The sequence below is a fragment of the Phaethon lepturus genome, unplaced genomic scaffold, assembly GCF_000687285.1.
Source record: "Phaethon lepturus isolate BGI_N335 unplaced genomic scaffold, ASM68728v1 scaffold6807, whole genome shotgun sequence".
Taxonomy (NCBI): Eukaryota; Metazoa; Chordata; class Aves; order Phaethontiformes; family Phaethontidae; genus Phaethon; species Phaethon lepturus.
Window position 1 is genome coordinate 1 of NW_010552428.1, and position 56,595 is coordinate 56,595.

The 56,595-nt window shown below is 36.6% G+C and overlaps 1 protein-coding gene across 3 annotated transcripts; it reads right to left on the reverse strand.

Annotated features, from left to right (window-relative positions):
* Positions 1-1,503: 1,503 nt before the first annotated feature.
* KLHL5 (kelch-like family member 5) lies at positions 1,504-44,819 on the reverse strand. 3 transcript variants are annotated; one of them, XM_010291205.1, is made up of 11 exons: positions 44,361-44,819; positions 33,764-33,946; positions 25,037-25,173; positions 24,396-24,592; positions 16,986-17,198; positions 12,748-12,934; positions 11,580-11,804; positions 11,126-11,288; positions 6,468-6,680; positions 3,905-4,076; positions 1,504-1,804 (listed from the first exon to the last, which is right to left on the reverse strand). In XM_010291205.1, the coding sequence occupies exons 1-11, from the start codon at positions 44,735-44,737 to the stop codon at positions 1,748-1,750; spliced, it is 2,124 nt and encodes a 707-aa protein (XP_010289507.1). In that variant the 5' UTR covers positions 44,738-44,819; the 3' UTR covers positions 1,504-1,747. The 3 variants fall into 3 exon arrangements, with proteins under 3 accessions (XP_010289507.1, XP_010289506.1, XP_010289508.1); XM_010291204.1 differs by having other exon boundaries at positions 33,764-33,949; positions 44,361-44,760; XM_010291206.1 differs by lacking the exon at positions 33,764-33,946.
* Between the last annotated feature and the right edge of the window lie 11,776 nt (positions 44,820-56,595).

Here is a 56,595-nt window from a genome sequence, read left to right on the forward strand (position 1 = left end):
GCGCCCGAGGCGCCAGGCCGCAAGAGACCCCTCCTTCCGCCGGCGGCGTAGGGCCGGGGTGCGCGGGAAGGCGCGCGCCGCAGTCTTGGAAGGCACAGCGAGTTCTTCTAAAAGCAGAAGTCCAGCGAGAGGAGCAGTAAAAATAACATTTCTTAAGTCGCGGATACGGGTACACAGAAGGGACTGTAAGCTAGAGAAAAAAGGCGCCAACCCAACAACACTGCGTTTAAAGTTTAGCTGTATTCAATTGCAAACAGTGCAGGTCTCGTCACAAAGTTTCGCTGCTTAGTAATTTCTTTTAAAACAATAAATAGTTCACCGAGAGCGTTAACACATTTAAAATTACAAATGTACAAAGACTTTGGGTCCCAGGTGCTTCGAACTTTTGAAAAACATTCAGTGAGCTCACATCTTTCCATTTTCCTTTACAAACACGCACACATGAACTACTGTTTTGAAAACATAAGGAACAAGGCACAGAAAAGCAAAGAGACTTTCCAAGAACATTCAGACCGTTCAAATCAATTCTGTGTAACAGCATAGGGCTCAAGAAAGGCAAATTATAAAATATCTGAAAAAATTAGGTAACTGTTAAATAAGGTAACTAATTTCATATAATCCTGCGAGGCACACGTAAGTCTTCCTGTAAGATGCTGAACATGCTTAAATGGTGGCAGTTAGGCATCTTGCAGGATTGGGCCCTTTACATTTGGAAGTAACCTTACTGGACAGATAGACAATTGTTTCACTTCATCTTATAAAATTATACTTTTCAAATTAGTGCAAAGCCTCATGTAAAAATGTAATTAAGTCTAGGTGTAATGGAATGCTTCAAAAATTCCAAAATGCAAACATTAAACTTAAATTGGTTAACTTTTAATCACACTTTAGAATTCTTCCAATAGCTCATGCTTAGAGATTTTTCCTTAAAAATAGCAAAGGAAATATAAGAACCAAAGTAGAGAAAAAAGTACAATATTCTGCATCTCACATAAAAACTTTGAAAATCCAAAAAGTACACTGGATGTCAAAAATCTCCAGCAGAAATTATTAAATAGCAGATTTCTGTTAGCATAATAAGACAATATTTAAAATAAGGCTTTGGTTAAATAAGAAGTTCACTAAACTAGGAATGATGATAAAAGTGCAAATGATTCACCAAATACACAACTTCATTTCCAAGGCAGGCACTACGCCTGCCATTTACAGTGGTTTTGCATTGGTTTGTCAGCCTGCATTGTAATATCTCAGATACCTATAGCCAAACATGTTTATTATAGGCAAATTAAATATATGGGGTCCAATCCTGTAACTTTTTTCACCCACAGATAGACTCAATGATATCAGTGGAAGTATATCCATTTATAGCATCGTTCCTCTGCATGTTTGGGGGCTCAAGGTCCTGGATCTGTTATATTTGATTATTATAGTAAGTTCGCTCACGAGTTTACTCATTTCTCAGCACTTCCTAAACAGAATTCATCTGCTGGCAACTGGCTGGTTGCGGCTGATTTCCTTACAAATAGAATTCTTGTAACATATGGGTAACAAAGATGATTTTTTAAAAAGTGCTTAATATTGGTCCGTAAGAACAACATGTACATGTTAGCTTGAGACCAAACACTTTGCCTGGAAGATGGAAGATAGCCTGCACCTTGTGTTTATTGGTGCACTGGTAGTTTGCTTGAGGAAAAAAGAAACTGTCTGAGTCTATGGAGGAGAATGTCACCTTCATAAAGGAAAGATTTTACAGTTTTACAGTCACAACACATGCTCCAGCTCTTCCTAAGCACAATGGTGCAACCTGTAAGCAAAAACAAATACATAAAAATTTGTGAGATAAATACAATCAGCTTCAAGTATTTCCCCCCCCCCCTAAAACTGACAGTGTTTAGTTAATGCTTCTAATAATAGCTGTACAGCTGCAGCAGAGTGGCAATATCACCCACACTCTGTTAACATGACTTAAAAAAACATAGCAAATTGGTCCAAAACTTGCATGAAAACCCACAGAAAAGGTGAAGATATTTTATTAGCTTGAAGCATTTGGAAACAATAGCAAACCCCAAGAGTATGAAATAATTCTTACTAATAATGTCAATGCCTTGGTATTACAGGAAAAAGAATTCTTTGTTATGGCACAAACTGGACACCTGAGCTAGACAGTCTGACAACTCGGTAATGGTTGGCAAAAGGATGCATTTTTCTCTCAAACAAAAATGCCAAACATGACAGGGGCAACCTCTCCTTTTTACTTGAACATTGGATAAAATCCTGTTAAGAGTTCTTGAAATCAGAGTCATTTACCAGTCTCTATTCTTTTTTCGTAAACAGAAGCTACTTCTGGCAAGACCCTTTTCTTCTGAGATTGTTAGTCTTGAAAAGAGAAGGTAAGTTTCTAACACGCACCTTTAGCTTTCTCTTTTAAACTTCCTATTATTGAAGTGTGTGTGAATAGCACACCGAGTGCCACAGAGATTATCCTGAATACCAAAAAGGGTGTTTATGCCAACTCCCCTATTTCTTTTTTATTTCTTTCCAGGAACAACAGAGTTCTCTTGACCTGTCTGTGGCTCTGACAAACTTCAGTTGGGAAGATTCCAATACCCTCTTTTGAGTTGTGTGTGGATGAAGTGGTGGCAGACTGCTGACATAACAAGAGAGAAGGCAGGTACACAGACACTTCCAAATCCCTCTAGGAAGGGTTCAAAACTGTCCTATATACTGGGATCACGGGCTTCAGTAAGATATAGAGGGTCAAGGCTAAGGATACAAAGATACATACAGATAGTCACCACCTAGACATCACGTGAGGTTCATTTAGATGCAACTGTGAGAAGCACTGTTTCTCTCCTCTGGTACACTTTTTTTTTTTTTTTCTTTCGCAGGAAAAATAATGCCGTGGGTTATCATTACCAGTACTGCCACTGAAGGCACCAAGCTCTTATGAGCCTCCTATATGACTTACGTTTTAAGATCTTGCAGCAGTATTAAGGGGGAAATGGACAGCTCAGTTTTCTGTGTTAGAAAGAGAGCAGTTCAGTTCTCTTTTTGAATTAGCTACTTAGGGCTATTACTGGGATAGCATATGCAGGAGGTCAGAATTCAGCTGCCTAAATATTGGTGTCTAATGCTATTCTAGATGACTTTGGACATTCATCCTGGCCTGCAACTGGACACCAGAACGGCCTTGGTCTCCCATAGATTCTGTGCTGTATCTGTCAGCCTTCTGTGGATGTAGACCCGTTAGGGTATCTCAAATGGCAGTCGATACCAAAGGACACCCTGCCCAGGATTTCCTTGTCTGTGCTCTTCCCACAGAGAGGCACATTCCTGGAGCTAGAAAAAAGTAAAAGTAACCAAGCTTTGAATTGACAGTAATGTTTTCTGATCATGAATTGAAGATTTTTTTTTTTTTAAGCTGGGTGAAGATAAATGGGAAAAGGCTTCCTAAAAGTCGCATAGCATTCACATCAAAAAAGGATTGTTTATGAAAAGATGTCCAAAACCTTGAAGAAATTGATAAACTTGTTGAGAGACACACTAGAGCTAAAACTAATCTACATTTATCATTTAGCTTTCAGAATAGGAAGTCATGTAAACAGAACCCTTTATGACAGTTTGGGGAACATGTCAATAGATTTATTAACAGTACTTGAAATTGTTAAAGAAAATAGGTACCTTTGGCAAAGAAAGAAGGGCAGTTTATTAGAAGTTAACACCTGTCTATTCAAGACAAGTCACCCTGAGATTTTAGCCAAAAAAAAAAAAAAAAAGATATACTTAAAACAGACTAGTAAGAAAGTGCTTCTTAGAGAGGGAGTATGTGAATTCTCCTTGTAAAAAGTGGCACACTTGAAATAACAAGATAAATAGTAGTGTATGTTCTGATCAGAAACTATACCTGTGTCCATTCATTTGTCTGGGGATCATAAGACTCTACTGTATTAAGGTATGTTTGACCATCATATCCTCCGACAGCATACAACTTGTCACCAAGAAGACATACTCCCACTGCATCTCTGCTAATGCTCATAGAGGCCACAGCAGTCCACATATCTGTTTTTGGATCATACCTAAAAGATAATTTGTGTTATGCTCTAAAGCTGTTGCCACAATTCAGTTGAAAAAACGTACTGGAATTGACACTCTCAATGTAATAGAAAACAGGTATTATTAGGACAGCACAGATTTGGGTGTTAATTTCAAAGGACTTTTTCCCCCAAAATACTCTCTTTGAACATATTTCTTTAGTTGTCTGGTAACACAGTCAGTACTAGCTACGTATCTACTTTGTGCTGCTTTCCATATAGTAATACATACACATACATACAGCTGCTCTTACTATGTTTCTTACTGTATGTCTAAGCGTACCACTCCAGAAACAGTTCTGCTGCTATACTGCAGTAGAGCAAGTGCTTGCTCTAATTGACGACTACATGTCAAGGCACAGGCTCTCAAAACAGAGCTGTATGGTACTAAAGAGAGTAACTTCCCATGAAAGATTACCATTTAAAGAAAACCTCAAAACCACCCCAGAACAGTTTGAGAAGGTTCTGGGGCAAATGCAAAACCCTTTAGACAATTTACAGCACTTTAATCATAGCTCTGTATCATCAGAAGTAAACATTATTAACACAGTAAAAGACAGATGGTGTAATGAAAAACATTAAATGTGATTCTAGAATAATATCAATATTCTTTAAAAGTCAAACTGAGAACTACATAGGAGAGTTCATGCTATTCTTATGCCAAGGAACATACTTTAACCTGACTGAAAGAGACACTGTTAAGATAGCAGATGCTTACAGCAGAATTGATGTAATCACAGAGCTCTGAAGGGCTCTAAAGAACTATACAAAGAAAGTATGTATTTGGCTGAGAGGCCATTCTAAGATCACACTTGCTAAAAGCAAGTTTGGAAGATACTAGTCTTGATCTGTTTGAAGAGCATAGCTATAATGAGCTCTAATGATTTTATCTGCAGTTCTCTAATTAAAGTACTACAGAAATGCATGCAAACATAATCATAACATGAAAATACTGCCTGAAGCACATGCTGCAAATGGTAGTATAATGCAGCGAAAGAGGGTGATTAGTGACCTACATATAGAATTTACTTTTCAATTTAAGTTGTTTTATAATTAATTTATAAACCAATTTATTTATCTGGGAAAAGTGACTTTTATTGCAAAACATAGTAGTAAACAAATACTCAGAAGCTTAGTGTGGTTTTATGAAATGTATTTTTTTAAAGGAACTATTTCCATGAAGTTGATGGTCCTCAGTTTCATCTCACATAAGACAGCGAGGGCAAAATGCATTACAAAATTATTCCTATTTAATAAAGTCATGTGTTCTGTAACTTTGTTTCAGAGAATATTGACACAGAAAAATATATGGACCTATTGCTTTCTCTCAACCTTCTAATTATCTGTATTCCTCTAAAAAGTTTGGTATTTGCCAAGATGTATCTTTCTATCTGCAAACCTTTCCGGGGTCTTTTTAGTGCAACTTCTGAATGGTAAGTGGTATGGGCCACACTATGTATTTTGGGGTCTATTAGGACACCAGAAGTTTGAAAACTACAGCTCTGTTTTGCGGTGAGGTTTTTTTGGAAGGAGTGTTCGTGGGGGGTTTTTTGGGTTTTTTTCTTTTTTTTTTAGTAGAGGGCAAATCACATGTCCCAGCATAAAGAAATTCAATAAAAGGAGAAGAAGGGTGATGAAGAATCACTGTAAGTGTTGGGAGGTAACAGGAAAGAACTGAAGTCTTACAATTGGGGGTGGTGGTGGTAAGAAAAGAATTAAAGCGTATTCAGAAATACTTGAAATGCCAGAGAAGACTTAATGCAGTGAAGCATTATGAAGTATTTACTGATTTATTGTAATTTTTAATTATTTTATGGATCCTTATGGATTATTTTATGCTTCTGCAATTTGTAACACAGTCATTCATTAATAACTTTATGTAAAAGTCATACCAACTTTGGAATGACTGAATTACATGCCAGTTTCCCAATGTCATTCCATTCTTGTATCAGGGGATACAAGAAAGAATAGGGTATTTAAGGATCCACAAACCCTGACTGTTAACTCTTTTTACAGTTATAATATGAACTGATACAGACTTCTCCTGTGAAAGAAGTTCTGCTCCATTTTAAAAAGCATTCAATTCCAAGTTGTTCTCAGTAATCAATCATAATTAACTCAATGAGATTGTCAGAAAAAAATAATTTTCTAGATGAAGTGCATTAGGGAGAATTCACTTTAAATAATCTGTCTTGGCAACATTTTGAATCATATTATGACTACACAGTATGTTTTTATACATAGGTTTCCTCTGCTCATGCTAGAAATAACACAGCTATTTTATTGGGTTTCTACTTAGAGCTCTTTCCATAAATCACTCTATAGACTAGCAGTATTAGAGTTACTAGCAGGATATTACCTTCATCAGGATATTACCTTTCTACGCAGTCTGACAGCCTGGATGTTAAGTTTGATGCTGGGGCATCGTGACCACCTATTGCATACAAGAACCCATTCCAGGTGGTTACACCTACACCACCTCTTCTTTTTGACATCTGAGCACAGAGGGTCCATTTGTTTGTATGAGGATCAAAACATTCTACTGACTTAAGACAAGAACTTCCATCTCGACCACCAACTGCATAAAGCCTACAAAGTAAAAAAAAAAAAAAGGTAAATAAATATTGTCTGAACAAGACAAAGTTTCCAGTGATGTATGAAGGACTTTCAAGTTTGTTAAAAAAGGAAGTTTAGAAGGAGACTTTCAACTTTCAATAGAATGTTCTGTTGCAAAAACTCAGGTAAGATTTTGCTCCAATCTTTTCCTACTGTCATGCTCAAAGCGTAACAACAATCATTTACGGAAGATTGATATCTGTAACACAGCGTTTATGTTCTAACCTATGCATATCGCTAACATTTTCAGAATTACTTATATGACTTGACAGACAAAGGCCCATTTCTAGCAGGGTCAGAGGGGAAAAATTCAGTAGTGGATCTGTGCATGCAACAACCCTGCCCTGCCTCATCTTCGGCATTCAAGTATCTTTCTGGACCCGGGCTTTAGGTTATGAATGCCAGCGCTACATGAAGTCCCTCACACCCACTAGGTGGCCTAGTTTGCTCAGTTCTAACAAAAAGGGTTCTAGCATTTGGTATTAACAAAGGATTCCAAACTTTTTGGAAAGGCTAGAAGGAAAAGATTGGCTTTAGGAGCACTTCATCACTGATGAATCTTTAAAACTCATCAAATAATCAAGCTTGATAAAGAGTTTATGCACAGAGTTTATGAGCAATCTGTGCTTAGAAGCAGAAACGCCCAGCACTATTATTTGGAAAGGTAGGAACTCAGAAGCCGTTCTAAAAAGGAAGCAACACATCAGAAGTAAGTCCAGTTTGAGGGATCACCTGAAATATCATTAATGAAATCCTTTCATAGCCTAAGGAACATTATAGTATGGTTAAATAATCTAGTAAGCATTAGATACTGTATATAATGAGCGTGTGAACAATTTACAACGGTTACTGTGAAGCACTATTCAAGATGTCCTCAGCTTGGGAAACACCCTTGTTTGTTTTTTTAAATATACTGACCAACAAACTTAATTACAAGCATCTTGTAGATATGGTTGACCTAGTAGTTCTCAGTAATAATATTAATACCCTTTTAGAAAAACACATTTCCATGGAAGTTCCCATGTTTAATAACACAACTTGTTTATGTTAAGGAATGTACTGAAGAATATTGAAAAATCCTACTGCAGTTCCACAAAGTTCATGACTGAAAACCAACTCTACGCAACATAGCATTTAAATGAAGCCTCCCATATTACCTTCCCCCCAAAACTTTATACAGTTTTGATCACTTATGCAGTGATTTCACATTTTGGACATGGACAAAGATGTATTAGTTTCTCTATATGAAAGTTTTGAGCAATACATCTGAAATATATCAAGTTAAGATAGATATTACTAGAAAGTGGAGAAATTACTGCTCCCTCAGCTGAAATGCTGCATGCGCTTCTAAGTTTTTTAGCTATAGGCATCTAGTGTTGCTGTCTACATTAAGAGTCTAGGGAATGTTCTGTAATAATAAGAGAAATGTGAGGCTCTAATTCTGGTGCTTTTCACCACACCTGTGACCCTCTGCTGAATATATAGCAAGCTTCAGACCTAACTTAGGCATCTGAGACTGGCAGATGGCAGCCCAAGGCTTGCTGGTGTGGAAGTTCTTCCCTCCTTCCTGCACCCACTGAGCACTTCCACTCATTGCTGGACTTGTTCCAGATCTCACAGGACCCTTTGTAGGTACATTTTAGCTGTACCAGTTTAGCAGGAGACAAACCTCCCCCCCCCCCCCCCCCAAAAGTGTGAAAAGTTTTTTTGCTATCTTATAATATTCAAACAGGTCAAGGGAAATGCATCAGACAGTACATAAGCAGGAAGTGAGAATCTGTGGTCAAGAGAATGTAAATATTCTGCCACAACCATGATACTACTCAGCAAATCAGGTTAGCTTTGTCTACTGTTGTAGTCCTGTAGCCACCCTGGCAAAACATGGTTTGGATAAGCAGACTTGTCCTGGTTTCGGCTGGGATGGAGTTAATTTTCTTCCTAACAGCTGGTATAGTGCTGTGTTTTGGATTTAGTATGAGAATAATGTTGATAACACACTGATGTTTTTAGGTGTTGATAAGTAGTTGTAGTGCTTATACTCAGTCAAGGACTTTTCAGCTCCCCACGCTCTGCCAGCCGAGAAGGGCACAGGAAGCTGGGAGGGGACACGGCCAGGACAGCTGACCCAGACCAGCCAAAGGGATATTCCCTACCAGGTAATGTCATGTTCAATATAAAAAACTGGAGTTGCCCAGGGGGTGGGAATCGCTGCTTGGGGATGGGCTGTCAATCACCAGCTGGTGAGCAATTGCTGCATTGTGCATCACTTGTTTTTGTATATTCCTTTATCAGTAATATTACCATTATTATTTCCTATTTCTTTGCTGTCCTATTAAAAACTGTTTTTGTCTCAACCCATGAGGTTTTTTTTCCAATTCTCTGCCCCAGCCCACCTACGGTGGGGGGAGTGAGCAAGTGGCTGCGTGGTGCTTAGTTGCTGGCTGGGGCTAAACTATGACACCGCTACAAGGCTGGTGGAAAACTGCAAGGACTACTGGGCTCAAAGATCTGTGATCAGCAGTATGAAGTCCAGCTGGCAGCTGGTTACTAGTGGTGTTCCTCCCAGGCTGATACTGTGGCTGATACTGTTCAATATCTTAATGAATTACCTGAAAGATGTAATGGAAATGAGCCTTAGCAATTTTACTGATAATACCGAATTAAGGGGAGTTGCTGATATGCTGGAGGGTTTGGTTACTATTCAGAGAGTCCTAGACAGGCTGGAAAAATGGGCTGGCTGACTGTAGTCTCATAAAGCTCAAAGGCAAATGCAAAGTCCAGTACCTGGAATGGCATATTCCCATGCAATAGTACAGGCTGGGAGCTGACAGGAGAGGAGGCAGCTTAGCAAAAACAGAAGTCCTGGCAGACAAGTCAGCAGTATGGCCTTGAAATAATGACAGCTGATCCCCTTTATTTAGTATATATAAGACTGCTTCTTGATACTGTGTCCAACTTTGGGCTCTCCACACAAGAAAAATTTTGGCATATTGGAGCAAACCCAGTTGATGGTCACTAAGATGATGAGGGAGCTAGAACACATGACAAAGGAGGAAAGGCTGAGAGCTGCCTTTGTGCAGTCTTAAGAATTCTTGAGACAGCTAAGGAGGCATCTTACTGCTGTCTTCAACCACCTAATGGGAGGTCGTATAGAAGACAGATCAGAGGTATGCAGTGAAGGAGGAAGAACAAGAGACAAGTTCAAATTTGAGATATTTCAACTGGATATTATAAGAAAAGTGTTCAGTACAACGGGTGTCAAACATTGGAACAGGCTGTTGACTCTCCATCCTTGGACATATTAAAAACTCAGATATGATCTGAACTACCTCAGTTAACTTTGAAACTAGATCCAACTTTAAGGTTGGAGTTGGTGTTGGATCAGATGACTCCAAAGGTCCCTTCCTATCCGAATTATTGTACGATTCTGTGATTCCAACTGATCTTTACTTTTGTAATAGCTTGATTCAAGTACCACTTGTATTCTGGGATGCTACAGAACAATTACACTTAGTCCAAATGAAAACAATAAAAATCACTCAAAGTCTAGGAATCATGGCCTACAAATAAAGACTGAAGGACCTGGAGTTATTCAGTCCTGATGACAGAATACTGAGGGGACATGTGTCTTTAAATACAAAAGGCTGTTGCAAATAGGAAAGAAAAGATGCATCTTCCATGTTCACTTTGGATAGTACAAACAGTAATAATATAAATCAGCAAACAGTACTTAAGACTTGACACGACAGAGGTACTAATAGTTAAGCAGATTGCTTAGGGAAGTTACAGAAACTTTACCACTGCAGGTTACAAACAAGATCACGCTGGCTATGAGTGTTTCAGATGTAACTGATTCAGCTTTGGGGTAGCTGAATGGATTAGGGAACTCCTTGAAGTCACTTCCAGCCATTTCCTGTGACTGCAACATACAATGACCTAGTCGTCTGAATATGCTTTGTATTAGGAATTAGGCATATTTTCACTGAAAAACAGCTTTAGAAATTTCAGATACCACTCCAGATTAGATTTTGTTCTGCCAGAGCTTACTGTTCTGAGTTAATGCAATATAACATGAGTACTCCATGACTTCACAGTAATTTTGGAAGTTGATTGTTCAAACTGTCATAGTAAGAGCAAATCAATGAAAAAGAAGAATCATTTGCTCCTTTCTGTGTTAAGGAGACAGTAACTACTTATTAGCTCATAGAGATGGTGTCTCATAAGTGATACTGAGGGCCACTGGGATGCTGTGGGGAAGCTTGCTAGACCCAATACAGTAACTTTTCTGTGAATGAAGAAACTTTGTTCTTAATTCTATCAACAAGTATATGTCAAGAGAAATTATTAACAGTCATTTAGGATGGTTCTGTAATTACATTAAAATAATGAGACAGAAAATGGAAGTTGCCTTCACATACTTTCCATTTAATATTGCTACACCAACAGTGCTCCTTGGAGTTGACATACTAGCTACAAAGTTCCACTGACGAGCCTGTGGATCCCATCTTTCTACTGTATTCAGGTAGCTCCAGCCATCATGTCCTCCTACAGCATACATGGGACCTTCCAATACAGCTACTCCTAAAAAAACAGATAAGAGAAACAATCGCTTCTGGATAAGGGGAAAAAAGATCAAATTTTCCTAGTGATAGTCCAGTGTGCACCACAAAATATTTAAAAACAAATAAAATAGATTTCCTTTTGGTAGCCAATGCTGGATATAACTGAAGGAGATAAGCCATTCAATGAGCAGTTAGCATTAAAACAAAGTTTCCACACCCCTAAACTTAATTTCTGAACGTTTTTTTGACCAATCCTGAAACAGATAACCTTTTAGAAATATGCATTCAACTTTTACAGCACTCTACGTACCAAGACCATGACGATGAGTGGACATAGGTGGCATTACACTCCAAGTTTTTGTCCTAGGGTTGTAGCACTCCACAGTATTCAATGTTTTCAGTCCATCTCTGCCACCAACAACATACAATTTGTCATCTAAGACTGCAACTCCAAACTGTAATCTTCGTCCATTCATGTTTGCAACAGGAGTCCACATGTTGGTACGAAGTTCATACTTTTCAATGCTTGTAGCGCCTGAACGACAACGTATGCATAAAAAATGACTTTTTTTTTATATATAAAAAAAAGTCAGAACTATTAGCATAGTTTTTATTTCAGCAATATGCTGATCCCACAAGATAGCATGACCTCCTGCATCATCTTCTTAATTCTAGCTATACAAATAGTCTTTTTTGACTTCCTCAGGAATTAATTGCACCATTATGAAGATGGACTTTCTCAGTGCTTTTCAAGACAAAAAGCAAGATTTCTAACTGCTTTGCAGAATCAAGCCCTTAGAAATACAAACGTTAGGAATATAAAACAACCCTTGTGAAATCCAATTATGTACTGAAATCAATTGTTTTGTAATATTAGAAAAGAAATCTGAAGCTATGTGACATGAAGTACTAGAAGTGCTAACTTTACAACACATGAAAAAAAACACTTTCTCTGCTGTAACTTTTCTAACTTGCCAGATTCCTTTTAACTACCATTAAACAGTATGGAAGTGTCTATAAAAAAGAAAATTCAAGTAGCTCTGACAGAACCATTCAACAATTAGTAAAAAAGTGTATTTTTTGGTTGGTGGGTTTTTTTGTTTTGTTTTGTTTTTTTAAATGCATGTGCAAGTCACCTTTGTGCCCTTTCTGTCATTTTCTTCATTTTCCAAATTACTTCCCACTCAAGTAAATAAAGATTAGTTTTCACTCAATTCAACATTTCACTACTCAGAAATCAGATAGTCCCTTGATAATTTCAAATCAATCATAACTCTAGCTTCCAGAATATTTATGGTATTATCAAAGCTACATAGGTTTTTTTTAACCTAATAAACAGTGTACATTTAAGACGTTTCATGGTCTATACTGCAGAATCTTTGAATTTTAGAATTAACATGTTGTAAAAAGATCTATGAAGCACTCTTTTTAAAAAGAATCAAAACAGCTCATCAACTAATCATTATATAATCCAATACCTTTTGTTGCATCCATTCCTCCAACTGCAAACAACACGCCCACTGTAGATTTTCTAGGTTTGGTGCGAGGACTTTGCAACATAGGTCGTCTCTCTGGCAACAGATGGTACTTCATTGCTTCCATAATGAGTTTTTGACATTCAATGTCATCCCTAAAGAGTGCATTATTTTCCATATCTGCCAGAAACTGTGAAAAAGAAAATTAAACAAGCTGCATTGCTATAAACCACATAAAGAATAAAAAGATTACAAGAAAACATTTTATCCAAAGACTTCCACTGCCTGATTTAAAATCTATGTGTTTTCAAAATAGTCATATAAAAAAAGACCAGGGTAAATATAACCTTCTAAGAAAGAAACATTCACATTTTAAGCTAAGCCATAAGTACATAAAAACAAACAAAAAAAGAAAGGCCATCTGATCTTAATGGATAATTTAAGCTGAATGGTCCAAAGGAAGAAAACAAAATCTCCTTGTGTTCCTGTGCCACTACAGGTATGTTCAAGGAAATGGAATCAGGCTCCGGGTATGTAAGTCAGTTTAACCTCACACTCTTACTCCTGAACCCACCCAATCCAGGGGTCTGTAAAACTGCTTCAGCCACAGACTGGATATTTTAATACATATTCTATTCCTCACTCTGTCGGTGACTCAGATCACAGTATATCAGTTAATACAAGCCTGTGCTAAAAATTTTAAGATCAAGGATGCAAGCAAATTTGACAAGTGTTAAATTTTAAATCTGACTTAAATAAAATTAAAGTTAAATAAAGACTACTAATAAAAGTTATGTTTAAAGATTCTGGAGTCTTTTGTACTCCATGTTTGTCAGACTGCAGGAAAAATATATTAGTAGGTTGAGTGTCCCAGCTCTAATTATTAGAAGTCTAGACAACTGGCATTTTTTCTGAGCGTCAACACAGAAAAAAGCAAGTGAAGTGCCCCACTGGGACTTGGACAGTTGTCAGAACAATGAGAGGCAAATGCCTCTCAACTGCCATTGCAAAATCAAAACACTTTGTGAATATTAGAAATACAAGTCCACAAACCAGAATGAAATGTATTGTTGAGCTGTTGACAGCCAGCCAGTAACAGGTACAAAATTGCTGTGGAATTAGTAATTGGGAGTACTAAAGGGACTCATTATGAAATAATTGCACATAATATGATGTGCATAGTCCTGGCTTAAAGCTGCCTTATGACTGCAAAGTGGCAAGTATGACATTCATGGTTCCCAAAGACATACAGGTAAGTACAGACTGCTAAGCCTGAACATTTTTGTATCAGGCAAATCAACACAAACTATGACAGAAAACGTAATTAACATACAGAGAGAATAAAAACAAAACAAAACAAACTTTCAAAGCCCTTCACCAGCGACTTTTCAGAAAACTGAGCCTGACTTTGTGCAGTATTTCTCTAATTGGCTAATGTTCTGATTCTATTTAAAATAGCTAATTAAGATGTTCTCATGTAAATTAGAAGAGGGAACTTGATTTTCATTCTTTACTTTCAGTACTTCCTATTGTTTCTTCTCTTGACCCAAAGCACCACTTACCACTTTTATCACTTGACAGGGACACTTTGTGATTATGAAATAGTAAACTAAAAGCTGTCTTTTAACTATCAGCATGCAATGGTACAGAATTGCACTTTTTTTTTTTTTTAAATCAGTGAATTACTGCTGTCCTAAATCAGACATTGTCATAGTTGCATGCATGAAAATTAAGACTTATACACAATATGACCAATTCAGACCTCCAATAGATTCTTCTGATAGACACGCAGCATTTAATATTTAAAGCAATGCCATGTCTGTATATATGAATTTTACAACAACAAGATGCAACCTGCATTTTCTCCAGTTTCTAACCCTGCCCCCCACCTATAAAGAAGTCTTCTCATGGCACACAGTCTCAATCTCTGAAAGCAACTTCATCTCAGTTAAAAAGAAATGCAATCCAAGACTGTTTTGGTACCCAAAAAACTTGCAGGCTCTTGAAACTAAACCTACTGTATTACAATTTTCTATAAATATTCTTCACTCAAGAACTTGGAATGGGCTTACTTAAATGAAAGCAAATATTTTCCGAGTTTTATTATTTACATAGCTCCTTGTACTGAAAGCATTTCTAACTGAGCAGTTACAAATTATGTGTTAGCATAAAATTATAATAATTTGAAACCTGATGAAGAGAAAGGTAGCGTAGATACTTAAAAACTAAGAATTTCTGTCTAAAAAGAAGCTGAACCATCTTGTAACTCAGAAATTGCTTAATCATTTTTTTCGTTCATTTATCAGAGCTGGAATGCTTGCCACCTTACAGCTTAAGAAGCTGACAAATATTCATCTTTAGCCTTTTTAAGAGCAAAAGGAGACTTACAAATATTTAGGACACTGCCTGCATTAACCAAATAGATGACAGAATGCTATGTACAAAGAGATGCATAAAAACACAACCAATAAAACTGACAATTCATTACTATTTTTTGCTTCCAGTGCTAGTTTCACAGTATTTCCCAAAGTTGGGGTTTTTTTTAAGTGTATTAATCTATCTAATAATCTTTGCATCTCCACTTGCAATGTTATTGATTTCAGCAAGTTGTTCAATTTTCTAATTTCATTTCTTTCAAATAGCTTTAACCCTTCAACCGTAAAATTGGAAGCCTTTTAATTATGTTATGTTTACTGTCAGATTGCCTGATGTCATGTGATCATGAACCAAAACATGATTCTCAAAACATTAAGACTGTTTGGGGCACTTCAAACCTATTTACTCAATGCACTAATTGTTGCCATAAAAAAAATCACAGCTGTAACACTTTAATTTGTTAAAGAAAGTAATAAATAAAAAGACAACAGAAAAATACTGTATTGAAAATATAAGCATATATTTGGAGAAGACATGAAAAATTAAAGATAAAATAAGTGTAACATGATACTGCTTTTGTGTTTCATTCTGCTACTTCTCTAATCAGTTACTGAGTGGACATAATTTGATTTCAGTACAGACTTCTGGGATAAATTCTGTACTTTCTAAAGATGTTTCAATTACGGTCAATTAAGTAAAAGGAATACAGCAGTGCTTAGTTATGAATTAATTAAATGCTCAACAAAAGAATTATTTCCTCCAGATCAACTGGCTTACACTGTATTATGTGTCTAGAAAAACTGAATTACGAAGTCAAGGCCACAACTGAGAAAATCCTGCCATTGCATATATAATAATCAGTATGGAAATATTAATATTAAAATGCTTGCTAGAGAATCTTCCTACCCAGCAAGAAGATAACTGATTAAAGGTAATACACAGAATGTTGTGTATGTGATTTATCACTATGAATAAATCAAACTCAGTTTTTGTTGTGAATTCTACTTATGATTCAGGTTGCATACAAATCCTATTTTCTTCATTTAATAGAGATAATTCTCACTAAACAAACTGAAAAATGTAAAGCAAAATCCTTTGACTGTATAGTAAGTGTTAAATATTACTAACAAAGGTCCCGCAAGGAAGGCTAGCACAGAGAAGAAAGGAAAAAAAATAATTAAAAAAAAACCCAAAACAAACCTAGTTTACATGCGTGCTATCAGACAACAAATACAATTCCACACATGACACTAACAAGAGTAAGCATTCCTACAGGACTAGGAAAACCGTAATTCACAACTATTTAAAGAAACTGAGCTCAAGTGTTCCTCAACATTGTGCGTAAATGTCCGAGAAGGAAAAAAAGTATTGATTGTGAAGAACAAAAAGTATGCAAAGATGGGGTAGACTTCAGACTTCATAGAAGAAAAATCACTCCAAATAATTTATTCAAATTGTATTTCCTAAATCTCAAGGACAGCTATGATTATATGAAGGAAATGTAATGATCCAAATAAACTCTGCAAGTTCCATAAAGAAGAAATTTAAACAGGACACACCTTCTAGTGACAACCATATCCTTGATAAGCATTTTTCCAGGCAACAGAAGCGATTTTTTGCTAGCAGCTTCCCCCCTTTTCATATCCTGACTGGTCTCAGGTTAGGACCAGAATATGTTGCAGCTCACAAACAGATACAAACTATCATGCCTATACAACATACTAAATCCTTATATGCAGCTATAAGAACCCAAATCATTAAGAATCCTGAAGCCTTTATGATTTGTCACTATCAATATATCAATGCTGTAGACATTATATCCACTGTAACCATGGTATAAACTAGAGAGGAATTGAACAATTTACTTGTGGAGCAAGCAGAGGCAGTCTAATGTAAGCCAGGAGTTTACTGAGATCTTTCCTTCTCTGTTCCAAATCATGTCGAACCCATGTAAGTAGTGCATTCAGTATAGTTTCTTCATTAGGAATATTCATGTCATCACTTGCTAAAAGCTTTGCAATTTCAGTGGCTGGCAATAACAGAAATTCCTGGTTTCTAATTACTTCCATGAAGTTTTCCTGAAAAAGAGAAGTATTTTTTAATATAGGTGACATCATACTTTGAAGACATTTTATGGAACTCCTACTATATTCTCCCTTCTTTTCCCTCCCTTCATGCCATCTCTCAGTTCTGCCAGTAAACACCACTGGAGAACCGACCTGGGAGGGAAAAAAAGAAGTAAAATAAAAATGTACCAAGTTATTTTGACCCCCGATCATTTCCCCAACTCTATCATTCAGCCCCACAGACAGATGTGCTGAAACAATGTGGGGCGGGGGTGAGTGTAGGGACAGAAATGAGCAATGGGTTGTGGGGGTTACTATCTTGAAACTGCAACTTGAAGAAATACTTTCTGAAGTATAGTTTAAAGAAAACCAAAAGGTGCAGTTTGTTCCTGTTGACAATGTAGAATACAATGCAAGATGCTCTGTCAAGCAAAGAGCACAATATGCTACAACTACTGGGCACATCTCACTGTTTTCATTACTGCTAGATAAAAACTATGGCATTAAGTTTTCAGAGGAAATAAACAACACTAACAATTTTATTGTTGATTTTAAATTGATTATTTTAAGTTTATTTTACTATTTTGTAGGTTTTGTACAGCTGTTCTGATTGATTGGGGAGCAAAACATACAAAGAATCCACAATACTGTACACACCTTGCTTTATTAATAATATTTATTTTGATAGGATTCAATTTCCTAACTTTCATCTTGTCATTTCAAGCAACAAATCCTTATGTCAAAATAGGAAAGTCACAATATGTAACATTCCTGACATTGATATCCTATTGCTTCATAATACTAGGACTCGCAGAATATTCTGTGAGGATTCTCATGAACTTAGGCAGAAATAGCAGAGAAGTATGTAGCAACACAATCAGCACTATGAACTTACAGTGAGAAACCTGAATGTAACAAAAAAGGGTGAGATCATGTCTATCCTCTTTCTCCATACACCTTTACAAGGCAGCAAAGGAAAGGAAAGTAAGAGTAGTCTATGAATCACAACATGTTCTTACATTTTGTTAGCTCAAACCCCAGTTAACCTCGTACTCCAAACTGAGAGTAACTTCATGACAACAAAACAATATTACAATCAATTTAGTTAAACGCACTGTTGATTGCCAGGTAGCTAGTCAACAGGATGCTGGTTTTGCTCTGCCATCACATGTACCCCCAAAACATCTGGAGGATAAAAGTGCATTAGATCCACAGACAAGGAAGTCTAACTGGGCCTAATATATCAAAATCAGCCTTACTTAGTATCTTCTTTAATGATTTAAAAAGAAAGAATTGCACACTAATGAAAAAATTCTGGATTAGAAGCACATACATGTTGGAAGAAAATTAGGATTTTTAGGTCAAAAAACCCAGGAAGAAGCTCAGGAGCAGAAGCAGGACCTGCACTACAAAACAGGTATGAATTTAGCATATAAAATGGCAACAAAAAACATACAGTAAGTACAGTTTGGCATTGCATCTGCAAAGGTCATTATGACAGCAAAGTGAAGAAGGTAACATTTATTCATTCTTACTGCTTAGTCTAATCGTTTCAAAGCTATACTTCAGTACTGCAAAAATATTAACTAATTAAAGAATGCTGAGCAAAGAGGAAAAAACAAATAAGGAGTAAACCAGTCCACCTTACGTGAAAGCCACACGTAAGTAAGATGGCTACAAGATGACTAAGGGGAAAGATCAAAAGTGACTGCACTCCACAGGTAACTCTGGAGTTGAAATTAGAAAATAATTGAAAGTGTTATCTGTGCACATAACTGTGTTCCTGGACAGAATTTGGAAAGGAAAATTTTACATTTAATATCTGAATGGCTTTCCTACTAGAGAGATCCAAATGGGTACACAAAAGTAGAGCTTCCAAGTGAAAACTGTTGTAGATTAGAAAGGAGATAGAACTGTCTTTTCCTCTTTAATTTATTTCACTCTCTGTATTACAAGATGGAAGTTAAGAAAATGAGCAAATACAGGAATTAAAAACAATGAAAGGACTGTACCAATATTCAGTAGCACTACACATGCACTGTTATTTATCTTACTCTGATACTGAATGCTTGGGAGTAAAATTGAAGCTGAAAAATGATCAAAATTATTTGCAGAGTTTAAACATGCAGTTCACAGAAATTCAGATTCCACTGAGTTAATTTTTTCCACTGCTGTTTTTCTGTTGGTTCTCTATCCTAGAGAGTATGCAATCTAGAGCTGTGCTTTTAGTTTTGCTGAATAAAACAGCAGTGAGCACTGGCAAAGAGAAAAGCCAACACTTACTACCTTAAACTTTCCACATTGTCTATCTGGATCACAGGAAGAGGAAGGGGAAGGCACCTGCATGGAAAGTTTCCTTTGTCTCTGAAGGCAATGACAAGCTGATCTTATGTAAGGCAGTCAGGGATCCTCTTTGGAAAGCTTTTTTCCAATTGGATTTAATCACTTCAACAGCTGTTGTGTTTAAAAAGCCTGATTTTTCTTCTTGTTGCTTGCAGACAATTGCTTTCTGATGGGAACAAGTTCAACTTCCTCTTGCTCCCATTCTATTTTTAAAGCAGAGACTCCTTTTGAGCATAGTATCAAAGCATTCCACTGGGAATACAACCACTCTTTGGCCTATGTCTGGGTTTTTTTATAATCAGAATCTGACAATTCCTCTTCCTCTACAGTCAGAGGTTCTGAAGACAAAAAGAAGTAGCCAGTGTATCTCCTAGCATTCTTAACCTCCTCATTAGCCTTTCTTTCCTTCTTCTTACGGGAACTTTCTGTGGAAGAACAGGATATTTCAGAGAACAAACGGTCTGCAGTTTCAGTCTCTTTGCTTTCTGGTCCTGAAAGTTAAAAAAAAAAGTTTCCGACCCCCAAAATTAGCTCCTCAAAGAGCTTGGAAACTTTATCAAATGAGTAGCCTGGGGGTTATGTATTAGCTGAAACACGGACACGCAGTCCCCGTGTTCAATGCTGTGCATTGCTCACTCACATCATAACCTTAAATTCACCCTTCATCAACTGCAGAGTGAGCAATACTGATACTCTTAACCACAGGTCTGCCTTGGACTCAATACAGAGCAAAAAAGTATTAGGAGCACATAAAAGACAAGATGTCATGATGCTTCTTTCTAAGTGGTACTTAATCCCTGCAGTGGGATCTAGTGAGATTGTTAGTTTCCCTCTACACTGTGTCAGAAGGATTAGAACCTCAGAGAGCATCAGAACACCTGCAGGCTGAGGAGGGTACACTGAGGTGGCCCAACAGGCAGCTCTAACCACAGGGCTGTGTTTAAACTCTGAACCTGGGCAATGAGAACAAACAGGGAATGTAATTTTGACTACTGGCTGCTTCAGTCAGCTGGTCAACTGAGGTATGACTTCACCAATAACTGAGCTATCTGACCTCCTGGTAAACTATTAATAGTCAGATAGATGTCAGATAGCAGCTACTTTACTTTTAGTCAGCTTTGACTGCTGCATTAAGTGATAAACCAACGTAATGCTTTCAGTGTGCCCAGGGTTTGTTTAGAGTTACAACCACTGCAGCTTGACCCTTCTCTGCATAGTTTCTGGATTCCAGAACAGGCTGGGCAGCATGCAGAAACCTAGTTAGTCTTGCCAAGGCAGAAATGATCTTATTGTGCTAGGCAGAACTCTGGAAACTTGAAAGACAGAAATACCTTGGGTTTTCAGAGGTGAAAAGAAGTGAATGAGTATTTTAATCAGATAATTACTGAGCAGGATATTTTGGACTGCAATTTCAGGTGGAAGAATACAAAATCCTTTGTATTAGGCACTAACACAATCTTTGGGTAGTGGCCCTTTGTGGAAAAAAAAAACCCTGAAATATCTCCCCTTTTCACCCTCTCTGCTACCAAAGAACAAACTGTCCTGGCTGTTGCAACAGAACGACAAATTATGCCTCACTGATTCCTCCTCCCAAATCATAAACTCCATATTGCAATGATTTTTTTGTTATCCAACTCCTGCTTTACAGGAGAAAGCAAAAATTCTGCAAAATTCCTAGCTTCTATGCTTGTCCTCAATCTGTTAATCTATCCTCTCTCAATTTTTCTTCTTATAAACAGCTGCTGGCTGTGCTCAGAAATCATGCAAACTCCAAAGTTATCTGAATCTTGTAACATTACCACTGCTCACATACTTCAGAAGACTTCTGATGAAAATCAAAATGGCTTTTGACTCTGCTTTAAGCATGGAAAGCTCAGCAACGAAGATTACAAAGCTAGCTATACAGGGACTGACTCAGGCACTATCACGTATAATGTTTAAAACGTCTGCTTTTTCTTTTTTGATTGTAATCAAGACAGTTAAAAATCTGGCTACTGAAGAAGCTACTGACACCTAAAAAGACCTCGCTACTCACCATAGATACTTCATGTTCTGGAAATAACACAGGCTAGCTTTTCCTCATCTGAAAGTATTAACTTCCCTTTGGTTTACCTTTTGGTTTTCATTCAAGGTACAGTATCAACTGCTTCAAACACAAAAGAAGTCTTTCTTTTTACTTTGTGAAGGCAGCAAGAAAAATGCACGGAAGGCATTTTTTGCAAAAAGGCTTTATGAATTAAAGTGAACAGACACATTACAGCCTAATAAAATTCCTGAATTTATAATTGTATGACTCCAATACCATCTATAAACTACACCAAAACAGGATAACCTTTGTACAAAAAGATACCTTTACCCAGATATATCTCATGATTCTCTGATCTTAAAACCCTGATGCATAAAAATCAGAGTTGCTCTTTATACAGCATGAAATCCACTACTGATCACTTCAGTTTATTTCATGTTTCACTTAATGCATCTTGAGGATTTTTCAAGCTTTAGTTTGCAATGTCAAAAATTGAGCTGTTTTGATGATAACCTTACAAATTATTCTCCTCTGAAAAAACTTCTCAACTGTCAACACAGTAAGCAATAAAGTAATGCAACATTTAAGTCCTTTTAGCATAACATATATTTACATCCTTAATATGAACAAATGCACCACTCAAATCCTTATCAATTTATTTTTTTAATCGCACTGTATGATGTGATTAAAATCATGCCATAAAATCAAGCTAAAGCTTTCCAATGACACTAAGACAGAGCAGGCCTATTAACCAAGGTAGGCCTACTGGGATAACTCACTGATTGGTGCTTCAGTTTAACCAAATACTGATTTCATCTGAATTTCTAGCCTTCATGTAAAGAAATATTTTAATGAAGCAGGTAAGATGATTATCAAATTATAGCATGTGTCATAACCTCAAAACTGAGAAGTTGTTTTTAACTGCAGAGAAAGTTATATGGCAATCTGATTTTTTTTCTGTCAAAGATAAACTCATAGAAAATAACATATATAAATTAAAATTTAAGTATTTTATATAATTCGTTACCTTCTACTTCAAGTGCTTTAAAAGAAACAAAATTACATGGAAAAGCCAGAAGCATATACTATAGTCAGTATAATCCTCCGTTGTTCTATGCTGCCCACTGCAGCATGAAAATAATTCATTGTTTTAACAACCAGAATTTCCAGGTACTACAGGTGCACTTAATCCTTATGCTTTTATACTTCTTAATAGAAAGAGCATCAAGTGGCTAGCACTTACTACTGTTGAACATTTTCTTTTTTCAAACAGCTTTTAAACAAATGAAATTACTTGGGGATTTATTTTAAGTGAAGATTCAATTGGACTATACATTTCTATGCAGTTTCCATAGCAACATTCATTTCAAACTAAAGAAGCTGCTTCTCTATTACTCATTATTACTAAAATTCAATTTCATGTCTCTGTTGGAACTAAACAACATTAAAAGAGGCCTTGGGAAGAATCCATCTAGCACAACTAATTAGTTTTGAAAACGGCTTTTTAAAATCCACCTAATTTAAATTTCATCCACATTGAAGCCTAAAAGCAACAAGTAAACAGCAAACACTGAAGTAAACAATGGCCAAAAGGCATACAACTATCTTCCAGTGATCTGAACGAAAGAAAAATAGGTGCTATAAAAGAATGGCTTTCAGAAAGTTCACAAGTCCCTTCTGCCACAAGTCATAAATTGCCAGTCAAAATAGCAAGACTATAATCCCTAACATTCATCTTTAAAGATGCACTGGTCTTGACATTTATTACCATTCTGTTATTTTAAGCCAAGAAGAAATAATTAAAAAAAAAAAGTTTTTAAACCAGCAAAAACTAAGGCCATAAGAGGAAAATCCATGGATTTCTACTACTAATTACAAGACAGAAATCGCACCTCTTGGGTCTAAGCCAATAACTTAACAGCAATGCAATGTCATGCCATACAAGCAAATTAAATACTATCTTAATTCCCACATCTCTTACGTTACACATCCTCATTCAGGTCCCAAGAGCTTACATAGGCAAAATTTCATCAAGAGAGAAAAATGCCTCACAAAACTGCAAAAGAACAGATGAACTGACTCGCTTCAGAGATAATTTTCCTGCCGCCTTCTGCTGATAACATTACTAAAATATGCTCATGAGAAGGAAAAGAAGAACATTTTACATTAAAATAAAAGGATGATTATTAAGAGATGAAGCTAAATTAAGTTAGCAGGTCAGTCTTTCTATAAATTAACTCTGAAAATAGCATTGTCAAATTTGTGTTTAGTCACATGTTGCCTAGCTTAAGATTAAATTGTTTTATGCCATCCTGACATCCCATTACTAAGAAATCAAGGATAATGCAGAATCTGTATTGATGAATGCCCACATTCATATCCCAAGTATAACTTAGAACCTGATTACTCCAGCTCGTTACAAAACAAGAATTCTGCAGTTTCATTTAGTAATGTGTTATTTTGGACTAGATGATGGCTGCTTGCCCACTGTTAAGTTTGTAGTTTTTGACTGACAGAAACAAGAACAAGTTTTTGAATGATATTATTAAATGCATCATAACACACAATCCCATTATCGTTCCAGGGAACCATTAATGCTTGCCTATTTCCTTCCAACTCTAAACCAGCAACTTATTTTTAATTAATAGTTTTAATTAAACCAGTTTAAATAGTTTTAATAGACCAGTTATTTTGTCATTTCTCATCATAAGAACATATGTGCATTCTTGCTTGGAACATGATCAAGGCTTTCAAGTGAAAAACATTAGTATTTTTTTCAGGAAAACATTCTGTATTTTCCTTATTAAATAAAACAGATGATACTTGAAATAACAACATACCATAGTGTAATTGTGAGCCACCTTGTGCAAGTCAGTGCAACCCTGCGCATCAGCAAAAGATCGGATTCCAAGGCAATTGGACGGGTGAAGCTGCTTCATTAGGAATTTACAGCATGCTTCTACAACCTGAGAGAGCTGAAGAAGGCAAGCTGTAGACAACAGGCACTCAATGTTATCTTCTTTTAATTCAAGGCGACCTAGTAACATTCAAAAGGAGATCACATTAGTTTGCTCTTATAATTTGTTAAATTCCCTAAAACTCAGAGGCAACAGATTTACAGATTATATGACAGAATAGAAGGCTTAGCAAACATCACCCTCAGCAACAGATAACCAACTTTTCAAAATTAGTACCTATAATGATGTAAGGAAAGGGAATCCTAATAAGATTCCTTTGTCAGTCATAATACATTTAAAATATTCACATAATTTGTTAACTAACTGAATATAGTATTATCAGAGAAACTATATCCTACCAGGTTGCCTCAGGTAACAGCACTGGTAATTTCTTTTTATTTATTTATAAGGAATTAAATAACATGAATAATAATTTCTAAAGAGCATTTGTAATCTAGTAATGGAATATAATGCTCACAGGAGGACAATTCATTAGATGAAATCCCCATTTTCATTCTATTTACCTGTATATGCATATTGAACCAGAGCCCACAATGCATTTGGCTCCACACCTTCCATCTTGATTTCTTCCTGTCTCGCTTCCCTTACGTCATTAGTGAACATTGCCGCAAAGTAGTCCGAAACAGAGGAGAGAACCAATCTGAGTACATTGTGCAGGAGAAAAGGAGAAAGACGAAGACAAAAAGAAAAAAAACTTAGTCAACCTGATGTTTCTTAATTTATGATTCATTACTTTGCCCTTTGAAGAAACACTGTACTGAGAAAAACATTTTAAAATTGACAAACTGCTCCATGCTCTAGTTCCCCTCTATGAATAATGAAGTAGTTACTGAATCTACATTTGCTGCTGAAGTAAATGAATTACCCTTTCAAAGCTCAATGACTTTTAATAGCCAACACAGAAACGGCCCACAAAACACATAAATTGGAAATGGAATATAAATATACATTATGGAAATAATAAAAAAAAAATTGAATCGACTCCCATTTATATGGGAGTTTAGTTTTAAAAGTCAGTTACTTTTCTAAATGTGGAAGAATGACTTACTAGCCTTTTGCAAAGTGCTTTAAAATGCTTTTACTCTTGGTACACACATATGCATTCATTTACTAATACTGATAACAGAACTAGGCACAGTAAACATGGAGATGGTACACAGTAACCTCTTTTGTGGGTATTTAGCCTTTTGTTAACAATTCTGAGTATTTTAAGATACCGAGTAAGTAAACATGTTAGTGCACAACAGACGCTTCTTTATATTACTAAGACTGAAACACTGAGTACATAAAACAATGCCACTCCACAAAATGTGCAAGAATTTTGATGTCTCAGTATGTGTTCACGGAACTAGGGTGAAAGAGAAAGGAAATCATGTGGAGTAGGAATATTCAACCCATTGTACTGTTGTATGAAACCGACCATAACTATTCATGAGGTCTGCTGGTCTCTTTCCTCAGAGACCTCCAGAACAGCCTTGTGGTTTGGATCAACTTTTGTGCTGCAGCAGTTCATGGTTGCCTTGCTCACAGGGAATTCAAATATAAATACACTTGCATATGTACTGAGCTATACAAACAGCAAGCCCATGAATCAAGGCTACTACAAATACATGACACAGCCCATCTGCATACATTCAATGATCTAATACTTCATGAAATGTCAGTTTATTCTGTGCTGAAACATTATATTGGCTTGTTAAGATGACAGAGGTCAGGAACCACAAAAGAGTAAAATCAGTTGAAAAGGTGGGCACCAGTGCTTAGGAGTAAGTCTAAACATTTATTAACAAGGAGGATTTACAGGTACATGTAAATGATTTACAGAGTCATGGACTACAAAGAACTGTCTCTTAGTTAACTAACTGCAACGTAATAAATTGTTGACTAATTTCAACTACTTTTTTCTTGCTGATTTTCTAACCATTGACCATTTGGTCAGGCTTACAGTAGAGTAATCCTTTTTTCTAGTCGCTGAGGCAACAGAGTTGGGCTAAGAGCATATGGGGAAAAGAGTAATTTTATTTTAACATCTTGTCTGATGGAAGTCAAGTTTTGTAATGAGAAATAAAGTTTGTTCTTTTAAAGGACGTATTGTTCTTGAAATACGAGATTTATTCTGTGGCTGACTTGCTGAGAAGAATTAGAACATTGTGCCATCGTAGCACCCAGGCATCACTTCTACGCATTCTAACCTCAGGTTTAATGACACCTGCAGTTGAATGAAAATACTGCCTCCTAGAGATCTGCAGAAGTTTAGGGAGATTAGAGTACATCCACATAAGCATCAAGGGAGAGCTTCTGCAACTGCATTTGATGCTAGAGATGACAAGATCAGATTTTTATGTACAAAATAGGGCTTCTCATTGGAAGGGAAAGTGTGTAGATTTGAATAACCTAAGTCTCCCTGCAGGTCCAATTCAGAATTTTTATAAAAAAGGGCAAAACGCACAACTTAAAATACTCACTTCTCGCAATAACTGACTTGAACTTCTACACAGAATACAGCTTGAAAAAGAAAAGTCTCTCCGACGGGAAACAGAAGTAAAATTTAACACAGTTTTGGGTTTGTGGCGGTTTTTTTTTTTTCCTTTTTTCTTCCCCCAACAGTGCAACTGGTTTAGTTAGCTGCACTATTATTTAGAAAATGGCTGGACAGTACAGATCTCCGCAACAACTGTTCAAGAAATGACAAATAATAACCCAAGGCTCCAGACATCAACACCATCTACCAGCTTTTTGATACCAGCAAATTTCTCCCTGCAGTTTCCAGTCTCAAAGTCCTCCAAAAGAAATTATTAGAAATTTAAAGTACAATCCATTTACTATTTTTGCAAACTTGTGTTTGGATTCATGAGAAGGTATACATGCTTTAAAATGTTAAGTGCTTTCCAGAGAGTGACTTGCATATGCCGAAATAGTACATGCAGCCCAGGAGTAGATTAATACAAATAATATGCCAAAGCATAAATTATATTGATAATAATTTTGTAAAAATTTTAGCTAAGAAGCCTTATAACAGGTATGCACACTTTTCTCTTAATTCAACTAACTTAGAAAAAAGTTCTTTTAAAGAAAAAAGGGTATTAAAAGATACAGTGACAATGTATCAAGGTGACACTGAGCTAGCATGAAAGAAAACAAAGGCAGACTTTCAGCCAACTGGCCTCTTCTTGTCCTATATTTTTCCCACTAGTCAATAAAAATCAATTACTGCTTTACTCATGCCACTTGACACCCACTTGTTCATTGATCTTCTAATCTCATAGCTAGTAACTGATTTTTCTCCAACCTTTTTTTGGATTATCTGAAATTAAACTGCATTCCTACACAGATTATACAACGTGAAGCAGCGAATACCTTCATATAACTGAACAATCCACGGAAAACTTTCCCCATCCATATTTGACCTTTTTGCTAAAAAAAGCTCTAAAAAAGCTAGGTGACAAGTATGATTTCTCAAAAGAAAATCTGTGCAATGACTATAAAAACTACACTTATATTCACAATCTCCTTGTTAAATACAGCCATCACAGCTCAGTTAGTACTTAAAATAATCTCTTTGTGTTATTTATTAATCATTAAAATTAACATATTCATCCATATCAAGAGTTTACTGGGAACTACTGCTGCTACAAAATACTGCCTTTCCTTAGTTTAGAAACTGAAGAAAGCTATCGGTTTTGTATTCTGAGTTTGTAGCCTTTTTTCCCCCCAAGAGTAATATTTCTTTCATAATTGGCCCAACTAAAATGCCTACAAAATCAGTACATACTGACATTAGAGGCGCCTCTTAACGGGGGGGTGGGGGGGTGTCAAGATTCTAGTCAGCATTTTATTGCTCAACTGTGGATGACGAACATATTTACCTTCTCTCTCCCTCTTACCTAATTACCAGCTACTGACAAATACTGAATTCTGCATATATAAGATAAAAAAAAATTGGCCACTGAATTATACTCAGTAGGTTGGCTGCTCTTTTTCAGTGCATATGAAAAATGTAGAGAAAAAGAACACAAGTACCAGAATTTTTCATCTGGGAGATCATAAGATGTCTGAGCAATTTATCTCTCTGGAAAAAACATGCAACAGCTATGGGCTAAATACCGACAAAATCTGGGCATTTCAGTGCATCTTCCTATTCTTACAGGATGTTCCAATGCTACTGATGTCTTTAATTTCTGTGGTTTGTACTGATCCAAAAATAGAAAGATCCACCATGACGGCTCAACTTATTTTGAAGTTTTCTACTGAGAGCCAGTAAAATATGTGAGAGCAGGATGGCATGCCTGAAATGAATTGTACTTCTTGTTGGAATTGCCACAAGCTGCATCATCTATACAGTTTTTAGGTCTTCAAAGCAATTATTACGTAAAACGATGACAACTGTCAAACCTCACAATTTACAGATTTACTATCTTCCAACCCGATGCACCTGACAGAAAGAAGTGAAGCTTCTTAACATCTTAAAGATAAAAGGGACACTTCCTAGGCAACTCCTTGTTTGTGCCTGTGTAACAGCTGAAAATAGTCCTAGGGAACTCACTAATAGCATTCACTGAACTTGTAAGGTGGACCGAGTGCACACAGCAGACGACACCAAGTTGAGTGGTGCGGCTGACATACCTGAGGGATGGGATGCCATCCAGAGGGACCTGGACAAGCTCAAGAATTGGACCCATGCGAACCTCATGAGGTTCAACAAGGCCAAATGCAGGATCCTGCACCTGGGTCAGGGCAATCCCCGCTATCAGTACAGGCTAGGGGATGAAGGGATCAAGAGCAGCCCTGCTGAGAAGGACTTGGGAGCACTGGTGGATGAAAAGCTGGACATGAGCCAGTAATGTGCACTGCAGACCATAAGGTCAGCAGTATCCTGGGCTGCATCAAAAGAAGCGTGGCCAGCAGGTCGAGGGTGATTCTGTCCCTCTACTCAGCTCTGGTGAGACCCCACCCCAATTGTGTCCAGCTCTGAAGCCCTCAGCACAGGAAAGACATGGACCTGTTGGAGCAGGTCCAGAGGAGGCCACAAAAATGATCAGAGGCATGGAACACCTCTCCTGTGAGGACAGGCTGAGAGATTTGGGGTTGTTCAGCCTGGAGATGAGCAGGCTCCAGGGAGACCTTACTGCAGCCTGCCAGTACTTAAAGGGGGCTTGTAAGAAAGATGGGGACACACTTTTTAGCAGGGCCTGTAGTGACAGGACAAGGGGTAATGGTTTTAAACAGAAAAAGGGTAGACAGACTAGCTATGAGGAAGACATTTTTCCCAGTGAGGGTGGTGAAACCCTGGCACAGGTTGTCCAGAGAGGTGGCAGATGCCCCATCCCTGGCAACATTCCAGGTCAGATTGGACGGGGCTCTGAGCAACCTGATCTAGTGGAAGATGTCCCTGCTCATTGCAGGGAGGGTGGACTAGATGGCCTTTAAAGGTCCCTTCCAACCCAAACTATCCTATGATTCTATGTGTCCTAGTATGAAGCATCTCATACACTGGTGGCTTCAGCTAGTTTCTATTTTTGATAAGAAAGCATGTCAGTAATAAAAAGAATATATGAAAGTGGTACTATCCCACACTACTAATATATCTGCATTTATTTAAATTAAATTTGTTTAAAAGCAAGGAATACGTAAAAATACATGCAGTATGTTTATGTTAAAATTATTTCCAATTATAGCTCTCCCAGTGAAATCAAACCTTTCACAATTAGTTTATTGCTTCTGACACTGAAATGATGATTACAATAAACCCTTTAGTAAAATTTTTCAAAACAATCACACTGTTAGTAGCCGTAGTACTTTTTTAACATAAAGCTATTGCAGAACTGCTTTTTTATATACTTTGACTATTTAGAAAGACACCTTGTGTTAAACTTTTATACATGCAGCTAAAACAAAAAAAAGGCTGCAGTGAAGGATTTAGAAACTAAGGCAACACAGAGTGTGAAAGAAAGGATGTATTAAGCAATATAGAAAAGAAGTACAAAGGCTAAATAAGCCTCAAGATAAGAAATTTCTGCAAAACAGGATTTATGCTCTTCCCAAGAAGCTTCCTAACCACTAGAGTACATAAACTTCCATTTGCCTTCTGTCCTTCAGTTCCATGTCTTTTATATTTCTATCTTTCACTGTCAATAGGAAGGAAAAAAAAAAAGGCTCTGCACAGATTTTCAGATTTTTGCTTAAAGGATGCAGAGCAGGCTTTAAATCCCCTTTGGCCAGGAATGTTCTCATCAGCAGGTTATTACAAAACAAAACAAACTTTTATTACGGATATAGCAGTTAGCTGAATGTAATAAATGACTTGGACATCTGAAATTGCAGATAATAAAAAATACAGAAAAAGCATCTAATACGAAAAACTTAATTAAATTTAATTAAAATTAATTGGCAAAATTTCTCTATGAAACTGCAGGCTAAGGAAGTGGGAATATAATGTATTTTTTCCTTGTGAAGAACTGTCCATTTTCCTATTTACTTCTTGATGTCCTAAATAAGTTCTTAGATACAATTTCAGCACAAAATGAGAAGATTGTTAAACAGACTTAGAATAATAGAGAATGCCATATTCAGAAAAATCATGACTACATGTGATACTCTTTTTTTGTAGAAGACTCATAGCCTGAATTATTTGAATAGATACAAACTAATACCTTTCAGAATTTTACAGTAATATATTACCTGTGCTTATTACTATTGCAGACACCAAACTCACTGCTCTCTACTCTAAAAACATACATCATAACACTCAGAACATTCAAGTATCATCAAAAGTAGAAACTGAGAATTAAGAAAAAAATACAGGAATTATTAAAAGTATTTTAAGAAAAATCCTCTAATCTTTCTTAAGGAAAAAAAAAAAAGAAAAAGAAGTTGTCCAGTGTAAGTGAACTTTCTATTTTCTTACACATCTTAGAATGCCAAGCCATTAAGCTGGTATCTATTTAATACATATTTTGTTGCTTATAAAGTCTTAAGATAAAATAATCACTAGTGCTCTGAAGTACACTGATTGCTTCATCCTGCAGTCAATACTGAAGAAATCAGAACTTGGATGCAGGCAGTAAAAAAATCCTACAGAATTTTTTCTTATAACATAGCATACTACAAGTATATAAAACCAGTCTTCTTACTGAATTTCTACAAAATTCTAAACCAAATTTAAGATTTCCATCTTCATCTTTCCCACTATGGAAGCGTTCAATTTTCAGTGAGGTACTTAGGATGTACTGAGATGAAGACTGTAGTTATTGCTATGTCTCTGTCAAAACAAAACAGTAAGAGAAAGGACTTACTGTACAAGAGGCAAAGCTTCTTTCTAAGTTGCTCCAACATTATGAAGCAAACTGAGGCCAATGAGAAGCCTCCCACCTCCTGCTACAAGCACAAGGTGTGCTGCTTTGGCCTTAACTTTCATACATCTTTAAAACACAATATACCAACTACAGCAAGATGTTTCTCCTCCCAAGACGAGAAGACCAGAGCAATGAACAGGTGGCAGCATATGCCTAATGCACTACAGAAATAGATATAGTGGCAGAAACTGCAGGAGGAGCAAAGTCAGTTCTCCTAAATAAATGAGAAACAGGTACGAACCATATTAAAGAATTTTTAGCATGTTTATCTTGTTGCAAAAAAAAAAAAACACAACAAAAAAACAACCCACCAAAAAAACCTTCCAGTCCTTCCAAGGTATCTGCAGCTGTCCTCTGCACCCTTTCTACACTTTTTAACTATTACATAAACCATACTCCAGAACAGTATACTGCAAAGGTGCTACCTTAGCCACATAATAAGAAAATAATTTTACTTCCTTATAATCACTATTTTCCCTGTTTACAGCACTCCAGAGCTCTCTGACTTCTAAATTACTTCAGCAGGTGCAAATCCACTAGACACATGTACATTCTCTGTTTTCATCTGATTTACTCTTTCCATAGGGACGATGCAGTTTTGCTACTAATTTGAACAAACTGAAGGCCAATCTTAAGCAAGTCTGTAGCTACAGGGAAAGCCAAATCATCTTGCTCGCCCTACCGTCTCTCCAAAAAGGATTCATCATCCACAGCTACGTAGCTGCTAGGTGTTTACAAAGGAACTCAGGTCAGGGGCTGGGTGGAGAGCAGGACCACCCATTTTCACGGTAACTGCAGGTAAGATTTACTTAAATCAGCTTGGAAAAATCAGGGATAACTTTGCCTGTTTAAAAATTAAGTTTCATAAAAGTCTTGAGAGCAATAGCAAGTTACAGTGTAAATGTTTCTGGGCTCCTCAAGTCAGTTTCCATCCCCATGCTATCATTCCCTCAGTTGTGTCAGCATAACAGTCTGGATAAAATACCTGAACAAAAGCAGAGATCTGGCTTTTAAAGCAAAATACCAAACCCAAACCAGCAAACTCTTCCCATCTTTTTATTACTATTACAGATTTAAGCTGTAGTTTCACTGTGGAGGTAGGAATGAGCAATGGAAAATAGGAATGCTTTAGGCTGCTATTTCTGTTGTAAATTTAATCTTACGAAACCACTGCTTAATTTTACCTAGGTTCCTATTTCAGCTATTAGTACAGTGCATTAAATACTGTAACATGCTTCAGTTATTCATACTTTCCTTTCACAATCTTTGTTATTTTCCTAGCTTTTAAGCGGCATGCTACATGATCTGTTAATTACACAGATGACAGACAGGGTAGTGTTTAATCTAATTTAGCCCTCTAACACTTACTGTCAGTGTTCAGTGGTCTACTATCAAAGGACTCTTCTTACTACAGGAGCAAAAAAACTTTATGCAGACAGAAGATTCTCCTTATTGCTAATTATGACTCCAACAACTTAACTGTTAGTACGAAGAAAAAATTAAATCTAAGAAAAATTTTTTAGGTCATTCTGTGGTACAGAAACCACTACTACTTATAATATTCTCAGGGTATGTTTGGGAATTTTGTAATGCAAAAAATATGGGTTTTAAAATGGGTTTTATTTTGTTATGCAAATATATTACTATGCACTTGAAGATAAAAAGTAGAATGTGAAAAGATCACAATTATTTTTTATATTTGTGGCATACCACAGACAGAAATTAACTTCTAGTTTCCAAATAAATGTTAAAAAACATAAGCATGTTTATTGTAAATTGTTTAGAATGTTCTTACCTTTTTAAAACGAAACATAGGACACACTTTGAAGGTGTATTTGTAAATGAATATGAAGTTACTTCGACTTATAATAAACTTACCTGTGAGCTGGAATTCTACGATCACCAGCAACTAACACAACATCACATAGCTGTTTGTGTCTAAGATAATTCTCCATCTTTTTAAAAGTTTGTTCAGCGTGGTTGAGAGCCTGAAAAAATTCATCTGAGGTACAGGGCTCCATAGTTTGACAAGATGATAAGGTATGACTGCTGTTGGAGGTTCTGCTGAAGACAATAACAAAAACTTTAGTTCACACAATATCAAGATGCAGCAATTCTATCTACAGATGATAAAATAAAAACCACATGTGATTTTAAAATTGACATACATGATTTGCTTTAATATATATTCCCTTGCTATTTTATTTCTCTTCATATTCATACTTTCTCTCTTCCTACAAACCTAAATCTAAATCATGAAAAAGGTACAATCATTTAATGTTGTACTCTTCGACTAACACACACACAAAGATCAGTCCAGTAATCCTATCTACGGCGTTGTCAGATGGTTAAGGAAGAACAGACATCTACCAAGACCCTGCAAACTGAAAAAGCAATAGGATGCAATAAGGAATCAAACCTCTTCCTGCCACATATGTTGAAGCCTTAGCCTAAGGTGGCTAGAACAAAATTCAGCATATATGGAGCCAGTAAAAGACTGTGGGCATGCGGGGTGGCGGGGGGGAACCATCAAGAAACACATCAATATACCATCACTCCTACTGCATGAAGCCTTACGTGTCTGAAATGAGATCTAGCATAGTAGAAGGCAACACAGGGGAAAAGCAAGGGTAGATGGGGAGAAAAAGTATTCCTGTCCATATACACAGCAGCTTGGGAGAAAAGAGGAACAGAGAAAACGTAAAAGGAATGCAAGGGTCTAGGATATAAACAAGATTAACCCTAGTTATGTACACTGAAAGAAGCACTTTTTCTTGCTCACAGTTCTTTGACTGGTACTTACTTTTCCACAATGCAGGCAACTTAGAAAATGCTCTGGACCTACCATAATATTTGGAAGGACATGGATTCACAAGATCTGCATCCAGACCCCTGCTTTCACAAAGATGTCATAAACTCAGGCAGCATGCTCAGGGCTAAATCTACCAAAAGACTTAGCTCAGTCCTTAGCCTAGGGTATTCATTTCAAGACAGAGCTCCTCAAAATCAAAGTCTAAATTTTCAGCACGAAATGTTCTGTACAGGTTTGTTGGGTTTTTTTCCCCCCATGTGCCCAGATAGCTAAAAAGGCCAAAAAATTTGGCACTTAATTCAAACTTAAATCTAGTAATGGATCAGAAATGAGATACTATCTTAAATGTGCTCTCTTAAGCTGTGGTTAACCATTTCCTTAAACTGTCTCAACAACTTCTCACCCCTTGTAAGTCACTTGTTCCACTCCACCACTGGCCCTCTGACAAGCTGGAACAAGTATTCTTTGTGGCCATTTTGGAAACTGAATCAAGGAACTCACATGTGAGAAATGTAACCTTAAAAAACATTATATTGGCAAAACTGGTGGCATTCTCACAGTGAATGAGCAAGAAGTACTCAGGGAAAGCAATTCTTAAATCAGCAACCCTGAAAAGGAACAGAAGTGGAAAGAACAGGGTGCTGGTCAACAAGAAAATGCTTAGGAAATTATTGTTCTCTATCACAATTTATCATATCCTCAGTAATGTTGATACAGGTTAGGGTTTTTTTTGATTGAACCATATTTTAACTCAGATTCCTCAAAATAATCCCATAATAATGATTTTAAAAAATTACATCATTATCAGGGATTTGGTTTACATTACAACCTCACAAAGAGTTGTGCAGATAGAACTGAACAAACTAGTATGGAGAAGGAAAAAAACTTTGTAAGCCAGCACTTTGGTGGACCACACCCTCACTAGAGCTATTGCCAGCCCCAAGACCACATAGATGTACATTCCGCACAGAACTCAGTGCCAGTCACCACCCTTGCTCAGCAAGAAAAAATAACTGCGGTGGTGTCTCTTTTACACTACCCACGATAAAGCACTTACTCAGGACATAAGAGCCAAGCTTAATTCTTCCCCGCACCTGAAGAAGTTCAACCCTATACCTGTCCTCTAGCCAGTAGTTTACAAACCATTTTCCATAAGGAAGGAAAAGGAGAAGGAAAGAAAGATTAAGCTTCAGTGGTCCATAAAGAGAACATGAAAGACAGTCTAATAGTTAAGGTACTTGCAAAAAAAGGAAAGATAGAGCTTCAAGGGCTGTTACCCAATGACTGGTTATGAAAAAAATCAAATCTTCCTTCCCCAACTGTTTTACAAAACTGTTTCCCAGTTCAGTTTGCCACAGCCGTGACAGCTTGGGAAAATACACAAGCAAGGAAAGAACAGAAGTAGGGAAGGACCTGCTTTTCTCTCTCCCAGAAGTAGTACTGAAAAGCCTCCCAGAATTCTTGGCCTACACCCCTTCCACCTAAAGAAAGGAAACCTGGGTACCCAACACTGACCTGTGAATCCCATGCTTAGAGCAAACACCTAGCCACGAGGTCCTGCAGCCCCGAGTATCAAGGCGGCTCTGTTCCCTCTGGATTTGGCTCTCAACTCAAATTTGTCTTTAAGTGTAGTATGACTCTCCTCTCCCATAGGCTAAAGGTATTGCTACTTCTGCACACCTCACACATACTACTAACAAAATGACACTGAAGATTGACACTGTCAGCACACAAGGTAAATGCATCAAAGAACCCTTTCTGCATATTCCTTTAAGATTAAGACAGTATTTTTAATACTCTTAACAATATTTCCACTTAAGGTATCTTAGAACATTAGTCAGTAAGGTTTCCTTTCTGTATTCTTAAACTTCAATCACACTTTTCTTGGTCTTTCTTTTCTTTCCATATTTCTGTCAAAAAGAACCTATCTAGCACTGACCAATTTTTATTAAATATGGTACAATTTCAGGATGATTGTAAAAATATAAGTTACTCTAACAACAAGGTGTTTCCCATGCTAGCTACTCATTTTAATACCCTGGTGACAAACATTCATATACTAAAGATGCTAGCTTTCTTCAACTTCTCTAATAAAGAATTTATTTAAGAGTATGCTTTTTGAAATCAAAATTATGTATGTCATGCTACAAAACCATTCATTTTTAAAGGATTTTATTTCTTGAAGTAGGATGTTTGGAATAAGGCGCTCTGCCCAATGTAACAGTTCATTACAAAGCAATGAAGCAATTAACTGGGCTAGTAAAGTGCGGATAGTTGAGTTTCAAAAGTAAAAGCATATAAGGTGATGATGACTGGAGAGCTGAATTCACACCTCTCCTTCTGCTGTTGTTTCAGGCTTCATTGTAGTAGCTTAAACAAAGCCACAGCACAGTTTTAGATCTAAAAACAAACCAAACTGTAACATACACAAGCCTTCTTTCCTCCCACTTTTACTAAACTCTTCTCTCCAAAGCAAGCCGTCAGTTGTTTTTCAAACTTTACGGGGTAGAAGCACAATCTGTTCCTATTAACAAGATTTGTTATTTTAATTATATTAAAGCACTGAGATTAATTTTAAAGGAAGAGTTACAATGGTTATTTTATAGCAATCACACATATTAGTTAGCAATCTATGAATTCCAGTAAGTATTAACCTTGGCCGTAACAAAGATTGCAAAACTTTTTTCAAGCATTTTACTTTATGCATTTTGAATTATTTTTAGGAAGACATCTTTTGAATTAAATTTCTCCATGTTTGTCCTTGAAATAAAAGTGAAGCAAGAAAGACTTCATTATGACTAAGAAAAAAATCAAATATACATTTTAAACTATTCATTCTGAAACACAGAGGAACAAAATCCAAAATTTAAAATTAATTTTTAAATATTTTTCTGAAAAATTGCATAAAATTGTCTGAAAAAATTATCTCTGAAAATTATGCATAAATTTACTCATATTTAGAATTTTTCTATTGTCACGATCAGTTCACCTAATTTAGCTGTAACCTCATCTGTACTTCTAAAAAAGATCAACTTCTCTACAAGATAATATGAAATCTTATGAATCTGCAAAAATGTAGTTTTACTGCAAGAGAAAGAGTGATGCGGTTAGATCAAGAGCACGTAGTACAGATGCTGAGCTTATATATAAGTACCACCTTGTCTCTTCTAACCTTTTGCAGCAAGACAGCTTATTTCCTTGCATTAAAAAAAATCCCATTTCTTTTGACAGAAGCAACATGTTGAAGCGCAGCTGGTTACTCGAGCCTTGATTGAACAAAGGAGTCGTACAGCATTACAACAGGATTTCTATCTGCAAAATCTTGATGGAGAAAATACCCCAAATACACTGCTACATTCTACTCAACTGGCTGGTTCAAAAGAATCAACAAATGAAGCCTGGTTGTCAAAAGGTTTCTACGCTCTGTCTCCTTTTCCCACTCCATCTACCACCTGAAGCCCAGCTCTTCTCCTTTCCCCTCCATTCCTTAAGGCATTGCCGCACTAGGCAAGAGACAGCAAATAATGTGACTAACGGGAAGCTGTGCCGCACAGCCAGCTTTGCAGCAGATGAATTCTGCCCTTTCTCAGTGAAGGCAATAAGCTGGGTTTCTCTCCATTAATTAGCTGCCATTTGCAAGGAGTGACATTATCTTTCAGACTTTTGCCTACCCTCACATTAAGATGAAAATGGCCCATGGGTTTTAAAGCTACCAGGGAAATGGCAGAAGGACTATACACCAAACCAAGTGGCTTTCATAGATACACTGAAAACGGTGCAATACGGAAATTGGAACAAGAATAACCTGTGCATAGAATTGGCTTAAATTCTGTTTTACACGTGTTTCTCTAACACAAACTGGGTGCACATGAAAGCATTAGAAGTAGTAAACACTGGCAAAACTGTAGAGATGGGAAAAAACACACATTTTTCTCCTCACTACTGTTTCTCGGAAAATTAAGTAACTGACATCAACATTTTAAACCTGAATTCATGCATAAAGAATACTACCTTTATAAATATGACATGTAAATAAACAGAAATCAACAAACCAATATAGACATCTCAACATACACAGATATTAAAAAAAGTAAGTATCATGACATTTCAAAGAAGAAAAATAGTAAAAATACTAGTTTTATTCACACCTCAGAAAGGTTCAAACTAATAAAAGAGGTTTAGAGATAAGTGATGAAAATGGCTAAGCATGTGCAGGAAGATGGGCACGACTGCCTTGTGTTGAGACAATAAAAGAAAGAAAAATAATGCATAGTACCTCTGGCTATAAATTGCATGCTCCTGTTTACATTCCTGTAATGCAAACCCAAGAATAATATCAATGAAATCAAAAGGAAATGTTTAACTGTTCAAAGCAGAACTCTGCAATCATAACTGAAGCATATGGTCTTTACTCTAGCAAATCACCAATAAGCTAAAAGTTTCACTGCCGTTCAAAACCAGGGAAGGCATTTATTCCCTTACTAGAACAGACAAATCTCCAGTGGCTGGACTTCCTAAATTAAAAAAAAAAAAAAAAAAAATTTAAAAAAAAATCATCTTATGCAGACAAAAGGAAAAGGTAAGCTAACTGTCTACTTTGAGACAGGACACTGCATTTGCTATACTGCATAACAAATCCATGATCTCAAGGTATTTTTTGGATAATAATATAATTAGAAGATCTGTTGCAATTTCAAGTCACCTTTAGGCTGGTCAATTGTTTAGGTCATACACATTAGAGAAGAGAGAGTATGTCTCCCCTTGGACAAAGAGGATACATATTAAGATGTATCTTTTGCATTTTCAAACAAATCTTAATTTTGCAACTTTCTTGCTGTATTAAGGTGGCTTTGTGCATTGCAGTTTTTACATACAATGTTTCAAAACAGTCCTAAAAATATTTTTTCAGCAGTTTGGTCATTTACATGGCTGTCTTCCAGCTAACGGACATTTTATTGCATACGGAGACCAGAACACAACTTACGCCAGCTTCCATGATTTTGTTATATACATTATACTTTGTATGGAGTAAAATATTCCCTTTTTCAAAGTTAGTAAGACAAGAGCCTCAGCTGCAGAGAACAGAGATTGTAGAAAAGAACGATGCTGAAAGGATTCTTGGAAAAAGCAAGCAATGGTAAAAATCAGGACTCTCTTCCAAAGGCTGGGAAGAGCACAAATAAAAGGAGGAAGCCACAGAAGGTAACAACAAAAACTGCTAAGAATCCATAGTGTATCATAATTCAAGGTAAGAAACGACAACGGGAAGAGGACAAAAGTGACTCTGGAGAGACTGAAGAGCACAGTAAAGCTATACATGCATGTGAATTTCAGGACTAGTGATTTACTCTATGCTAAAGACAAGAACTGCAGCAATCGCCAGAACTTGCAATCTTGCAGTCAGAAGGCACAGGTTCAAGCAAGCACAAATACATGTGCATTAACGTTAATTGAGCTGGCATGAGTAACAACAGACATGAGAAGCTGGAGCACAGACTCCAGCGTTACCTATGCTAGTCCAACAAAGACATGTATACACAGCCTGCTAGGCCAATACTACTGCATCTTTACTTGTTTCCAATTTTGATAAGAAATAATGCAGGTATGTTTCATTGCAGCTAGACCTTTGATTATAGCACTGATGTTTCTTGTCTTACTTCTAAGACATGGCTTGGATTTAGTGCAGTGAATTCATTTACCCACACAAACATCACTGGTAACATGCATTGTCTGGAAAACAAACTACTTAGACTACCTCATGATACATCTACGTTGCAGTGTGATCGAGAAGTGCAGTAGTACAAAGCCATACCTGACCGAGCTGAAAAAATATGATCGCCTTGCATGGAAGCCCATTCCATTCAAATCAATAGCTGGAATCCCCTGTGGCTTTGTGAAGTCCATGCTGAAGCCTCTTGTTACCTTATCTTCATTACAACATCTACCGTTCAAGCTTATGAGATTAAATCTGCCTCATATATGCTATGTAATTGTGCTGCACTAACACTTTTCAAATGTGCATAGACATAACCCAAGTGAAGATGTAATAGGCACAGTAGAAAATTAAAGAATTTTAGCAGTAGCATGGAAGAAAAGAAACTAGAGATTCTCCCCTGTAAAACAACTTGTCTTTCAATAACGAAATTTCTTATTTTTGCCTAATTCATGTATATATCTAGCGAAAAATGCTCTTTTTATAGTTTTTCAGTTAATTTCAAGCATCATACTATCATCATGCCATAATTAGGGAATCTATCAACTGTCCTCACTTGACAGTTTGCATTATTTTGTGATAGGAGATACACAGAAAAACACAGCACAATTGGAGGTCTTAACAAATTTACAAGCCTCAAAGGTCAGTAACACTGAGGTCAAAGAAAAGATGTATCAAAGGTTTCTGTAGATTGAAAACTGTTGCAGGGGAGGCAGACTTGGACTGGAAATTATAACATGCTAACTCCAAGACTGTTCATACAGAGCAAGACTGCAGAGTAGCTACCACCCGGTACATTCAGATCTTGTCTTAAAATGCATTACAGACTTCTTACTAAACTGCTCGAGGTTAGGACACAACTGATGAATTCTGAAATACTATTTGTGTTTAATGTTCAAATATAAATACACATTTTATATCATATTTCAATACATTTCCATACTTAAATCTACAGTAAAATAATTCAAATATTTTAATGCATGCCTGAGTGAAATAAACCAGATACAATACTCTGCATACTAGGTATGCTCTAGGTATTTTTAGCTTGATATCCACTGTGCCTTCAAGGTCTGTGGACCACTGCTAAGGCACCCACAAAAAGTTAAGAACAACAAATCTATTGCTAATAGTCTTAAATTTGCTATACAAGAGTCTGCACAGCTGTTGGAAAATTCTATAAAGCATACAAATCCAAAATGATGACCATCACCTCAGGAATGTAGGAGAGTTAACAAACCACAGCATTAGAGGAAATCTAGGAGACAAAAAACAGCAAAAGAATTCAAAACTCACTGGCCCAGTAAACAATCATTCAGGTTAATGCTGGTTACAAACAATACGTAAGAGTATGATGTGAACAGCATTATAGCTGACTAGCTCTGATCCCTCAATCTGGATGATCTGTTTGTATCTCAGATGCAGCTTTTGGAAAAAATCTGGTACTAGGAATTTGCTTATCCTTCATGCCGCCAAGCTCTGTACTAATAACAAATGAATTCTACAGTAGCTCTCGTCTGAATCACGTAATGATCTAAAGCTTTGGTAATGACAAAGACCTGATCTAAATGCTTTTCTACCTGCACTGTATGACATGGCAAAGAGGAAGGATGATTGATACACACAAAGCAGTAGAGCTGCTGCTGTCAATTCATGCTTTTAGGGCTTGTTAACTGGGTAGTAAGTTACAGAGGAGCGAAGAAGTAAGACCATAGCTTCTACAAAAAGTTTAAAAGAAAAGGATTTTTTCATACACACAATTTGTTTCTAATGGAGATAACAGGGTTTTCATATGGGGAAAAAAGCCCTTTGAAAACTGCATAGGTGAAAGCGTTGTTTTATTTTTTTTCCTCAAGTCAGTAGATAAGAAGCTATAATTTAGACTAATTTTTTAAAAGACCACTTAAATTCTTAACATCAGATAAAAATCCAGCTGTTAGGCAGATTTATGTAGTCTGCCCAACAATTTACACATTCTTAACAAAGGGAGTGAACAAAACATGGTTTAAGTACAGTCTCCCCATGAGACTAAGGATACTGGTAACAATACAAAGCAAGCTCTTACATTAGCATTGGTTACATATTAAATTGTACCAACACTCAAAATTTACCTAAAATAAGTATTTTAAAGCATGAAAGTAAAACACTAGCAAGAATTACAAGACAATAAAGGAATTGCAAATAACTCTAGATGCTATATATGATTAAACACATAATTAAACATACTTCAACTTTACTAAGTTCAAATCCTATGTGCATCTGTAGAATACAACTCTGTCTAAAAAACAAACAAAACCCCCCAAAACCAAAACACTCCCAATGCTATATAGGCTTCTCACATGCCCTAAATAAGTACCTACAGTTCTCCAATTCTGCAAAGTAACAAATTAGTTTTGTCACACGTGAATTTTTCTCCTACAATTAAGAACAGATTTGTAGTAGTTTCAATCTACACACTATCTCTTAAAATTCCATTTTTTTCTACAGTGATTGCCTTGCTATGGTGAGAATATCCTATTTGGGGTAATGATGTACATACAAATTTCACATCTCAAGTAGGTGGTGTTGAAATGGAAGGTGATTTACACCTATACCATATATATTATCCAGTGACACAGCTATTTAAAAATTCATACCTGAATATAATTCAAAATAGGACCTCTTCAGAGATATGTTATTTATAGTATATAGCTGTTGCAGCATAGTAAGACTGCTGTAATGAAGCATCAGTACACAAGATTTCCCTTCCCTGTAATTCTCGTACTTTTGCCATTCAGTGATAAAAACAAATACACTGTATTGACGCCTAAGCATTTTTACCCTCCTCATTTCCTTGAATCTTTAAAGCTTATATAAACCGTAAATAGTTAGTGTTTACATTATGGACTACTTTGCCATTGCACTAAATGAATTCTTCTCCCAGGGAATGCGAAACACTAAAACTGCTATAACTAGACTGATCTGTCCTTAATAGGCTTTATTAAACAGTGTACCCTTTTAAATAGCCATACTTTCTGAAATGCCGTATCATCGCAAAATTATCTTAAAAGCAAGAAAGCAAACATAACATTTACTTGAAATAGCTAACTGTTATGCACTACATGCACTATAAACCAGGAAAAATACTTCTAGTGAAGAATGGCTGATATGCAGTAAAAGGAAATAAAAGAATTAAACTGATACTTACCAAGAAAGATTATTAATTTCCCTAATTTACAACTGGTCAACACCTTTCATTTAAGAGCAAATTTTACAGTTTCATCTTTAGCAATGATATGTAAGAGAAGAACAACAAAACATCTTTATAGATACAATAAACCCGTTTTTTTTCTTTTCAAGCCAGATACATAGTTTAAGACACCTGGACAGATAACTGCAATCACTTTAAAGCACAAACTGGTTGGCTTTCAGTAGATGAAATATTTTTTTTTCCTTCAAGTTGCATATGCATAAGGTGAAAAAAAAACAACTCTGTTTTACAGTCTTAATTATTTTTTACACTTTCATCTCCCTCATCGATAGAAACTTGTGGAAACATCTGATAAGAGTCACAAGAAGCTTACATTTTCATAGTTTTCTCCTAACTGGCATGGGACTAATTCTTAGCATAACTAAACAATCAGTGTCACTTCAAAATAATTTAGAAAGCATCCTGTAACATTACCATGTAGTGGAAGTACCTTATTTAAGCAGCATGTGCTTGGTATACATATGCACTATTACAAGTGAGTATATTTGCACTTTATTTATCCACATTGACTAAAAGTTGTCTTTTAACAAGGTCCTAGTAAACACACAGAACCCTGATTATAAATCATTTTCTGTTTCTGATGTACAGCAGCAGCTAGCTTTCTGAAGCATTTAATCTAAAATAAAGGCTAGCCTATATATGCATGATGTCTGTAAACATGAAACGAAAACACATTTCTCACAATAGGAAAGTAATAATTAACCTGCATGAACTGCTGTCCGATTCATTTTCTTCTTCACTTGCTCTATCATCTGTTTCTTGTCTGTCAAGCCAACGTGCACCTCCAGAGTCTTCTGCTGAGAATTCAAATGTAGGGATTTCTGAGGTGGATGCCATTGGCCAAGGAGGTGAATTCTGGAAATCCTGTTGGCTGGACCTTCTGTAACCAACTGATGTTAAAGGCAGGTTACCTGCTTCTAAAAACTTTGTGCCACCAGTTGTTACCTTTTGTCCTCTATTCCAGAAGTCTCCCTGGTGGTTTTCAATTGCAGAGTTAGGGGCTGACGCCTGATGACCAAACCACCTCCATCTGATTTTTAAAATCTGCTTCACGTCAAACTCTTTACGAGAACCAGACATCCTTAGTGAAAGCCAGTGATCGTCTAGGCAACAGGGTAAGAAGCAGCACGCATAAAAGAAGATTTGTGCACCCAACCAAGACAAGAGAAACACATGCTCTGCCTGTCTGTGGCAAGCAGATTTTCTACAGAGGGAGCAGAGAAAGCACTGCAATCACATAAAAAAGGCTTCTTTAACGGTATGTCACTTGAATATAAACAGAAGGCAACAGACGGTGAAAAATCCTGAGAGAAAAAGAGGAGGTGAAACAATCACCTCAATCAGGAAAAATGCTAATCAGTTTACCCTAAAAGCTCCAAGGCTGTGTCTGTTGCTCTCCTCTGACCATTAGCTTTCAAAAACACCAAACAGTATCCATTAAAGCCCTTTCAAGAGCTGAATACCACCCCCTTTTCTTAAACCACAAATGACAGAGAATTCCTGTACTGCATCTTAGAATCTCTGCTTCTTATTCTGTTAACTCTTGCTACTACAGAGGGAAAAAAAAACGCAAAAAGCAAATTAAATTCTTCCTGTACTGCTAAAGAATAAATTTACAGAAAAGACTTAAAACCAACCCAAAGATAACTGATTATGCTGGGGAGAAACTGAACTGTAAATAATTATTTTTCCCATTACAGGACATGCACTAACTTAAAAAGGACAAGAACAGCCTGGAAGGCTCAAGGGACTAGTACTGGGTTACAGAGCCTTTCATCTTGATATGCTTTGATTCAAATCTAGGTCCGCAGGAACTGAAAATTTCTATCTGAAATGAGCTAATGGTTTCCGTTCACTTATGCATCACTAAAAGCAAAAGCAAGAAAAAGCTAACTGGTTGCTATCCAAGACACCAGAAACACCCCCTGCAAAATAGACAACAAAACATGACTTCCCAGAAGGTTTCTTTCTAATCATATACAATCACCTGTTCCAGATCAGGTTAAAAGTACTGTGATGGAACAGTGAAAAAGAGAGACAGAATTACCTCTAGATAGGTAATTTATGAAATGTATTGAAATATCCAACAAAAGTTTTTACTTGAATGAGGATGAGAAAGACAAAAGGACAAAATACACACTGACCAATTTGCATTTCCTATGAGAACTAGCCTATTTCCTCTATGACATATGAAGCTAGTTAGGTATAAAATGCTGAGACTCATTCCAATCACATGCAAATAGTAATAACAATTTTAGAACAACAAGGAGGCACTGGATTTTATCAGTCCTTGATAAATAGATCTACGTATTCAATCTTCACAGTTCACTTAGTCTGTTCAACTCTCCAGGGCACATATGCAACAAATTTATTAGTGCTTCTTTTCTACCTACAGTTTTCATCAAAAGCGAAAGTCACTACCTCTCAGATGAACATTATGAGCTATAAAATATGTGAACTTGTAATTAGGACACCTGCGGTGTCCTTTAAAACTGGTTATATGCAGAGTGCATATGAAAACTTAAAACAGTGCCCGATTTTACCACCCAAAAAACCCCCCACTCCATTTCATACTCTCTACACCAGGAGTAAATCAAGCTATTTTCTTGGAAACCACAATGCTGCACGGGCTAGTTTTAACCAGGAAAGCTCACCCATCAGAACACAGTTATTTACGAAAGTGCTTCTCACAAATGCTAGCAAAGCTCATTTCTACAGACATTCCAGCTGCTCTCCACAAAGAGATGCTGCATTTCAGAACATGTACCTTGCCATCATCCTGGCCTACCAGAAGCTATATACCAAGGCCCTAGCAGCATGTCCAGAAAACAGCTGAAGATACTTGGAAGGTGAGATGATTAAGTAGGTAAATATGCAAAGTTGTTACTTCTTTGATGGGGATACCATTTAAACACAGACAAATAAGGAAGTAATTAAGAAGGTTAATTATTTAATGTATCAGGACAAAAAAATGTACCGACCTTTAACCAAAATTATATGAAACGCAGACCCTACTCATTTTGTACACATACAGCTAATTGTTAAAAGCTTAACTGCAGTGTCCTAGCACCATCATTTGTGTAACTGCAAGTTGGGTGAAACTACAGCACAGCTTAAGAAGTAATAGCAAAACGGCATCTTTTTATTTATCCTCTCCTTATGTTTTGTGTTGATGTCAGGTGTCCATCAAGGGTGGAGAAGCAGGTCAAGCGACTGGTGTATTTGTTAACATTCATCACAGCAGCAGTATTTTAATTACCCATTTAACTATGAAAAGTAAGCTTTAAATACCTTTATTTCTGCTGGCATGGTAAATCCATTATACATAAGGACTGACCTGGATTCTCCATCTTGTATAACAGACTCATTTAAAATTCAAGCTGTCCTAGTACAAGTTTACTAAGACAACGGCAGATTTGCCGATTCTAGTGCTTTTTCAGCACTTTCTCATGACTTACAGGGAAATACAGCCTAATTACTGCTTTTCTTCAGCTGTGAAGCTATGGACTCAAACAGTGATGAGAAAACAAAATATGCTGTAATTTTAAGACATCAAAACACAAAACTGTGTTATATTTTCTTTCATTTTTCTAGATTATACAAACTCTCACTCCTCTGCAGACTCTTCCAAATTACAGTTCTAAGACAGACTGTGTAAATATCTAAAATATTTCTCTGTTTCAGATAAATTAGATACAAGTTTGTATTACAAACGACAAGATGAGACAAGTGCCGCTTAATTCTTCAGTTTAAATTGACAACATTGCTCAGTAAAAACTGAGGAGCTCTTCGTGTTCTGGACAATTTTTATTACTGTGAATAACGTCATAGCTTTTATCAGGTCCCCTGCTGGGATTCAAGAGACTTTTGAGGAGATCTCAAATGATGAATTGTTAGAACTTCCACTTACTAGGACCACCCAAACCTCATCTTTCTTTGACATCTCTTCTGGCGATTTGCACTCTCAAATCCAAATGCCCACACCTAGTCTATGACTTCCCATCATATGTCTTCCTAATGCACTAACACATTTCTGAGAAACCTGCTAAAAAGGTAAGCTGAACAGTACTGTCTCTGTCAAACACAGTATACATGAGACTTTGCAAGGATTCCGAAATATTTTTTCATTTACTAAGGCAAAAGCTTTTGTTTAACGAAAATACAAGAGTGCTTATACCCATTTTTTCTGACATTTGTCACTGTGGCAGCTGAATAACCATTTTCTATTTTGTGGTGAGGTGAATCATAACAACATTTACAATACAAGTAGACTGTCCTCTTTGGGAACATAATTCTGTTCACATTAATGAGGTTGTGTAAGCTTACTGTGAAGATAATTTTAAGAAGTCTGATTTTAACTGATCAGATTGATATTCCTAAGAGTGGAGCACCTGAGCATTTAAGTACATAACTTCACTCATACGAGCAGCTCCACGAAGTAGTAAGTTCCTGCAGTTAGCAGTGGGGGACAGTTTCCCAGATTCTGCCTTGTGAACAAAAGGAAAACATTTAAATGCATACCGTATGTTAAATCTGCAATTGTGCAAATAGGTAACGGCAAGAACATAGCATGACAGCTAAATTGCTCTTCTCAGGATCTTTAGAACAGTTCATCTCCACAGAGATCGAAAAATCTTTTTTTCTTACTAGCCAAAAACTTTACTACAGTGACATTCTTTGATATTATATATAGTACGTTTATTCATACAAATCAGTGTTAAAGGAAGATTGTAATCCAGCATAACTAGTTAAAATTTAGACAACATTTTTACTCCTAAGATAATTCTGTATATATTTTGAGGGAAGATACACTCTAAATAGTATTAAGTACATCACTGGGAAATATGGAAAAATTATTATTTAAATAATCAGGTCTAAGTGCTTTTATTCATGATGAGTTTTCCACTAGGAAGTCAGTTAAATTTTCAAATAAACAAATGTTTATGGAATACTTTTTTGAGGCACTTTTAAGATTTGAATCTCAATACCACTTTTCATGTTAACATTCTTCCTGTCACTGCTATGTTTTGGTGTCAAAAAACTATCACCATTCAACTTCAGGGCAACTCAGATATAACATTTTCAAGGCATTTAGTCTGTCAAATGGATTTAAAATTATCCATTTTAAAATTTAAGATCTAGGGGCATAAAGGCTCATCTAGTCCTTAGAAGATATTAATGATCTTTTTAAGTGCCAATAAAGAATGAAAATGTCAAAATAATTAGGAAAGTCTTTGTTTTGACTTCAAGAGACTGTGTCTCTTGAAAAAATACTGCTTAACAAAAGCATTAAACTAAAAATATATATTTTAGACATAACTAGACTCATTAAAATGTGATAAATTAATTATCATTATTTGGCCATTATTATTGCCAATGTTTAGTGAGCCTAGATATGTATTCTAAAGCTTAAGTAAGGTTCACTGGCCTTAAGATGCTAATCAATTAATCAAATGCATACTTAAAGCATTAAAAGGCATTCAAAATGGAACACTTTTTAAAAAGGGATTTTTAAAATTAAAAATATTAAATTTGAAGCATTACAATAACTGTTCAAAGAAAACTGCTATAGACGGACCCCAAACTGCAATTATGCTTATAACTATGCTGATGTTAAAAGAAGTGTTAAATGCTTCCTTTCTTTTTTTCTTCCCTATTCCTGTGTTCCAGCCCCAAAATTACAGAAACAGCTCAACAAAGACTTCAGGAAGATAGCTATGTTCATGCTCTGCGACTCTACAAAACAATCGCTTCCTATCCCAAAGTTTCTTTATAAGTGCAAACGCTTCTGGTTCACGGTTATGTGAAAAGTCCCTTACTGCAGCAACAGCACAGTTCATCCAGGAGAAAAAAGAGGAAGACACCCTACAGTTCCTGGCTGTATGTACTTCAAGTCATTGTTCTGACTGGCAGAAATGAGCTGCAGCCAAATTACTGGCACTACATCCCAACTTTCTGCCACTTTGCATTGCACATTTCCCTTGAGAGGTGCAAGCCATATGTTTAGAAATACTGACTTTAGAGCATTCAGCTTAACAGTAGCATGAAAAGACCTGTACAGAGCAACAGCCTCGTATGCGGGGGGGGGACGGGGAAGGGGGAGCGTGGCAGAGGGGAGAAGAAAGATTTCCGTGTAGAATAGAAGACGACACTATCAGATCCTAGAGTTTTTTAGCTCAAGTATCATACTGGTTCACATGGAACAACAGCTGTGATCCAAGACAGTCACATTTCTTTAACATCAAAACATTGCTTTCTGTCTACCCAAGTAATACCCAAGCACTATCAGGAACTGCATCATCTACAAGTAAAAACCGTAATGCAGAGCTATTCCTGAGTAAACAGCGCAGTAAGTCTCCTGAAGCTTATTCACCCTCAAAAAGTGTGTACTCTGTGACTGATGATTCTGACATGAGATCAGCTGTGGTTTTTCAGTTAAAACTCATTTATGATACAAAACGGACAGCACCATGAAAGGCCAATCCCCCAAATCACAAAACCAGTTTTCTGTACCAAAAGATGCTCATATAGCCACACAAAGATTAAGACAAGCAAAAGGTTTCCAGTTCATGCACTCCAGGAATACTGGTACTGCTGATTCTAATGAAAACAAGGTGAAGTCATCAATCTAGAGACAGTAATACACCATCACAAATCATCTCCTCTAGAAATGTCACTGTTAAGGAAGACCGGTAACAAAAACACTGTTCTGCAGATATTTAAAGTCCTGCCGAAGGTAAAGCCATACTTTAGAACCAGTTTAGGAAGGTATTGCCTAATAAAGCTACAAAAGGTCATACACCACAGATTGAAGGACTGCAGCAATCCAAATAAAAATCACACCAGGACAGTTTCCTTTTATTGAGATAATATAAATGCAGCCAAGGTCACCTTTGTAGGCAAATTTGCAGGCAAACTTAAGAAAATGTTTTTACATTTTTCCAAAACAGCAGCAGCTTTATTCTACGATGAGGCATTCAGTTTTCCTCAAAAACCCACAGAAAAATGAGTAAACACTACCACTACCAACATTGTCAACAACAAAGTGGATGCTTTTTTGGTGAAAAATTACAGGTACTCACAGTTCTACAATAGGCCCCATATAGAAAATTACCAGATTACAACACAGTAAAAGAACAGTGAAGAAGTAAATCTGCAAGTGATTAGGTAATACAAGATAATGCCAGAGTACACAAACTTCTAAGAGAAATACATAGAGGTCCATGGGCAAAAAGTTTACACTGTATTTAAATGTCAAGCTATGCAATGCCACAGCTACTGATGCAAAGTATTTCAAGATAGAGACATGAGCATTCTAAATGAATGATTTAACACCAAAAGACACCTCAAGAGACTTATTACTCTCTCAATGAGGACCTCTGTTTAGTTATCAGCATCAGTTAACACCCCCCTCTCCACTTTCCAGTTGAGACTTTTGGCTGTATAAGGGATAATCTATGAGGCTATCATGTTTTATTACATATTTATAAAACAAATGGTGTGATCTCATCTGGAATTCCTTGTGTGCAGCTGATCATTACATCTCAAAAATAGTGTTGCAAGAATACAGGGTTCACAGAAAGGCAACACAAATGATCAAAGTATGAAATGAACAATCATCACACTAAAAGGCAGAATGCTTTTAAGAATAACATCAATGTTTACAAGTAACAAACTAATGTTTATGAGAACCATATTAGTGTCTCATTAATCTGAAAAACAGAACTTTTTTAGTTTTAAGAGTTAATATTACATCTACACAAAACACGCACTTACAACATTTCAGGAACCCAATTATGCATACCATCAGATGTCAAACAGAGCTTCACATAAAAACCCTTACAATATAAAGAATCTTACCACTGTATGCCCACCTGGAGTTGAATCTCACAAGAGACCTCAAAGGCAACAGGAAAAGCTTCTATTGGTACACAGGTGACAAAAGGAAGACGAGGGAAAATGTGGACCTGCTGCTGAATAGGGCAGGGCCCTGGCAACACAGGACATGGAAAAGGCTGAGGTACTGAATGCCCTCTGGCTCTCTCTTTACTAGCAAGATCAGCCTTCAGAACTTCATGAAGTTCAATCAGGGGAAGTGCAAAATCCTGCACTTGGGGAGGAACAACCCCATGCACCAGTACATGCTGGGGGTCACCCAGCTGGGAAGCAGTTTGCAGAAAAGGACCTGGGGGTCATCAAGTTGCACAAGAGCCACCAATCTGCCCTTGCAGCAAAGGTGGCTAATGGCATCCTGGGCTGCATGATGAGTGTTGCCAGCAAGTGGAGGCAGGTGATCCTTCCCCTTTACAGAGCACTGGTGAGGCCGCACCTGGAGTGCTGTGTCCAGTTCTGGGCTCCGACATACTGGAGAGAGTCCAGCAAAGGGCCACTAAGATGATGAAGGGCCTGGAGCATCTCTTATACAAGGAAAGTCTGGTGAGCTGGGACTGTTTAGCCTAGAGAAGACTCGGGGGGGTCTCATCAATGTGTACAAATATCTGAAAGGAAGGTGCAAAGACAATGGAGACATGCTCTTTTCAGGGGTGTCCAGTGACAGGACAAGAGGCAACAAGCAATGACTAGAACACAAAAGATTCCACCTAAACATAAGGAAACACTTTTTCACTGTGAGGATGACTGAATACAGGCTTCCCAGGAAGGCTGTGGAGTCTATACCTTTGGAGACAGTCAAAAACTGTCTGGACATGGTCCTGGGCAACCTGCTTTTCGTGACCCCACTTGCACCAGGGAGGAGTTAGACAAGATGACCTCCAGAGATCCCTTCCAATCTCAACCATGCTGTGATTCTGTGAAATGTTCATCTGTTTGTAAGGTGGCAAAAGAGAAATCAAGTATCTAAGCTGACTATCATCTACTCATTCTATGGACTTATGTCCCTTCCTTAAACTGACTTTACAGGAATGGCTGCTGTGACAAGTAAAGACTTCTTTTAATTAATAACAATCTGCATTTATCATACAAGTTAATATGAAAGCAACATAACCTATCAAATGAGCATCCTGATTCTATTTGTGCACTCACATCGATTAAGTACTTTTATGCCATCAGAGCCTTAAAAGTAACATCTGCATAGATATAAATAATTTTGGTAAGCTCAAGGTTAGACAGATAAAAAAGAAAACATTTTGATCTACTGCCAGTGTGTGGTTATGATCTTTACAAGTACAGAAGATGACTGCCAAGCACGGTATCTAGATGTACAGGAGGAGAGGAATTCAGCGCATCAGTTTCACACTACTGAATGGAAATGTAGCTTTGTAACAGGTTATTCTCATCCTCCTGTTAAATGAAATACTGCTTTCATCTTTCATCCATGTTAACAAAAGTAGTAAGTGCCTTACTTTTTAAAGAAATACTTTAGAAGCATTTTGTTAGAACATTTTCAAAAAGATACTGTATGTGCACATGTTCTCCCCACTCAGTACAGTACTAAGATTTTCTATGCCAAATCTAAATATACACGATTTACTTTAATACAACAGTACAGTACAGAATAGCATTTTTCCAACTCAGCTTGCCAGTGATGATTGCTCCTTATACAATTCATTGAACACAAATGAAGCAATGACTATGCAAGAAATGCCACACAAAGAAACAATCTCAATTTCTTATGAAATATATATATTATAGTAAAGGTTTTTAAAAGAGCATTTAAGCGCTTATATTCCAAATAAGGACTTGTGAGATGAATCATCACCAATCACTACTAAAAATCCTATTTATTAGTTAGACACACTAGTAGCTGACAGATACACATTACTAGAAAGTATTATCTTGTACAGTAGAATACCCAACTCCTTCATCTTATTTCTCCATAACAAGTGACATTTACAGCAGTAACTGTGAATCTGAAATTAAGTACCAAAATGAGATATCGATACCAGAGAACAGTATTCATAATCACATAGTCCTACAGATGTTTAGATTGGATCATACATATATTTGTTTATAAATACACAATAAAATGCCTTGTGTTACTTGCTTTAATTACAGTATCTTGACAATAGGTTTTTCATGTTACAGTAAGCTTCACAAAGTTGTAATAGCAACATGATTAAATTAGAGATCTTAATTAAAGGTTTCCATTGATTTCACCAGTGATTTGGCTCAAGGAAGTATTATTAGGAAGAAAAACCACACAGAACAAATCACAGTCCATATAATTATCCCCTTCACTCTAAAACAAAACTAGTCCTCTACCTTGAGTCAATGTTGCTTAAAATAATGTGTATTGGAGGCACATAAGGAAAAACATCCTTTAATTCTGTCTTTGGATACTATTAAATCTCAGATTAAACTATGTATCAAATCACCATGCATTCCTAAATATAATCAGAAAACTGGTTTCTTAGGTTCTCCATTCTGTCTCTGCAATTTCATGCAGAAGTAATCTCTGGTTCCCCACTATTACTTATTTTACAAGCTCTTCTAACAATAACTCCAGTTGTCCTGCATGCTTCATCTCACATAGTCTCCCTCACCCACATGCACACATACCCCTCCCTACTAAGTACCAGGACAGGCAGGACAAGCAAATCCTTTGTTGTATTCAGACCCAGAAGCAGATGGGCCCACTGGCTGGCAGGTCAACTAGTATTACTTATTTGGCCTTCCCTACCCACCCATGTATTTTCAAAGCCTGTCAGGAATTTAAACACAGTAAGGGCTCGATTTTGTCAGAGTTTGACCGAAATTGGCAAGTAGACAGCAATGTTATTAGGGAGGAACAGATAAACCAAAAGACGTAAATCCAGCTCCTCTGGGGAAACTTACAGGCTCTCAAGCTTTGTATCTTTTGCTTCTGAGTATGCACAACTGCCTTAGCTTGAGTGGCTATGTAACACCTAAGCCCAGGATTTAGAAGCAAAGTAAAACAGAAATCATCACAATATCTGATTGACAGATTGCTGAAATACAGCTATGAGCCTCTACCCTCCCACAACTGTGTAAAACTGAAATGACCCTGAAGAAGACGACAATGGTAGAAATCTAGACCTATTAAACCTTTAAATCATTAAAGTACTTAAAGAGTTAACTGTTCAGCTATCCTAAGAGGCATACTGATCCCCATCTTAGCTGCCTCACCCCTGTTTTCACAGGAATCCTAAAATGTTTCCTGTTCTGCACAGAGAGTGAAAAGTAAAGAACAGCAATATAAATAAACTTCCAGAAGGAACACAGGACAATAATCCAAACTGCTGGCACTCACAGGGGCATGAGGTCCACTACCAAAGTAGCATGCTCAAAAAAGAGAGAAAACTCTTGAACCCAGATGGCTAAACTGTCAGAAGATGACATAATTGAGAAAAAACTTTCATTATTTGCTTACCGAGTGGGTTTTTTTTTTTTATTTGGTTCCCCACCCCGCCCCCCCCATCAACTCTGGTTAAATCTTAAGGGAAATACAAAACTAACATATTGTACTAATGCATGTAGATCTCATCAGATTTAGATGGCCTGAAATAATTTGCCCATCTATCCTCCCCATTACTCCCCATTAGCCCAAAGTTCTCAGAATTCCTAATTTAGCTTTCAGTATTTATAAAAAGTATTCTCATTCATTGAGCTTGTAAGTTTTCAAATGATAGTGTTTGAATATTTACTGAAACTATCATTAAATCTGTTTTAATTACAATTGTTCTGTGGTCAAAACATCAATTTCTTATGCGAAGGTGCAATTTAAATTTGTATTTGTTAATGAAAAAAATCTGTCAAGAAGTGAGAGGAGGTACAAAAGAGTGAAGTTCTATTACTTATCACTCGATCTGCCCACATATTTATAAACTCATAGATTAATTTTAGTTAATTACTTTTATTTACTTGGAAAGTACTTCCAAGCTTAAAATGCTATGATTCCTGGTGAAGAGCTTGCCAAGCCTTATCAAATTATAACATCATTAAACACTCTACCTTCCTAATACTTCAACTATAGTTTGAATGCATCAGCTTGTGATTACACCTACATCCAAAATACCATTTATCTTACTGCATGTAAAAGAGCAAGATTGAAACTTTGATTTCATCTTTGGCAAGGACCAAAAGGTAATTTAATATTCAAAAGTACTTCTTTTTAGAATATTAGAATATATTTTAGAATATCTACCAAACAAATGCATATGGGTATAATGAATAATCAATGCTTTACTTATCTGGAAGGCAACTGTCAGGCTAATAGCTTATTTGTGCAAAAGTCAACATAAAATGTCTGCTCTGGTAACAAGTAAGAACTTGCAAACAATCCAATCATCAAAACCACTGACAAACACATCATCTTCCTGTGAGCTTTTCCTATGTGTCCTCACCGCATAACACACTACTTGTAAACATTTAATTTATTTGGTAATTCAGCCATATTACTATACATATTATTTACAGCTCGGGTTAGTAAACCTCTCTGGACTTGATTCTTGTCTTATTGTGCACTATGAATATGTACCGTATTACACAGCCAGCTGCTGTGAATATTTCATCTATTCTATGGTGTACTCTTGTCAGATTTTCACAAATTCCGTTGGCTCTGAAATTGAGGCTACAGTAAGCATACGGATGGTGAGCACTTTTTATTTCTTGTATAATGAGCGATATTGTTTCCCCCCAAACCAACTCAAATCTGAACTAGACAGATTACATCATCATGCCCATATAGCCCATATCAAAATGTTATCACTACTTCTTACAGCTTCGTAACATATTGGAGATAGAAGGGGAGCTGGAAGAGATGGAAGACACATCAGAAAAACACCAGATTTTAAAAAAACACCTAAAAGAGAGATAATGTAGTTTTCCCATTTTTTTGGTTCTGAATAGCCATGATTACACAATAGCTTAGCATACTTGGAAAGAAATTTTTGAGCAGGATGGTACAAAGACCTGACCACAGGTTCTTCTTTTCTCTCTCTTCCTTCATTGCTCTTTCC

Bases quoted from the DNA above. Each gene is read 5' to 3' on its own strand.
- KLHL5 (XM_010291204.1), bottom strand. From the start codon at position 44,737: ATGTCTGGTTCTCGTAAAGAGTTTGACGTGAAGCAGATTTTAAAAATC. The intron at 17,199-24,395 runs GTATGTTGTTAT...TCTCTTTTTCAG, and splicing joins TGGCTCACAATTACACTATG to GAAAACTTCATGGAAGTAAT. The intron at 6,681-11,125 runs GTATGTGAAGGC...TTTACTTTGTAG, and splicing joins GTAGCAATATTAAATGGAAA to GCTTTATGCAGTTGGTGGTC.